This window comes from Trichechus manatus, unplaced genomic scaffold, assembly GCF_000243295.1.
Source record: "Trichechus manatus latirostris isolate Lorelei unplaced genomic scaffold, TriManLat1.0 scaffold00208, whole genome shotgun sequence".
Classification (NCBI taxonomy): Eukaryota; Metazoa; Chordata; class Mammalia; order Sirenia; family Trichechidae; genus Trichechus; species Trichechus manatus.
In genome coordinates, this window is record NW_004444144.1 from 3,482,036 (window position 1) to 3,554,124 (window position 72,089).

Here is a 72,089-nt window from a genome sequence, read left to right on the forward strand (position 1 = left end):
CTTTAGTCTCTTTTCCCAAGACTGGGAAACACCAGTGAGTAGTAGTGAAACGAACGGAGGAACCAAAGTGGGGCCAACGGGATTCCAACCCCAAACCAGCAGCATGACCAAGGACATGTCTCTGAGTCACAGTTTTCTTACCAGAAGCAATTTTATAGAACCATTCTGAGAACTGAATGAGATTAAAATTTTATGCATAATAAGAATGAGGAAATGTGGTCAGCACATCCCCCCTTTAACCTCTTTTCCCTGCTGTAGGGTCTTCTCCTGCCCTACTCAATAGCTGTGTCTTCCCCATGGTAAATGTGTGAAAACAGCTCGAGTGTTAGTTTCAGGAATTGTGCAGGCCTAGGTCGACAGGGAGAAGGAAGTATGAAGCTGATGAGAAGCCATTGGCAGACCCTCACCTAGGGAGCCCCGTCCCTTGTTAGAGGTGTTGGAAGCTGTGAGGGGGGCATTTTTGGATATTTTCAGTAACTATGGAGAACTATTGGCAATCAACAAGTGTTAGACATGGATACTAATTGTCCTGTAATGCACAGGACAGTCCTGCGCAATAAAGAATTGTACCACCCAAAAGATCAATAGTTGAGAAATGCTGGTAAGGGAAGAAGCAGCTGTCAGCTTCAGAAAATAAAAATTCTATAATTTAGGATGGCCATGAACACCAGAGGGACTTGCAGTGAGGTTGCTAGATTTCTGAGGTTGGGGTTTTAGCCTTCTTTTTAACTTAGGTGGTGTTGTGCACTATGATTGTTCAATTAAATACCTGTCAGTGGAGGCTTGTGTGTTGTTGTGATGCTGAACAGGTTTCAATGGAGCTTCCACACTAAGATGGACTAGGAAGAAAGGCCTGACGATCTATTTCTAAAAATCAGCCAGTGAAAACCCTCTGGATCACAATGGTCTGATCTGCAGCCTATCATGGGGATGGCACAGGACAGGGCAGCATTTTGTTCTGTTGTGCATTGAGTTGCTATGCGTTGGGGGCCAACTCAGTGGCAGCTAACCACAACAAGCAAATGTCACAATGACTGTGTTCTTGGCTCTTGCCTGGCTCTTAAATAATAGTGTTCCTAAAGATAGCTGGAGGCTTAAAAGGAGGGTTTAGGAAAATTGTAACAAGTTAAACAGGATAGATGGGAACATGTGGGGTATGCCCCTAAAGTCTTCAACTCAGCATCCAAGGTAGTTAGTGCTGCCTTCTGCTGCATGCTCTTTGATATCTGGGCCTCTCTCGGGAACAAGACTCTATCTGGGAGGTACAGAGCCTGGCCCAAGGTCTGCATTACTCTTTTGCTCACCTACTCCCTGCGCCTGTCTACTCCAGCCATCTCTCCAGCTGCTACTAGTCTTCAGCGTGAGGATCAGCTACACTTCAATCTGGAAACCTTGATAGAGACCTGGATAAATCACAATCTCTCTGTTCTTTGAAAGCCCACCTCATTTATTATCTAAAACGTTCATCTAGAGGGTAACATGGATCACCTGTTTCTTCTGAGAGATCCTAAACAGAAAATGAGATCTGTGTTTAGGAAAATTTATTCTGAAATTAGAATGGAGGATGAAGATGAGAGATGCTGTTAGTTGCTGTCGATTCCAGCTCATGGTAATGCTGTGTGACAGAGTAGAACTGCACCATAGGGTTTTCTTGGCTCTAATCTTTTTTTTTTTTTGCGTGTGTGTATGTTTTAGGTGAAAGTGTATAGAGAAAATTAGTTTTTCATTCAAAAACTTATATACAAATTGTTTTGTAACATTGGTTACAATCCACACGATGTGTCAGCATCCCCCTTTTCCTTTCCACTCTGGGTTCTCCAAGTCCATTCACCCAGTTTTCCTGTCTTTCCTGCCTTGTCTTTGCTTTTAGTTGGCTGTAATCTTAATGGAAGCACACCACTGGTTCTTTCTCCCGTGGTACCACTGGGTGGGTTCAAACCACCAACCTTATGTTAGTAGTCGAGTGCAAACCGTTTGTTCCACCTAGGGACCTGGAGGTGAGAGATAAGAACGTAAACATGTTAGATGCAGTTAGTTCTGCTATAATGCTTGCTTTTAAAATGCAAATTTGTTCCAGTGCAATTAATAGGGAAAAATTTTAGCGTAAACGTGAAATTGGCATTTGCTTATGTATGATTTTGTCCGCAAGAAACGTTAGGTGAATGCAGAAACTGCACTCAGCTGAACCAGATTGTGAGGGAATACACAAAGCACATACGCACACACCTCAGACCTCTGCCAGCTCCCTCAGCTCCCCATGTGTGTTATGAGCCACATCCATCCACAGCTGGTGTTTCAACATTCCGTCTGATTTCAGATCACCCTTTTCCACCACTTCACAAAAACTCACAAGCTGCAATCCTTCCAACACCTGTGTGCACAGACACCCTTCGAGTCTTTCTCAACATAAGCACCATACTTCTTTTTTCACTTTTTAAAGAATATTTATTTCAGTTTTTGTGAAACTATATAAACAGGAAAACATACACCCATTCAACCATTTCAGTGACATTGGGTACATTCTTCATGTTGTGTCATCATTCCTGCTGTCTCTACCCAAAGTTTTTCAACACCATCAACCTAGACTCACTGCTCCCTAAACTTCTCATCTATGCTTTGGAGTTACTGTTGTCAGTTTGATCTCACATAGTTCTTTCAAGCAGCACAATGCCCAAGTCAAATATTTTGTTTACTAATTGAGATAAACTGTTGTTTGGTTTAAAGATGACTTCAGGGATAGTTTCAGCTCAAAGTTTAAAGATTACCTCAGGGCAATAGATTTGGGGGTTCCTCTAGTCTGAATGGGTCCAGTAAATCTAGATTCCATAGGAATTTGAAATTTTGTTCCACGTTTGCCTGTTTTGATAAGGATCGATCTATTGAGTTCTTGATATGAACATTCAGTAATGGTAGCTGGGCACCATCCGGTTCTTCTAGTATTGTGGCAAAGGAAGCAGTAATTTATGGAGCCAATTAGATCTGCAGTCCAGTTTCTTCTCTAATTCCTGAGTCTCCTTCTTCTGCTGCTGCTCCAGGCAAATAGAGACCAATTTTTTTATTCTGGATGGCCACTCACAAGTAAAGCACCATACTTACTGTAGTTTTTATGTATTTTTTAAAACTATTTAACATGTCTAAGACTGTGCTACGATTTTTATTTGGTTCCTGTTTTTTGTTTATGTGTCACTGACAAAGTTTTTGAATGTTGTACCGCTAACCTGCTTTTCCCATAAGCCCTGTAATTTTTATTGCATAGTTTGCATAGCCTGGTGATTTTTAGGAACACGTATGTCACATTATAGCAGAATTGACTGTACTTTTGCAGATGCTTGGTGGAGATGACTTGCACAGGGGAGAAGGTGGGGCATAACTTTTACCCCACTCACCATTCCGAAAACCTACTTTGCATAATAGCTAGTAAACATCAAGAAGGAATGAAAAAGAGAAGTTTTAGGAAAATGCCAGAACAACCAAAAATCTATCCATCTGTATACACATGACCAAGAAATCACTCTGTGTAACACGTCCACCCTTGTCTTCATGGGCCTTTCTCTTCCTTCCACATGGCAGGGACAACAGAGAGAACCCTTCCTCAGCTCTGCAGGCCTGCCACAACGTCCTCTGTGGAACATTCCCATGGTGAGTCCTTGCTCACTCTTCTTGATGTATGTCTTCAAGATATGAATTTAAGTTTTTTTTTACATCTATTTCATATATAATAAAATCTCAGAACAAAAAATGATGCTTAGAAATTTACTGTCACAGCATGAGGAAAATAAATGATAAATACCCTCTCTAGGTTTTTTTTTGTTTCTTTTTCATTTTTGTGTTATTATTACTATTATTTTTTTTGTACTTTAGATGAAGGTTTACAGAACAAGTAGTTTCTCATTAAATAGTTAGTACACATACTGTTTTATGACATTGGTTAAAGACATGTCAACACTCTCCCTTCTCGACCTTGGGTTCCCTATTACCAGCTTTCCTGTCCCTTCCTGCCTTCTAGTCCTTTTCCCTGGGCTGTTGTGCCCCATTAGTCTTGTTTTGTTTTATGGAACTGTCTAATCTTTGGCTGAAGGGTGAACCTCAAGACTGACTTCATTACTGAGCTAAAATGTGTCCGGGGGCTGTACTCTTGGAGTTTCTCCAGTCTCCGTCAGGCCAGTAAGTCTGGTCTTTTTTTTTGTGAGTTAGAATTTTTTTCTACATCCTTCTCTAGCTCTGTCCAGGACCCTCTGTTGGGATCCCTGTCAGAGGAGTCAGTGGTGGTAGTCGGGAACCATCTAGTTGTACTGGACTCAGTCTGTAGGAGGCCATGGTAGTTGTGGCCCATTAGTCACTTGGACTAATCTTTCCCTTGCATCTTGTTTTCTTCATTCTCCCATGCTCTTGAAGGGGTGAGATCAGTGGAGTATCTTAGACGGCTGCTCACAGGCTTTTAAGACCCCAGACGCTACTCACCAAGGTAGAATGTAGGACATTTTCTTTATAAACTATGCTATGTCAATTGAGCTAGATATTCCCAGAGACCATGGTCCCCACAGCCCTCAGCCCAGCAACTGGGTCCCTCAGGGAGTTTGGATGTGTCTATGGAGCTTTCATGACCTTTCCTTGTACAAGTTGGGCTGGCTTCACCAGTATTGTGTACTGTCTTGCCCTTCACCAAAGTTACCACTTATCTATCGTCTATTTAGTATTTCCTCCTTCCACCCCTCCAGTCCCTCGTAACCATCAAAGATTGTGTCTTTTTGTGTGTAAATCTTTTCATGAGTTTTTACAGTAGTCGTCTCTTGCAATATTTGTCTTTTTGTGATTGACTTGTTTCACTCAGCATAATGTCCTCCAGTTTCATCCATGTTATGAGATGCTTCACAGATCCACCATTGTTCTTTATCGTTGCTTAACACTCCACTGTGTGCAGGTACCATAGTTTGTTTATCCCTTCATCTGTTGATGGACATCTAGGTTGTTTCCATCTTTTTGCTATTGTGAACAATGCTGCAATGAACATGGATGTGCATATGTCTATTCATGTGATGGTTCTTATTTCTCTAGGATATATTCCTAGAAGTGGGATTGCTAGATCGTATGGTATTTCTATTTGTAGCTTCCTAAGAAAGCATCATATCATTTTCCAAAATAGTTGTATCATTTTGCATTCCCACCAGCAGTGCATAAGAGTTCCGATCTCCCTGCAGCCTCTCCAACACTTTTTATTTCCAGTTTTTTTGATTTGTGTCAGTAATGCCAGGTTGAGATGGTATCTCATTGTAGTTTTGATTTGCATTTCTCTAATAGCTAGTGATCATGAGCATTTCCTCATGTGTCTGTTGTCCGCTTGAATGTCTTCTTTGGTGAAGTGTCTGTTCATTTCCTTTGTACACTGTTTAATTGGACTATTTGTCTTTTTGTTGTAGAGGTGTTGGATTCTCTTGTAGATTTTAGAGATTAGACCTTTGTCTGACTTGTACTGTCCAAAATTTTTTTCCCAGTCTGTAGGTTCTCTTTTTACTCTTTTGGTGAAGTCTTTTGATGAGCATAAGTGTTTAATTTTTAGAAGATCCCAGTTATCTAGTTTATCTTCTGGAGTTTGTATATTATTGGTTATGGTTTGTATCCTGTTAATGCTGTGTATTAGGGCATTTAGCGTGGATCCTATTTTTTTTCTATGAACTTTATAGTTCTTGGCTTTATATTTAGGTCTTTGATCCATTTTGAATTAGTTTTGTATATGGTGTGAGGCATGGGTCCTTCTTCATTTTTTTGCAGATGGACATCTAGTTTTGCCAGCACCATTTTTTAAAAAGACTGTTCCCCATTTGATGGACTTTGGGCCTTTGTCGAAGATCAGGTGACCGTAGGTGGATGGATTTATATCCAGGTTCTCAATTCTGTTCCATTGGTCAATGTATCTGTTGTTGTACCAGTACCAGGCTGTTTTGACTACAGTAGCTGTATAGTAGGTTCTGAGGTCAGATGGTGTGAGTCCTCCTACTTTATTCTTCTTCTTCAGTAGTGCTTTGCTTATCTGGGGCTTTTTCCCTTTCCATATGAAGTTAGTCATTAGTTTTTCCATTTTTTTAAAGAATGTTGTTGCTATTTGGATTGGGATTGCATTGTATTTGTAAATTGCTTTGGGTAGAATTGTCATTTTCACAATGTTGAGTCTACCTATCCATGAACATGGTATGTTTTTCCATTTATATAGATCTCTTTTGGTTTCTTGCAGTAGTGTTTTTTAGTTTTCTTTGTATAGGTCTTTTACATCCCTGGTTAGATTTACTCCTAATGATTGTATTTTTTAGGGGCTATTATAAATGGTATTGTTTTCCTGGTTCCCTTTTCATCATTCTCTTCATTGGTGTATAAGAATCCAACTGATTTTTGTATGTTTATCTTATATCCTGCTACTGTGCTGAATCTTTCTTTTGTTCCAGTAGTTTTCTCATGGAGTCTTTAGGGTTTTCTATGTATAGTATCATATCATCTGCAAGTAGGAACAGTTTAACTTCTTCATTACCAATTTGGATGCCCTTTATTTCTTTTTCTTGCCTTATTGCTCTAGCTAGGACTTCCAGCACAATGTTAAATAGGTGTGGTGATAAAGGGTATCCTTGTCTTGTTCCTGTTCTCAAGAGGAATGTTTTCAGCCTGTCTCCATTAAGAATGATGTTGGTCATTGGTTTTTCAAAGATGCCCTTTATTATGTTGAGAAATTTCCCTTCTGTATCTATTTTATTGAGAGTTTTTATCAGGAATAAGTGTTGGACTTTGTTGAATGTCTTCTCTGCATAAATTGAGATGATCATGTGATTCTTTTATTTCCTTTTATTTATGTGGTGGATTACATTGATTGATTTTTTAATGCTGAACCATCCTTGCATACCCGGTAGGAATTCTACTTGGTCATGGTGTATTTTTTTTTTTTTTTGATATGATGCTGAATTCTATTGGCTAGAATTTTGTTGAGAATTTTTGTATCTATATTCATGAGACATACTGGTCTGTAATTTTCTTTTTTTTGTGGCATCTTTGCCTGGTTTTGGTATCAGGGTTATGCTGGCTTCATAGAATGAATTCGGAAGTGTTGCTTCCTTTTCTATGTTCTGAAATAGTTTGAGTAGTACTGGTGTAAGCTGTTGTCCGAATGTTTCGTAGAATTCTCCAATGAAGCCATCTGGGCCAGGGCTTTTTTTGTTGGGAGGTTTTTTATTAGCTTTTCAATCTCTTATCTTGTTATGGGTCTGTTCAGATTTTCAACATCACTTTGTGTTAGTTTGGGTAAGTGGTGTGTTACTAGAAATTTATCCATTTCCTCTAGGTTTTCAAATTTGTTGGAGTATAGTTTTTCATAATACTGTGTTATGATCCTTTTTATTTCATTTGGATCTGTTGTAATGTCCCCCATTTCATTTCTTATTTGGGTTAACCGTCTCTGGTTTTGTAATAGCTTCTAAAATCTATCTTTTGCCTTATGTATTAAGACGTGAGGCTTTATTTTATATATTAAATGAAGTTGATTCCTTTAGAGAATATAGAAAAGTCTAAGGGTTAGAGGACGGCACTCATTCAGAGGCGAGGGGTGTCTTTCCTCTAGTTCTATCTTCCTGCTGCTTTTGTTTCTTCCTCTTCCATCTTGAGCGGCAGGTTTCTTTCTCTCCCATCATTTGGGTGGATTGGGCCTTATCCTCACAAAGCTGTAAAAAGCTCTGTGATTTAATCAGAAATGATACTAACTCTTCCATGAAATTCATAATTTATAGACAACTTCTTTAAAAACTAAAAGTCTTCAAGATTCAAAGGAGTGAATGTCTAATAGTAGAATTCCAGGGTTGAGGGCTTATTAAAATTGTAATTGCATAGTTTATAAAGAAAATGTTCTACATTCTACTTTGGTGAGTAGCATCTAGGGTCTTAAAAGCCTTTGAGTGGCCATCTAAGATACTCCACTGGTCTCACACCTTCGGGAGTAAGGGAGAATGAAGAAAACTAGAGATACAAGGGAAAGATTAGTCCAAAGGACTAATAGACCACAATTACCACAGCCTCCACCAGACTGAGTCCAGTACAACTAGATGGTGCCCAGCTACCACCACTGACTGCTCTGAAAGGGATCACAAAAGAGGGTTGGATAGAGCTGGAGAAAAATGTAGAACAAAATTCTAACTCAAAAAAAGGACCAGACTTACTGACCTGACAGAGACTAGAGAAACCCTGAGAATATGGCCCCCGGACACCCTTTTAGCTCAGTAGTGAAGTCACTCTGGATGTTCACCTTTTAGCCAAAGATCAGACAGACCTCTAGGACAAAATGAGACTAAAGGGGCATACCAGTCCAGCGCCAAGGACTAGAAGGCAGGAGGGGACAGGAAAGCTGGTAATAGGAAACCCAAGGTTGAGAAGGGAGAGTAACGACATGTCATGGGGTTGTTAACCAATGTCATAGAAAAATATATGTACTATTTAATGAGAAGCCAGTATGTACTGTAAACCTTCATCTAAAGTACAATAAAACATATATACATATATATAAATAAATTAAGTTGCATCTGGAGAAAGATTCAAATCAGTTCAAGGTTTAAAGATTATCTCAGGGCAACAGAATCTCTCACCCCCATCTCTGCTTCCTTTATCAGCTCCTTTCATATTTGTTAGAGATTGACTCAAAACACAGCCTGCGCTAATCCTGTCTCATTAACATAACAAAGACAAACCATTCCCAAATGGGATTACAAATACAGGCATAGAAGTTAGGATTTACAACACATATTTCTAGGGGACACAATTCAATACATAACACCACCCAGAGACTCTTTTTCATCCCTAAGTAGAACAGTTTTGTTGTGGTTTTCGTAGCATTTCTATAAAATGTCCAAGAAGCAAATGGACATGTGACTACAATTCCCAAGTGCATATTTGTATAGAAATAGCATATCTTAGAGAGCAGCACTCTGAGACCACTTGTGGAAGGAGGGGGTAGTATCACAGGGTACCGTCTCCATTTCTTTGTGTATCAGACCATGGACATTTCTATGAATTATTTACAAAAGCCTGGGACTTCTGATGGGTTCTGTCTTAGGGTCTATGATGTTTGAAGTGAAGGCAGGTGAGAGTAGTTGAGGAAAAGTTACACGATGGCAGGGCTGAAAAGTAGAGTTTAGTTTTCCTTTTTCTAACCACAGCACCAACATTCCCTTTTATCACAGAGTCCTGATCGTGACTATTACATGATCAGGGAGCAGAGAAAGCATTTTGTATGAGATTTTTCACTAACTAGAATTTCTGGTAATCAGGGCTATAGAACATTGCCTATGTTGTCTAGTTAGTAAGGGCCTAGTCAGATGGAATAACTTCTCTTGTATCTTACCACGTTTTTACAGCTTCATTTTGGTTAGTTGCTTTGGAGGTGGTATCCTTCATTCTCTCCCATTTGGTAGGGAAATTGTTTTCCATGGCTTGTCTAAACTGGATGTGAAGATAGTAGGCCATGGGAAGTGCACACAGGGGTTTAAGTCATACAGTAGATGCTAAGATGTTGAGGTGGGCAGAATGCTTCTAGGGTGCTCTCTGGAAAGTGCTATTTATTGCAAGCTGATTGTTGTGTTTAAGAGCTACGTCTGCTAAACAAAAGGTTAGCAGTTGGAATCCACCAGATGCTCTTTGGAAACTCTATGGGGCAGTTCTACTCTGTCCTATAGGTCACTGTGAGTCAGAATTGACTAGACAGCAACAGGTTTTTTTGGTTTAATATGAATCTACAAGATGCAAATGGAGTCTCCCTATACAGAAACATCAAAAGCTTCCCCCTTGTATCACTTTTTGATAATGGCACTGACTGTTTCTTATGGATCGTAGTCAGTACTGTTGACAACAGGTGGCTGGACTCTGAAAAGAGATAACCATATAGCGGGAATTATAACCCATTAAAATTTTGAGCTACGTTAGTGTCACCGCATTTCTTACTCCTAGCGTGTGGCAAGGACATCATAAGGTCCATTGAGTGTCCTAAGATTTCTAGGCCATTCTGACCCCAAAGTGGCTATGGCTTCTTATTAGGAAAGGGATCTTGGAGCAGTAACACCAAACATTATTATATAGAGAGGGGCCTCAGGTGAACCCAAAGACCATCAGATCTCCAGTGCAGAAGGATCATTTCCCTGCCCATGGGTCATTTGTTCATTCAGCAAATATGTATAAGTGCCTATTTTGTACCAGACACACCAGGAGGAAAAGAGATACAGAGGATTTCATTACGTACTCCAGCATTATTTGCATGTATAATTTAGGAAATTAAGCAGCTGTCAGATGACTGAAAAAAACCTGGAAAATAGTAAGCCTGGGATTGAGTACTTTGGGGGCCATGGGTGAAAGGATCCATTGTGTTGTCATAACTCTCATACCCCTGAGCAAGAATCATGAAAATGCAGGAGTGTGAGGGTGCTGTACTAGTTTCTCCTGCTTCACATTACTGGGCTCTAAGGGCTGTGGGCAACCTTGTGAGAGGAGGAGCTTCTAGAAAGAACTGAGATGCACAGGGCTTTATCCCACTCCAGGGTCAAAGAAATAAGATGCTCAATCTGGAGTTCAGTCAATCTTAAAGGGAAGGAGAAAAAGAGAAAAGAGAGGGGATAAAGGGAGAAAGACACAGAGAGAAAGAGAGTGTGTGGGTATATTAGTGAAATTTGTATCAATAATTCTGTAGGAGTCCTAGAGGCTGCAGGAGCAGGAATCTCTAGGTTCTCAGGCAAGGCCTTCTGACTGGTTGACACACTTGTAATATTGCATCAGCTTTTGGGGCACAGAGAGTTTTCAATGAACCAGTTTGCATTTCCAGACAACTGATTGACTTGAGCACCATGGAGACTGGTTGAGCTCTGAGATGGCCCCTAGCAGTCACATGAGGTGGAGCTGACTTCTGAGAAGAGTAGTTCATCTGACTAGAGTTGAGGCACCCTTCCTATTTCTTTCTGCTTAAAACATGGATATTGCAAGCTGCAATACTCCAGGTAGGCTCCCCAGAAAGAGAGACATTCAAAACTTGCCCCCCACAGCCTTTTTTTGCCTTTTCTCATAATGATTCTAACAAACTCTTGTGAATCTGGGGTTTTTGATAAGATTATTGGATTTACCAGCAAAAGGCCAAAACTTAGGTTGCATGACTATCTAGAATTTCTAGGACTCCTGCAGTCTGTGGGTTCCTTGTCACAACTTTGGATCACTTTTGGGACATCATCCTGTGAACCACTGGGACCCTTCTCAGGCCCAGTCCTCTGTCACTGCTGCTCTGCCTTTCCCACTACATGTTGGACACAAACAATTGCCAAACACAGAGCTTCTCTGAGAGGTGGACATTCCTCCTTGCTGAGTCCAGAGACGTGGGAACCATCCTCAGTGTTCACAGATTCCCCCCGCTTCCTGTCATTTGTAGGTTTTACTCCTTCCCCACCCCCTGAGGAGGAAGTGAGGACACTGTTGAGCTTCAGCTTTTGATCACCCTTCTGGAACTTTCTATCATCTCCTTCCAGCAATGGAAGTAGTGAGACTTTCTGTCTTTGACCTTCTTCACCCCATGACTCTATGCTTAAACCCAAGTTTTTTGCTCTTGATATGTAGAGGGCAGCCTTTGGAATTTGGAAAACCATTTTCTCTCTCAATGCCCAATAGGCTTTTAGGATTATTGTTACACCCTATATTTGAAAAGCTCAATTGGAACTCACTGCTGAGCAATAACCCCTTTATTTTAGGCTGGATCCTCCCTCCACTGATTCACAGGGAATAGAGGCCATGCCACTTTAATATCTCAGTACATTATTACTGAATGAAGTACTCACATGCTAATTGGTTAACTGTCAGGTTCCTGAGAGACTCTGTAGGCTCTTCTGAATTCTGAGGCATCCAGCCCTCAAAACAAGATGAATGCAGTGTTCTGTTCCTCAAACTCAAGTAAAATGCCACACATTTCTATTAGACTATTATTTAAACATGCACAGACATACATACTAAGTAAAAAACTAACACTTGCCGCTCTTGAAACTGAAAGAGCTATTATCTGGAAAAAATGCATGAATTTCATACAAATAATTTGTTATTTTAATAACATTCAGAAGAATACTATTAATTTAATATGGCTGCTAATATTTTACTGAAACTAATCTACCTCTTTAAGGTGACTATGGCACTGATGACTATACTTTGGGTTATTTGATATTTTGCACTTGGGAAGACTTTTCTAGTACGCTGTGTAGAGATTTAATTTGCCATTTATCTGTGTTTGAGCTATTGCAAAAACCCTGGCTTGTAAATTACATCAGCCTTCCACTTGGCTCAACTGCCTTCTTTTTACGTCGAAACTGTTGTGTTCATTCTTCATTAGCCCCAGCAATTACAAATTACACCTAGGCACATTTTTATTTTCATGGTGTCAAATAGAAGTATCAGTGTGATGGGTAGACTTCTAAGACGGTTATCAATGGTCCTCTCCTCATGGTATTCACACCCTATGTAATCTGTTCTTTTTGACTATGGACTGGATCTGGTGACTTGCTTCTGACCAATAGAATGCAGCAAATATAGCAAAGGTAGTGGAATATCACTTATCTGATTAAGTTATAAAACTTAGTGACTTTGTCTTGCTAGCAAGTTTTCTCTGTTGCCTTCCTGGCTTGTACACCTTGATGAAGCAAGCTGCCATATTGGAGAGGCCTACATGGCAAGGAACTGAGGAATGGCCTCCAGCTAACAACCAGCTAGGAAATGAGAGAAGTTTTGTCTTTATACATAATAAGAGAATTCAATGTTAGTGTAGAAGTATATATATTTGCATTTGAACATACCAGAAGCATCTATCAACACAATAAATATAATTTTGGTGATCATATTTGGTGATCATTTAAAACCAACTGACTGGGGACACTATTTGCAAATGCAGGAACTGACACGGTGTATAGTAGAACTTGTGGACCTGTAAGACTATGTTTAAAAAATACTGGGCTAGACCAGTGGACTTGGACTAGTGTAGGCAGTAGGGATTAACACTATCTCCAGCTATTTCACTAGAGAGGGTTTAATTACTTAAGTGTAACAGTGGTGGAAACTGTTTATTCCCAATTTACTATTTTTTTTTTTTTTTTGCTCTTTCTTCTTTAGTAAAAGAGATAGTTACTTTAAATTCTTGGCCCAGAACAATTTCTTAGGCTATATTAGGAGAAAGTCTGTCTAAAGTCATTGGATGTTGGATGAGTACCTACCAGGAACTCCAGCATTGCCATTCATGTTGACATATTTTATCACCCAGCATTAGAGGTTATCTTTGATATATTTCTTTCCTGTATGTGTTTGAGGTCTATGTGGACAAAGAAGAGTGGGTACAAGATTGCACGCAGAACCTCCATGACATGAAAAAAAGTAGCACTACTAAGATACAGTGTTATGAGGGAGATGTTTAGTGGTGCTGCCCAGGAAATGTCATTGTCCATATTTCTGTTTAAAGAGACAATCTTCCAGTTGAGAAACCTTTGGGAAAGCTCCCATCACCTAAGGTTGACAGTGTGCCAACAGAAAGATATAAGACACACAGCACTCATTCAGAAAGACAGACAGAACCACAGCACCATGTCCATAGAAAGGATGGACATTCTTAGAATATACAGTGTCTGGTACATCATAGGATTTTAATTCATATTTCTCAGATTAATGAATAACAATTAAAGGAAATTATAGAAACAAACTATCCTTAATGGCATAATAGAAGATCTGAAAAGCAAAATTTAAGCCATTGTGTAAGAAGAAATGGAGAATTTCTGAAAGCAATATGCAGCTTAAGCTAACAGGATAGTAATTGTGTGGGGTTTACAAGAGATGATCAGAAGAACCTGGATTATAGAAGAAGAGAAATCTTAGCCTGGTTTGCCCATGACAGTCCTGGTATACACCTGTTATACCAGGCATAATATACCTGCTATCGTGGCATAATCATTTACAGCATCCTTTTCACTCTCAAAGTGTCCTTGTTTCAATGATAAATTATATAGTCAATCTATTCTTAGCAAAAGTTCAAGAGCTATCATGGAGTCTCTAGGGAACTTATTGGAAATCAGTATCAAAATCCCCACTCCATAGAATAGTGTTAGTTGATAGAAATACAATGCAAACCACATAATTTTAAACTTTGTAGTAGCCATATTAAAAAAAGTGACATTAATTTGAATAATACATTATATTTAACCTAATGTATCCAAAATATTCTCATTTTAACATGTAGCCAATATGAAATTATTAATGAGATATTTTACACTCTTCATACTAACGCTTTGAACTTTGCTGCACATTTTACGTTTGCAGCACATCTTACTTTGGAGTAGCTGCATTTCAAGTGTCCAATAGCCACACATGGCTAATGGCTACTGTATTGGAGAACATGGCTATAGAATATATAGTTTGTTGAATATAATTGTATTAAGTTAACTATATAGTGAAATATGTATGGCTCCTATTCCATAGTGTGAGTTCAGCCGTTCTTGAGTCACTTACTGTCCTTACAAAATCAGATTAAAGAATCCCCTCAGCATTATGACTTTGTTTCTCCATCTTTGACTCTGTTTTATTCTACTTTGATTTAATTCTCAAGCACGCTCTTCTCTCCCAAAGGTAATATGGCCACTATTAGTTCTAGACTTGCTGTCTACCAAAATGAAAGTGACTTACTCTTTCTCAATAGTTCCAGTGAATGTCTATATTGAGTCATTGGACCAGCCTGGGTCACATGCCTATCTCTGGTGCAGTCACTGACCCAGAGGATGGAAAAGGCTAGCTGGCCACATGACTATCCTGGGAGCCTTAGGAGAAGGGTAAATTCCACCCAAACATAATGCACTGTGAATGGGAAGGGCTTTCCCCATGGAATCCAGGTGCTATTACCAGAAAGGAAATGCATGCTATGCTGGGATGGCAAAACATCAGAAGCACAGGAGTTATTTGGAGTCCTCAGGAGAAATAGGGACAGCTAAGAGAATCCAGGGACATGGCCATCCTTGAGTAGCTCTGTAAGAGCAGCCTCCTTCTCTCAACCGCGGGAAGCTTGTTAGAGACCAACAATGAAACCCCTTCTGCATACTTCTCTGGCAATGGACTTTGATTAGTCAGCTAGTATGTGACATGGCATCTAAAAGATCCAGTGTCAACCTTCAATGAGAAGATTGTGATGAATATATCTGTTTGGCCACCAAACCAGGGGTTCGGTCTTTCTGGGGCTAGGAGGAAAAGCTCCATTATATTCAGGTTTCTTTGCCATCTCTTGTATGTTTAGTGCAGACCCTAGTGTCCCAGAAGGAAGCAGAACACGTGACTGTGGTTACTCAACAATCCACACCCTAAGGAATGGAGACTAGCATCCCTGAAGCCTAAAGGGCAAATGGACCGCAGACTAGTAATGACTATTTGAGGGGCCTTTACGGCATGGCATGTAGGCCCTGATCAGATTTGGGGCTGCTGAAGGGGCAAAGGTCTGCTGTTCAGAGCAGGTGGGGGAACTCCAGAACATCATGGTGCTGCAAGGGCCTGGGAGAACCATAGGAGAGAAAGGCTGAGCTCTGCTAGAGCCAAGTCTGTAAAAGAGGGTGGAGCATCTTCTTCAATGGAGGGAATCAGCACAGAGGGGTAAGCTGGTCCCTAAGTGCTGTATCGAATAAGTCTGTGGGAACCCCATTGATTTTGTGCTGCCCGAGGCCTCAGGCAGGAGTACTGCTCTGTGAGCGGTTGTCCTGAGGAGCAGGCCCCTGCCAGCCACAGCTAGCAGGAAATCACTGCTTCATCTATTGGGATCCGTGACTGGGCAAAAGTCTCCCGTAACAGAGGGCAGCAGAGTTCAGTGCTTTGTATGTGTCCTTCTATAGAAGGCACCACTGATGAGGAGATGGTCATTGAAGAAGTCTGTGACAGGTGTACTCCTAATGGTCATATCCATGCAAACCTCTCCCACAAATGAGTGCAGTGAAGAGAACACAGGCCTGGAAAGCAGAAAACCTGGGACTGAGTCCTGGGACTGCTTCCTGTTAGTCACGTGATTCTGGGCGAGTCCCTCAGACGTTCTGCACTGCAGTTTCTTCATCTCAGAATGAACACAGTGATGATGCCTATCTTACTTTACCATTGTTACATTAGTTTATTCATTCATTCACTCACTAAATATTTATAGAGTGTCTGCGATGTACCTGGTACTCACTTTGGCACTGTGTATAAGACAAAAATAATTCCTGCCTGAATAAAACCAAACAAAACAAATAAAGGAAAAAAAAAAAAAAACTTGTTGCCATTGAGTCCGTTCCTCTATGGAGTAGAACTTCCCCACTGTGTTTTCTTGGCTGCGATCTTTACCGAAGCAGATCTCCAGGTCTTTCGTCTGGGGTTCTGCTGCCAACTGCTAGGTTAGTAGTCGAGTGCAAACCATTTGTGCCACCTGTGGAACTCCTGCCCTAATATACAGGATCAAATAAGGTATTTGAGTATTTGAGAAAAAAAAACTATAAATTTTAAAGTATAATAAACATATAAAAGATGATGATGATATTTATATTCAAAATCCAACTTCTTGTTTTCTCGGACAGCTGTTTATCCCCACCTTCCCTGTAAGCATTCTTGAATGTGTAACATCAGCAGTGTCCCTCCTTGGGCGCAGGGATTTCATTTTCTCTGTCAGTCTAGGCAAGCCTGCTGCAGTGTTTGTATGTATCACTGTCCCTGCACTGGCTCCCAGGACCCCCAGGGCCTGGCCTGCCAAGGTTGTTAAGATGCAGCCTCCCCTACTCTCTGTCACTGTGCAATCATCAGCCCCCAGAGCCACACAGTCAAATGTGTCAGTGTTGTGTAATTAATGAAGAGGGAGTCAGGGGCCCCACATTAACACACACAAATCAAGGTCTTGTCAGCCATAGGAGCATCAATGAGATTTTTGTTCTTCTAGCAATATTTATTGTTACAAAGTGCTGCACGGTCTAGTGGGGAAGGGGAGTGCCTTTGTGGCTCCGGTGATGTGCCTGTTTGCAGCAACCCACAGGGACAGGCATCAGCTCGATCCACTGATTAATTTAAGGCTCCACAGGCTGACATGGAGGAGGGAGCTGGAGGGAACATTCTTCTGTTTAAAGTGCGTGCGCAGGTTCCTTCTGACTGTGAGCTGGGGTTGATCTCTGTAAGCCCCGGGGTTTTAAGAACTGTCATTCACCCAAGCAGTATGAACATACTGAGCATTTCTTATATGTCTAACATTGAGCTAGACCTGTAGGTGATAGAACAAGAAGTGGCTCATGAGTTCAGGGATTTTACATTCAGTGGATGGTGAATGGGGCTGCCCGCTGATCAGGCAATCAGAGTTGGAAGGAATCTTAGAGATCATGTTGTCCAACGCTTTGGGCAGGAATCCTTTCTTTCCATCTGATGACTGCTAGTAGAGCTTTCTGTATTTCCGTATTTCCTGTATTTACCCATATTTTTCTGGCTATGGTTAGACCAGTACAGCCGTGAGTTACAGCGTCTACTCCTAACTCCTCATTTTTTGGGGAGAAGAGAGGAGGATGCTATGGATTGAACTGTGTCCCCCCAGAAAAATATGTGTCAACTTGGCTGGTCCATGGTTTCCAGTATTGTATGATTGTCCACCATTTTTGTCATCTGATGTGATTTTCCTATGAGTTGTAAATCCTACCTCTGTGATGTTAATGAGGTAGGATCAGTGGCTGTTATGTTAATGAGACAGGACTCCTCTGCAGGATTAGGTTGTGTCTTAAGTCAGTCTCTTTTGAGATATAAAAGAGAGAAGCGAGTAGAGAGACAGGGGAACCTCATACCACCAAGAAACAAGAGCTGGGAGAATTGAGCACGTCCTTTGGACCCGAGGTCCCTGTGCTGAGAAGCTGCTTGGCCAGGAAAGATTGATGACAAGAACCTTCCCCCAGAGTCAACAGAGAGAGAAAGCCTTGCCCTGGAGCTGGCACCCTGAATTGGGACTTCTAGTCTACTAGACTGTGAGAAAATAAACTTCTGTTTGTTAAAGTCATCCACTTGTGGTGTTTCTGTTATAGCAGCACTGGTTAACTAAGACAGAGGACAAAGCAGGGAAAAAAAAAAAGGAAAAACAACTTTCCTCTTCTCTGAAGTTTCAGTTAGAGCCAAAACCATAACAATAGTTTGCAAATTCAAAGCAGTCCTCTGCTACCTCCATAGACTAAGGTCTGCTTTAATCCACGTAGTTAGAGCATGTATGTTGGGTTGCTTAATTTGGGGGCCTTGACAACATTCCCCTCCCATAGCCATGTCCTTCTATCTCTTAGGATTTGTCCATCTCTGAAATTTTATGCACAGCTTTATGTGTCTCTGGACAGAAATGTCTGTCCCTCCAGCCCTCTTGCTTCGTTTCTCTCATCACACACACTCTTCAAATCCACCTTCTACTCTCCGCCCTCCAGTTGTGGCTTTTCTGTCTTTTCTGGGCCATTGACTGTATCATTTCAGTCACTCTCTCGCCATGAGCATGCTCAGTTTCCTCACTCTGTGAGCCTTCTGCTGCAACTTCCCTATATACTCCTTACTTTTGATCGATTTGACCATCTGCTTCTCTGGTCTCAGATGGCTGGATGCCGTAGGTAGGGGAAAAGCACATGACTGCAAGTTTGGTTTCCAACTTTAGCTAGGTTTTCAGCACTGCTCTGCCATCCTCTTATGTGGCCTCAGGTGGTATCCTCATCTGTTCCTCACAACAGCTCTTACACAACTCCACTCAGCCCTCCAAGTTCTTCTGTACAGGTGACCTTGCTTCCTGTTGACACAGAGAAAGCTAAGGTCATTAGCTATGAGCTCTCTTCATCTTTCTCCCTTCAGCTGCTGCAGATTTATTCATTTAACTCCTGTTGCAAGGAGTTTGGGCTTCCTCCAGATCAGTCCCTGAGTCAAGGATCCTAGTGTGAGCAGTTTATTTGGGAAGTGATCTCCGGAAACCCCAGTAAGAGAACGGGAAGTGGCTGAGGAAGGGAAAGTAGCCAATAGGGAGTGCTATCAATCAAGTTTCTTCCTTGAGTAACTGGAGCTTTGTCCTGGTGGGAACTTTGGGAGCCAGCATAGAACATGTGCCGCTGAGTTATCCCATCAAGGGGCAAGGAACGTTTACACACCAACTGCCGTCAGCCTGTGGGTGAAGCTACTCTGGGGTTGTTAACTCTCCGGAACATCTGGCCTAGTACAGTCATATTCTCTTGGAAGGGTACACCCTTGCACCGCTGGTTAAACCTTTGAAGCTTTTGAGTGGGACCTAGCTCTTACATATTCCACCTTCTCTCTCCAATTTATTATTTATCTATGAACATTAGGCTTTTTCCTTTAAGCCATGGTTATTTAGATTTTAAATAAAGATTTTTAGAATAATAAAAATATCTTTCTCCATCAGGAAACCCTGGTGGCTTAGTGGTTAAGAGCTACAGCTGTTAACCAACAGGTCAGCAGTTCAAATCCACCAGGCGCTCCTTGGACACTGTATGGGGGAGTTCTACTCTGTCCTATAGAGTCGCTACCAGTCGGAATCGACTCAATGGCAAAGGGTTTGGTTTTTGTTTTTTTTTCTCCATCAAGCACCTGACTCCAGCATTGGAATGAAATGACTTTTAAGACTGTGTGTGTGTGTGTATATGTGTGTGTGTGAAAGGAGCCTTGGAGGCACAGTGTTTAAGTGCTCGGCTGCTAACTGAACTGTCAGTGGTACGGATCCACCAGCGAAGAGAGACGTGGCAGTTTGCTTCTGTAAAGATTTCAGTCTTGAAAACCTGTGGGGCAGTTCTAATCTGTCCTACAGGGTCGCTAAGAGTTGGAATCAACTTGAAGGCAAGGGTTTTGTTTGTTTGTCTGTTTTTTGTTTTGGGGTGTGTGTGTGTGCGTGCACGGGTGTGCATGTATAAACGTACAAAAGACTACTTACGGCCTGCTTCTGTTGTTTTGATCTTCTCTGAGGTAATTAGCCACATTCTTTGGCTCTAGACAGATGATGATGATAAAATAAAAAATAACTCAGGAAATAGTGTAAAATGTCATCTCCCGACATCTATTTGACAGTGTCTCCCTGTGCTTGGCTGCCAGTGACACAGAACGAGCCGCTGATGCTGACAAAGATGTGCACCGCCCGAAGTGCTGGTTCGGAAGCTGATGTCTACCAGGGTCCCCACTCATGCCCAGAACTGGGGTCACTTATGTGGAGCTCAGTCCTTTGCCGCTGGACCTGTTGGCACTAAAACTGTTGCCGTTTTGTGTTCTCCATGTCCCACGAGAGGTTAGAATAACAGGAACCTTTGTTCCTACCATATATTTTTAAATTTTTTCCTTAAGAATTAGGCATAAACTTTTGTGGTCTACACAAAATGCACTTTATATGACAGATAATGTGTTGTACACTAAATATTCCCTCCTACCCAAGTGGTGCCCTTCCATCTTTTCTTTCCCGTAATTCTCTTTTCACTTAGGAAGAGCTTTTTTTCTGGAGGCTGGATGGCCCCACATGCAAAGAGCCTCCCAGCAGCGCCCTGGCTGTCCCACCTTTATCCTCCAGAGATGTCCTTACACGTCAGACTCCTAGTGGGAGCAGAGCTCAGGTTCCCGCCTTTACTCCAGTTTCAAAAGAAGTGTCTTTTTTCCTAGCTTCCATTTTATCCCCTGTATTCTTCAAGACTTTGCTTCATCAATTTTCCCCTCTCTTGACTACATTTTTAATCCTCTTGCTTCTCTATTGGCTGTTTTCCTGTGGTTACTCAATAGACTCAAGTGTTCCATCTTATACACCACCACCACCACCACCACCAAACAATTCTCCCTCTACCCTACTGTCTTTCTCAATTTCCCTCCTTCCTTCACAGCCCAGTTCCTTGAAGGCACAGTCCACACATGCTGAATCTACTTCCATATTTTTCATTTATTCTTCATCACTTCAAAATTTGGCTTCTTAACTCTCCACTCAAAAGAATCTATCCTAACAAGATCATCAGTCACCTCCTAATGCCAAGTTCAATGGGCTTCTCCCAGTCCTCCTCATATTAGACCTGCCAGTGGTATTTGACACTGTTAAGACTCCACTCTTTGTGAAGCTTTCTCTTAATTTCTATGACCCAATTTCCCCTTTGGTTCCTCTCTTATTATTATGATCATTCCTTCTCATCAACTTTTATGGATTCTTCTCATTCTCTGGAAAACTGTCACTTAACGTTTCCCACTAGGGTTCTGTCCTTGGCATGACTTATCTTTTGTCTCATCCCTCTTCTCACTCTACATGTTCTCCCTGGACAGATTTCATCTTCTCCCAGGTCATCCTGATGCAGCTTCTGTGTTATGTTAGGTGCCACAGAGTTGGTTTTGACTCATAGCAGCCCTGTGTACAACAGAACGAAACACCTCCCTGTCCTGCGCCATCCTCCTAATCTTTGTTATGCTTGAGCCCATGGTTGCAGCCACTGTGTCAATCCATCTTGTTGACAAACTGACAGACGCTTGGGGGGATGCATCTTCTATATGCTGATGATTACGAAGTGTGTCTATAGTGTGTGTGTGTGTGTGTATGTGTGTGTTTACCCTCACCATCTCTGCTAAGCAATAGGCTTGAGTCCAACCACTACCTGGGTAAACCATCGGCAGGTCAACTGCAGCACAACCAAATCTGAATTCACTGACTTTTGCTATACACCCAATGCTTCTCCTTTATGACTACTCCAAGAACATGGATCACCATCTACCCAAGCCAGAAATATTGGACTAAAACTTTATTCTGCCATTTTCCTGAACCAAACTTCTACATGGTACCAAAGCCCTACCCATTCAGTCTCCCCAATGTCTTGAAAATTTACCTCATCATCCCCATTCCTACTGCTGTAGATTCTCATCATATCCTGCCTGGCACAGGAGGAGGAATGAATAAGCAAAGCACTTCATAAAAGCACTTTGCACAGCGCTGGTGCATATTTTGTATTTACCAAATATTACGCACTAGACTGAGTCTCATAATTAGTTTCCCTGGCTTCAGCTCTCTAACCTGTTCTAAAGCCTGCTTTAGAATAATCTTTCCAAAAAGCTTAATAAATAATATAAAAACCTGCCTTGTGCTTCACTGCCTGTAGGATAAATAACTAACCCCTGAGCAGCATACGCAAGACATTCCATAAATTAGCTTCATCTTTCTCTCCAGCCTCATCTCTTGCTGCAACCTCCTTCTTGCCCTGTTGTCTGAACACATTGACCTACTCAGGGATCTGAGCACGTGTATGCACTGTGACTTCACTGGGCCCTTGTTCCCTCTGCTCCGCATGCCCGTTCCCCCGCTCCATGCCCAGTGAACCAAATTGTTTTAGAAATTTGGTTCAGTCACCTCTTCTCTGAAGCTTGTATGCACCCCCACAGAGGAGGTCACCAGATCTCTCCGAGGCCCTCATATGTGAAAGGTGGATGATAATAGTATCTACCACATAGGTGGCTGAAAGTGTTTAATGATATAAAGTGATATAAACTGTGTAAGTACCTGGTGCAGAGTAAATACATAATGCATGTTAACTATTTATGTTAGTACTCTACGACCTCTACCACGAAGATCACCCTAATCCACTGTTGTCATTGGTGTGTGTATTTCCCACCACCTACAAGATATGAGCTGCGTCCTTTTTGCCTTGTGTCTCTAGTACTTAGCATTATGTTGAACAAATGAATGAATTAAACCTGTCATTGCTATACGCTGACACTTACCTAGAACTTCATAGGTCAAAAAGTGTCTCTTTATTACTTCACTTAATACTTAAATAGCTCCACGAAGCAGTTAGGACTGGTGGGTGGTATTACCTGTTAATCAGAGAAGTGGTGTGATTGGCCCAAGGTCACGCAATGTAAACAGCTAGAGACAAGATTCACGTTTTCTCAGTCTTGCTTTCCTTTACACTGTAGTCTCTACCCTGTTTTTTTCCACGTTAAGAAAAGTCACGTAGTTAGTAGAGACAGATTTTTATCTCCCTTCAGCTTCTTGTGAGAAATAAGGCAACCTCATCATTGACATTCTCCTTTTGGCACTTTGGAAAAGGAAGTCTTAGATGGAGTGGCGTTTATTAGGGACTGCATGAGAATGCCCTTCACAAGACTAATTTAGTCTTTATGACTCAGTGGAGGCTGTCAATCCTAACTTATCTGACATTTAATTCGTGCTGATGTAAATTTTATATGACAAATAGTTTCATTTAATTGTGTCACCTCTGGCTTATGTACACCATAAAAGGTTTCAGTTTTAACAGCCAGCAACAAAACAGCCCCGGCTGAGGGGAATAATGTGGAGAAATCTTGCAAAGGCACGGCTTCCGGGAGAAGGGCGGGTTGCTCTCTGGGAGAGAAGTTCTCTGAGGCGGCTGGGCTTAGGGCAGAAGCAGCCTCCACCTGTGCCTCTGTAAGAATGGCTGGGCTTGCAAGGGTGCCGCTGCCTGCTGGGGCTTTGACTGACACCCTCTCCTTCCAGGCAGGGAGTCCCCACACTTGCCTCTCCTCTGAGCCATCCTTCCCACTGATGGATATTCCACAAGGAGTAAAACTTTGTAACATGATCTGTCACGCACTAGTAACGACCACATTTTATGACAATTCTTTGACTCAGTGTCTTTGTTTCTCCACGTAAAATCCCTCTCTTAGGAGTGATAGCTGACTGAATCTCATTAAATTTTAGGAAAGTGCCTACATATGTCTATCCATCAACAAACTATTTACTGAGCATCTGCTATATGCCAGGCTATGTGGCAGATACTCTGTAAAATGCTTTGAGTTTGAGAGTTTTGGGACTGAGCAAGGAAAATATATGACCACGAGATGGCAGTGTTGCACAGCAAGCTATTTATTTATAGGACAAAGTGGTTGAGAGTTTGCATGCAGCTGGCAATCCCCACAAGAGGCCCTCCAAATGGTGAAGGAAGATATCAGAAGGGAAAGCAGGCAAGGGAATTCCTGGGGGAGAGGAGAAGGGAGGTATACGTGTGCCTCGGTCATGTCTGCCCGCAGCAAGGTGGGGAGTCTCTGGGTCAGAGAACTCCGAAGGACAGCAGCAGTTTGGGCTTTTATAATTACAGGGCTTACCTGTGGCTGTCGGATGTTGGGCACAGTTTTGTGGGATATGTAAAGCAGGAAGTCTCTAAGTGACTAAAAATCTGCTCAACTGGGCTTTTTTTGGGGAGAGGATACAGTGTACTTTATTGATGGTACATGACAAGGTTGGACTCTCTAAGCCCCTCCCCTTCTTCAGAGGGTCTGGGATGGAAACTGTGTCGAGGATGGGAGATTTTCAGTGTGTTGGAGGATCGAGCTGGGGCAAAGACTCGCCAACAGCTGAGGGCCCCTCTATTCTTCTCTTGCTATTGCTGGGATGGATGGACAAGGGGGCTCTTATTCCTTGGAGGCCATGTGGACCACCTGTTGCTGTAGCCAAATTCATTGTCATATCAGGAAATGAGTTTGACAAAGTGGTCATTGAGGGCAATGCCAGCCCCAGCATCAAAGATGGAAGAGTGGGTGTCACTGTTAAAGTTGGAGGAGACAACCTGGTTTGCAGTGTAGCCCAGGACCCTCCAATGCCTGTTTCACTGCTTTCTTAATGTCATCATATTTGGCAGCTTTCTCCAGATGTCAGGTCAGATCCACGACTGACACATTGGGAGTGGGGATATGGAAGACCATGCCAGTGAGCTTCCCATTCAGCTCAGGGAAAATCTTGCCCATTGCCTAGGCAGCACCAGTAGATGCAGGGATGATGTTCTGGGTCTCTCCATGGCCATCATGCCACAGTTTCTCAGAGGGACCATCCACAGTCTTCCTGGTGGCAGTGATGGTATGGACTGTGGTCATAAGTCTCTCCATGATGCCAAAGATGTCATTGATGATGTTAGCTGGGGGGGGGGGGGCAAGCAGTTGATTGTGCAGGAGGCATTGCTGACAATCTTGAAGGAATTGTCATACTTCTTGTGATGGGTTCATGTCCATCACAGACATGGGGGCACTGCAGAAGGGGCAGAGATGATTACCCTTTTGGTGCTACCCTTTGAGTGAGCCCCAGCCTTCTCCAAGGTTGTGAAGACACAAGTGGACTTTACAACCTATTCAGCACCAACATCATCCCACTTGATGTTGGCGAGATCTCGCTCCTCGAAGATAGAAAGGGGCTTCCCACTGTTGACAAGCTTCCCGTTCTCAGCCTTGACGGTGCCATTGAACTTGTCATGGGTGGAATCATACTGGATCATGCAGACCATATAGTTGAGGTCAGTGAAGGGGTTATTGATGGTGACAACCTCCACTTCGATGGAGTTATCAGCAGCCCTGGTGACCAGGTACCCGATGTGACAATACCTGTTTACTCTGACCTTCACTTTTGTGTCTCAGGGATGCAACTGACTGTCAAACAGGGAGGAGAAGAGAGCCGGGGCTATTTCTAAAACAATTGAATGTGTAAAAATTTAAGTTTGGCATCTGTGGGCTCTTTTGACTAATGGGCCTCAAATTGCTATGAAGAAGTAAATAACCTGGGACCAATACATGGAAGCCATCTTTGGCTCATTTATGTAACAGTGCTCGGATTCTAAGAAGTTTCAAGTCTACTGGAAAGATCTGATGTAATCATATGACAAGACAATAATAAAAGGTGGTGCATGGTGTGTGTGTTGCATTTTATGGTTTACTATGGACTTTCATGTGTCCATTACACTGTCTGGGTTTTAGAGAGGGTATTATTTTCCCCATCTTATTAGTGAGGACTCTCGTGCTCAGAGAGAGTGACCTGTCCGTGGTGTGACAGCCGATATTCCATTTCGAAGGCCTGATGCACTGTTCTCATCATACTTTGTGCACATTCATCTATACACACACTATAAGGTCCCCCAATAAAATATAAGCTCTTCCAAGATGTTAATAACACAAAAATATATGTTACTTTTATATCAACAATGCCTTGGTCTTGCTGGTGGGTGGGAATTTTGCACTTTTCTAATTTTAAGGGCCCCCAAGCATCTGTCAGTTTGTCGTACTGTGCGGGCTTGCCTGTTGCTCTGATGCTGGAAGCCATGCCACCAGTATTCAAATACCAGCAGGGTCACCCATGGTCGACAGGTTTGAGCTGAACTTCCAGACTAAGACAAATTAGGAAGAAGGACCTGGAGGTCTACTTCTGAAAAGAATTAGCCAGAGAAAACCTATGAATATCAGCAGAACATTGTCTGATATAGTGCCAGAAGACGAGCCCCTCAGGTCAGAAGGCACTCAAAAGACAACTGGGGAAGAGCTACCTCCTCAGGTAGAGTCGACCTTAATAATGTGGATGGAGTCAAGCTTTCAGGACCTTCATTTGCTGATGTGGCATGACTCAAAATGAGAAGAAACAACTGCAAACGTCCATTAATAATTGGAATACGGAATGTATGAAATATGAATCTAGGAAAATTGGAAATCATCAGAAATGAAATGGAACACATAAACATCCATATCCTAGGCATTAGTGAGCCGAAATGGACTGGTATTGGCCAGTTTAAATCAGACAATCAAATGATCTACAAATTGAAGAGGAATGGTGTTACATTCATCATCAAAAAGAACATTTCAAGATCTATCCTGAAGTACAGCGCTGTCAGTGATAGGATAAAAGCCATATGCCTACAAGAAAGACCAGTTAATATGAGTAATATTCAAATTTACACACCAACCACTAAGGCCAAAGATGAAGAAAGTAAAGATTTTTTAGTAACTTCTGCAGTCTGACATTGATCGAACATGCAATCAGGTTGCACTGATAATTGCTGGTGATTGGAATGTGAAAGTTGGAAACAAAGAAGAAGAATCGGTAGTTAGAAAATACGGCCTTGGTGATAGAAACGATGCTGGAGATTGCATGATAGAATTTTGAAAGATCAATGACTTCTTCATTGCAAATACCTTTTTTCAAAAACATAAATGGCAACTATACACCTAGACCCTGCTGGACAGAAAACAAAGGATTCAAATGGACTACATATTTGGAAATAGACAAAGGAAAAGCTCAATATCATCAGACAGAACAAGGCCAGGGGCCAACTGCTTCTATGTAAGTTCAAGTTGAAGCTGAAGAAAATTGCAAGTCCACAAGAGCCAAAGTACAATCTTGAGTATATCCCACCTGAATTTAGAGACCTTCTTCAGAATAGATTTGACATGTTGAACACTAATGACCGAAGACCAGATGAGTTGTGAAATGACATCAAGGACATCATATCTGAAGAAAGCAAAAGGTCATTAAAAAGACAGGAAAGAAAGAAAAGACCAAAATTGATGTCAGAAGAGACTCTGAAACTTGCTCTTGGATGTCAAGTAGCTAAAGCAAACAGAAGAAATGATGAAGTAAAATAACTGAGCAGAAGATTTCAAAAGGTGGCTTGAGAAGACAAAGTAAAGTATTATAATGACATGTGCAAAGGCTTGGAGTTAGAAAACCAAAAGGGAGGAACATGCACAGCATTTCTCAAGCTGAAAGAACTGAAGGAAAAAATTCAGGCCTCGAGTTGCAATATTGAAGGATTCTGTGGGGAAGGAATACACAGAGTCACTATACCAATAAAAATTGGTCTATCTTCAACCATTTCAGGAGGTATCTTATGATCAGGAACTGATAGTACAGAAGGAAGAGGTCCAAGCTGCACTGAAGGCATTGGTGAAAAACAAGGCTCCAGGAACTGACCAACTGAGACGTTTCAACAAATGGATGCAGCACTGGAAGTGCTCACTCGACTATGCCAAGAAATTTGGAAGATAGCTACCTAGCTAACCAACTGGAACAGATCCATATTTGTATCCTTTCCAAAGAAAGGTGTTCCAACAGATGTGGAAATTATCGAACAATATCACTGATATCACACACAAGAAAAATTTTCTGAAGAGCATTCGAAAGCAGTTGCAGCAGTACACTGAAAGGGAATTGTCAGAAATTTAAGTCGGATTCAGAGGAGGACGTGGAATGAGGAATATCATTGCTGATATCAGATGGATCATGGCTCAGAGCAGAGAATACCAGAAAGAGGTTTACCTGTGTTTTATTGACTATGCAAAGGTATTTGACTGTGTGGTTCATAACAAATTATGTATAACATTGGGAAGAATGGGAATTCCAGAGCACTTAATTGTGCTGATGAGGAACCTGTATTAGAACAAGAGGCATTTGTTCAAACAGAACAAGGGGATACTGTGTGGTTTAAAATTAGAAAAGGTGTGTGTCAGGGTTGTATGCTTTCACCATACTTATTCAGTCTGTATGCCGAGCAGATAATCTGAGAAGCTGGACTTTATGAAGAAGAACGGACGTCAGGATTGGAGGAAAAATCATTAACAACCTTCTATATGCAGATGACACAAGCTTCCTTGCTTAAAGTGAAGAGGACTTGAAGCACTTACTGATGAAGATAAAAGACTACACAGCCTTCAGTATGGATTACATCTCAACATAAAGAAAACAAAAGTCCTCACAACTGGACCAATAAGCAATATCATGATAAATGGAGAAAAGATTCAAGCTGTCAAGGATTTCATTTTACTTGGATCCACAATCAACACCCTTGGAAGCAGCAGTCAAGAAATCAAAGAACATGTTGCCTTGGGCAAATCTGCTGCAAAAGACCTCTTTAAAGTGTCGAAAAGCAAAGATGTCACCTTGAAGACTAAGGTCCGCCTGACCCAAGCCATAGTGTTTTCAATCGCCTGGTATGCATGCGAAAGCTGGACAACGGATAAGGAAGACCGAAGAAGAATTGATGCCTTTGAATTGTGGTTTGGCAAAGAATATTTAATATACCATGGACTGCCAAAAGAACAAAAAGATCTGTCTTGGAAGAAGTACAACCAGAATGCTCCTTAGAAGCAAGGATGGTAAGACTATGTCTCACAGACTTTGGATGTGTAATCAGGAGGGATCAGTTCCTGGAGAAGGACAATATGCTTGGTAAAGCAGAGGGTCTTTGAAAAAGAGGAAGACCTTCAATGAGATGGATTGACACAGTGGCTGCAACAATGGGATCAAGCATAACAATAATTATGAGGATGGCGCAGGACTGGGCAGTGTTTCATTCTATTGTACATGGGAATTGTCAGAAATTTAAGTTGGATTCAGAGGAGGACGTGGAATGAGGAATATCATTGCTGATATCAGATGGATCATGGCTCAGAGCAGACGACACCTAACAATAACAAAACAACAACAATTTTAAAGGTGTCAATGTAGAGACTGGTTAATGTCTATTCAGTCTACATGCCAAAACACATGTTAATATCCCACTAATGAGATACGTGTGTATTTTATTATGGTACCCTACTATGAGACATTTCTCATTTTGAGTCTTATATTCCCTTGTAGTAAGTACCAGCCTTTGACTGTTTCATAATTCTATCCTCTAGTCAAAAGATATGATACTTTGAGAGATGACTCTCATTATTTGTGTCAGATATCTTCCATTTGCTCTACCAGATCCACTCTTCAGCTTTTTCTACCCTTATCCACCCTGTTCTCTGCCCAGGGGGGCTTACTAGTATGGACTCTGTCAGCTGGCTCCTATGCCTTCAGGAGGTGTCCCACTGGGGTTGGTCAATGTGGATCCCTGGCAGGAAGTCAGCTGGAGGGAAAAGAGTGAGGCCAAGGTATTTACTGCTCAGGCTCCACCACTTTGAGGTCATCCTGGGCTGGCTTCACTGTTCTTGTTAAGATGGCCTAGTCTCCTACCTGTATCTGCTCCTTCTTATCCCTTCAAGTCTAGGGGAGTAATATTTATCTACAAAGAAAACACACTTTCTAACATTTTATTAACAAAGGGAACATATTTTTTATAAACAATCCCTTTATTAAATCCTCAGTTATCTTAATCTGAGTGTGCCCTTTGTTTTCCATTTAGACCCTTTTCCTGTTGTGATCCTTTAAAGGTCCATGCTCCAGACATCTACCTCTCACCTGGTTTATCTTCTCCCGTAATAGATGTTTTACCAAGTAAAAATAATCACCGTGACCTAAGTAAGAAAGCCCTGGTGAAATGAAGGCTAGAAAAAGTATATGTGATGTGAATGATGGGGTGGGAGTGGAGACGGTCAGAGAAGAGATGAAAGAAAGCGCAGAAACAGAATCTTTTCTGTTTCTTGTCATTGAGTGACTTATAATGACTTGGGGTATTTTGAGATACCCAAAGAAAGTCACAGAGAAAATTTCCCTTCGGGAGGTCTATTTCTAAATTGTATGTTGTTGTTGTTAGCTGCTATTGAGGTGGTCCTGGACTTATGGCGACTCTATGCACAAAGGAGTGGAATTCTGCCTTATCCTGCACCATGCCCATGATCCGTTGTAGATCAGACTGTTGTGATCCATAGGGTTTCCATTGCCTAATTTTTAGCAGTAGATTGCCAGGCCTTTCTTCCTAGTCTGTCTTAGTCTAGAAGCTCCACTGAAACCTATTTAGCATGATAGCAACATGCAAGCCTCCATTGACATATGGATGGTGACTGCGAATGAGGTTAATTGTCTGCGAATTAAACCTGAATCTCTTCATGGAAGGTAAGAATTCTACCACCAAACCACCAATGCCCCCCTAAAATATACATACGTATACTCACCCACCACCCATTGCCATCGAGTTGATTCTGACACATAGCAACCCTATAGGACAGAGTAGAACTCCCCCATAGGGTTTCCAAGGTACAGCTGGTAGATTCGAAACTGCCTAACTTTTGGTTAGCACCTGTAGCTCTTAACCACTGTGCCACCAGAGCTCCATATGTATGGTGAAGGGACCTGGGAATATTTTTGTGATCCACTACTTACTAGTTTCATTATCTGTTAACCTCTCTGAGACTTAGTATCATAATCTATAAAATGAAGATAATATTGTTATAATCTCTTTGATAAAGGAAAAGCACTCTTATTATTATTTGGAGTTTAATTATATTTTAGATCTATAAAAACATATTTTCCCAGCTAAAAAAAAGATTTTTTAGCAAAAATACATCTTTATATCACATATAAGAGGAAGTATGGAATAATAATGCTCAGATTAAAAATTAAGTTCTTCTTATAATATTCATCAATCAAAGGCAGACTACATAAGGTTGGGACAATCTCAGTGGATGCTAGCCCACCATGAGGGAACCTTCTGGAATAAGGATTCTGTGACTGATGGCACCACATTCTATCATTAAATGTCTCTCTCAGCAAAACATTTATTAAGTAATTGAATGCTTCCCGCGTTTTTGCAAGGCTCTGTGTCAAGTATACAAATAAGTAAGCCATGGTCCTTGCCTTCAAGTGGCCTCCAACCCAATTAGGGTGAAAGGACATACTAGGACTGATAAAGGTCGCAGATTATGTCTTATTATCCTTTGTCTCCCCAGTGCTAGCATAGTGATCCCAGCACACTTGCTGAAATTGAGTAAACTGGTAACCAGCAATGCCAGGCATAGGAGGTAAAGAAAGTGAGTGCCTTAGAAATTCAGAGAAGACAGAGCTCATTGTGACCTTAGAAGTCTTCATGGAGGAGGAGGACATTGATCGGGGCCTTGATGAATGTATAGATTTGGGTAAGTATAGAGGGGCAGAGATAACACTTCAAGGGTTATCTAATTATTCGTTAGTATGGATTCATAAAAGTCAAACTACCAAGTAAAGTACCAAATTTGTCTATGCAAATCAAGTAATAGGACTTGATTTACATAGACAAATTTGCATAGATTAGATTTTAATAGGACTTGATTTACATAGACAACCCAAAAGGTTTTACTATTTTTTTTCTTTTTTACCACAACTGGCAGTATGTGAAAGTACTTATTTCATCATACTTGCACCAGTATGGTATGTTATCTTTTAAAGTATTTATTCACTAATGTGATATAGGCAGGGAGATCCTGGGTCTCACAAATGGTTAAGTGCTAGACTACTAGCTGAAATGTTGCTGGTCCAAACCACCCCCGCCCCCGCCACAGAGGCACATTGGAAGACAAGCCTGGCAATCTGCTTGAAAACTCTATGGAGCAGCTCTACTCTGCACACCAGGTCGCCATGAGTCACAATTGACTCAATGGCAACCAACGACAACAATGTGATAGGTGAAACCATATTTCAATTTTTTAAAATGCATTAGGTGAAAATTTTAATTACTTGATCAAGGGCAGGGTAGAATAAAAATGTACTGTGGTTACATTGATGTAAGAAGGGGCAAGAAGGATTGAGACTTGGTAAAGAAAGCATAGCAAAGGGTAAAAGCACTGTGACCAAATACAGGCTGGGTGGATGTGACTGTATATGGTGTAGTCAGCAAGGGGTTAATAGACTGTGGGAAGTGAGCAAGGTATCAGAAATCGTGATGTGAAGGGTATGTTCAGCAGGCGTGCAGGAGCAGGCATGTTGGATGGAAACACATTCCTGATCTAGGAAGGAAGCTATCAGCGTGGATCTTGGCAGTGGAACAATTTTGAGTGAGGAAAAGGTATGAAGTGTGGCTTGAGGTTGCAGGTAGGTGTCACTTCAAGAAAAAAGGATAAAGAACCAGGAAGTTAGTGGGTCAGATGCATTATTAACACTTTGATGTATCTGAGAATGAGGTCAAGGGTTGCAAGAGAACCAGGGATCACTTAGTTTCAATAAATGGCAGAAGTGCTCAAGGAAATATCCTGGAATACCGGGGAAGAAGTGGAACATTGGAGGACAGTGACTGTTAGGGGAGAGGAAGTGTGGCTCACAGAGAGAGGCTACAAGGAGAAGTTTGTACCAGAATCAGCTTGTATAGGTATTAGAGAGTCAGTAGATCGTGGTGACTAAGGGTGGGATTGGCTCCTCCATTTATTAACCGTGTAATTTTGGACGAGTCACTTTACTTCTCTGTGCCTCAGTTTCTGCACCTGCTAAATAGAATTGCTGTGGAGTTCAAATGAGATCATGTTGCATTTAACACAAATAGAATGGTGTCTGTCACACAGTAAATGCTCAAAAAATGTTAGCTATGTTTGTTGGTGTTAATGTGTTGTTGTTGGAGTTGGTGTATTTTTCTCATTGCTGTTATTGTATTGTTGGAAATTATATTTTTGTTGTGTTGTTGTTGTTTTATAAAGGATAAGAGGAAGAGAGCCCAGGAGCAGGTTGGGGCCAATGTTTTCAGTAGGGATATATGGGACTATTGGCTGTTAACCGAAAGGTTGGTGGTTCAAACCCACCAGTGGCTCCACTTGAGAAAGGACCTGGCAATCTGCTCCCATATGAATTACAGCCTAGGAAACCCTATGGTGGCAGTTCTAGTTTGTCGTATAGTGTTGCTATGAGTTGGAATTGACTCAATGGCATACAACAACAATAACAACATATAGGACTGTTCTGTAATCCCTTCCAAAAATTGTAAGATGCTCCAGAAGTTGCTGGAAGAATGCTTCAGTGTCCTTTATGGGCATCTCATCCAATTAGCATCCTTCAAAAGCTTTTGTTTTCTGTAGATACCAGAGTTCTTTTATGTCCAAAGTGACTCTTAGAAAAGAAGCAAGGCAGGGACCAGGGTAAACATTTAAAATTTGCTGCAGATTCTCTGTCTCACTGGGAGGGAGCAGAAAAGTCTGGGCTGACTTTTTGAACTTAGCCAAAATACGAGTCTTTAGAGTAGGCAGCTGGGGGATACCAGACTGACTTTTGCCTTTCCTGAAACCCAGGGGTCCCTAAGTGCCCATTCACCTTCTTGGCTTCATCTTGGTTTTCTGCTCCTTTATGTGGAGGTTTATATGGCTGTCATCTGTTTTGCTAGGGTTTGCTCCATAAGGTGAGCTTATGAGTTTTGCAAAAACCTCAGCCTCTGTTTTTAGTACCCTTCAGCTCCCGGTTTGTCATATTTGTTCCTCTGTTTAGTCACGTGATCTTTCTTGCCTTCTTGGGTGGCCTGATGAAAGTAAGTCAACATTTCCTGACAGGTTGCAGCCCAGAGTTTATAGCTTCTGCTGTATTTCTGATCATCCTACCCTTGTCTAAAGCCTCAGCTGTGTGAGATGTTTGTTTCTCCTGAGGATGTAGACGCTGGGAGGGCCTAGGCACAAAGTGCTGAAAGAAACTGGCTCCAGATTCGAGGTATGTGTTTCACTTGGGGGGATGGGAGCAGAGCTTCCCAACTTTGGGTTTAGGATAAAAGCCCCCGTCTTCATTGCATGAAACTAAGGTACAGAAGACATCAAGCCATTATTTGGCTATGGCCCTCTTAGCACAAGTTAGTTTATAGCATTCACTCCCCTCTAGGTGTCGCTTCTGACAAATGGCAGGAGCTAGGAAAGGTCCAGGCCTTGCCTAGAAAGGGAGAGTGTGTACTGGGGGCCCTGGTGGTGCAGTGGTTAAGAGCTCAGCTGCTAACTAAAAGATAGGCAGTTCGAATCCACCAGCTGCCTTGGAAACCCTAGGGGGACGTTCTACTCTGTCCTATAGGGTCGCTATGAGTTGGAATTGGCTGGATGGCGATGGGTTTGGTTTGTTTGTTTTTTTGCGGCTGGGGGGCCTGGAGGACCAAGGAAAGTGCATGCAACACAGCCTATGCTTGTTTTTGTAGGTGGTGGCAGTGGTGGGGAGAAGAGGTTTATAAAAACGGGAAAGAGAGCTTGGAAAAATGATCACTGGTCTCACAGTCTTGTCTTGGGTTGGCCCTGGATGGAAGCAAATCAACGTAACAGGGCCTAGAAAACTTTCAATTAATTATCTCACATGATTGAGAAAAGACTCAGTGAGGAAGGGGCAGAACTGGGATCACCAACGAGTGGTCCTTCCTTCACCAGGCAATTGGACGGAGGAGGCTCCATTTCATAAAAGAACAATTAGGAGGTATGCACGATTCAATGATCCTCCTTTTCACAGAAAAGAAATTCTGTCCGTGTCTTTTCATTTCCATTATTTAGTGAGCTGCTTCGTGTACTGAGTAATAAATTGTTAGTTGTTTTTGGGCTAAGTGATTCTAGGGATGGGGTACAAAAATTCTCCTTCCAGTGTTAGAGAAAAATAGATATGTAATTAAAAAAAAAATTTTATTGTGGTAAATATATATGTAAAAAACATTTGCCATTTCAACATTCTTCACATGTATAATTCAGTGATATTGTGTTCACCATGTTGTACAACCATCACTATTTCCAAATTTTTCCATCACCCTTAACAGAAGCTCAATGTCCCTAATTGCTTTTTAAATATCCACTCAAACTACAAACTAGAGCAATTTACTCATAGTCCCCAGAGCATGCTCTTAATACCAAGCCTTTTTTCCAGTTTTCCCTTTTCTGCCCAATCTGGTTCACAGTCTGCCTCCTCTGCCTGTCTTCCTATAAGTTTATAAATTGATGTTCCTTTATCTCTAATTTTTTTTTCCCCTGAGTGTGCACCAGTTTGTTGATTTCCTTCTTAAAGTATGATGCTCAAGTTTAAACAGAATGTATCAGATGTAGCTGAAAAAATGTCAGCTAAAAATAAAGCAGAACAATTACTTCCCAATTTTCAATGTCATGTTTCTGTTGAAGATGGCGTTAGGCCTTCTGGCAGCTACATCCCACATGAAATCTTTTCCCCCTAAAACTTCTGAGACTTTTTCCATTAGCTACTGCTGGGTTGTATTCTTACCCAGTCTATGCTTGTGCAGTTGGTTGGTTAGACCCAGGTGTAGGAATATACATTTGTCCTTGTAAAAACGACTTTTTGTTAAGATTCAGCCCCATCACTCTAGCCCGATGAGATATTTTTGAAATCAGATTATAAGAAATTATTTTTTTTCAGCTTAACGCCATCCATGCATTTGATAAACGTGGTGGAAAACTTATAGAAATGTTCAAACAGACACAACTGAAGACATACGCCAGTCTAGGAGGGCTGTGTTGATGCCGATAGGCTCAAATCCCAAACCTAACTCAGGGCACAGGAGCCCAGAGAGCACTCAGCTCCAGCCTGACTCCCAGCTTCAGCTTCCAGCACCTCTTCTACGTGAGCCCTCTCCTCTGGCAGCTCTTCATCCTCGACATGTCTTCTGTCCTCCTCTGATCTTTTGCTCACGTAAAGGACTGGAAAGCCTTCTCTCTAAGCCTTCCTTTGTGGATGGTCACGTGACCTAAGTCCACACTAATGTCTCCTATTCTTGGACCACTTCTTTGGCCCTGAGTATATATTTCTTATTACTAAAATAATTATTACACTAACAGTAGTGAATTTGATTGAGCCTTTAATATATACCTGACACTGTGCTGAATGTATTATATACATATCTCATTAATCTTCACAGGAACTCGTTGTGCTGGTTACTATTATTGTTGTCAAATGCTGTCAATTGGTCTCCGACTCATAGTGATCTTATGGGTAAAATGTTGCGTGGCCCTGAGTCTTCCTCACAATCGTTGGTATGTTTAAGCCCATTGTTGCAGCCACTATTACTGTCCCCATTTTATAAATGAGGAGTGAGTCTTATAGAGTTTAAGTCACCTGTCCAAGTTCACCTGGATGAATCATGGCTCTAGGACATGAATATAGGTCTTTCTGATGACAAAATTTGTGCTCTTCACAAGCCTTCCCTGTCATATTGTAAACTCCTTGAGGGTGGAAACCGATTCCAAACTTTTCTGTTTTCCCACCTAACAGAGATACTTTACAAAGGGTTGACAGTGAGCATACAGTGGTGCTTAACATGTCCATGTTGAATGACAGAATAAATTAATGAATGAAACAGGTGCTTTACAATCTTCTTTTTCTTCCTGAGTGTGCAAACATCTGGAGACTTTTTCCCAAGGTAAAATAGTTGACAATTTGTGCTCATCTGGAATACAGACAAACAGAATCCAATGGACATCATGAAGATTCCAGAAAGCGTATTCTTCTTGATGGCTTTACCAAGTTAGTGCTAATGGATTTGATATAGATGGGGGAAAATCAGTCTTCCCTTTTGACATTTTCTCAGCAGTTTGAGCTTTTCCTTTAATCAAGTCAGAAGTATTTTAGATATTTAGGGAGTCTCTGTTCCTTTTCAAAAATTAAAATCAATGAGTTAATAGGGTGAAATAGGGTAAGTTTATTGAATGAGAAGAATCTAATTAAGAGGCTAATTTTTTCCTGCATATTGCCTCCCTTATTGTGGTTCTCTCTGTATATTTTACTTAAAAGCATTTAAAGTTAATATTTGACAAAACTGACATCTAAAATGCTGAGGAGTGATGTTGGGATGAGGCATGCCTACATTTTTATTGTTACTCTATTATCAGCTGCCAGGTTGAACCTTATTTCTTCTGAATCTGTCATTTGCATAAAGATAGATTTATTGCCTATGCCACTCACATATTCAGGACTTGCCCACCACTTTCTGCTTTCAAGGGTGCCTAGAAGAGACTGACAGCTGATATCTTACCCGTAATTTCCAACCTTAACTTAACTTTGATCCCAGTTAAAGCACAAATTTCCTAAGAGAGTTATATTAAGTTATTTATATCTTGACTGAAAGCTCTGATTAAGAGATGGAAGTAGAGCGGCATGAAGCTCACTGTCATGGACTGAACTGTAACCTGCAAAAATATGTGTCAACTTGTCTAGCCCATGATCTCAAGTACTGTCTGGTTGTCCTCCATTTTGTGATCTGATGTAATTGTCCTATGTGTTGTAAATCCTAATCTCTGCCTGTGGTTAATGAGACAAGATTAGGCTATGTTGAAGAGGGTTAGGGAGGGATGCAACACCTTTATTCAGGTCACAGCCCTGATCTGATGTAAGGGGAGTTTCCCTGAGGTGTGGCCTGCATCACTTTTTATCTTACAAGAGATAAAAGCGGGGGCGGGGGGGACCTCCTACCACCAAGAAAGAAGAGCTGGGAGTGGAATGTGTCCTTTGGATCCAGGGTTCCTGCACTGAAAAACTCCTACACCAGGAGAAGATTGATGATAAGGACCTTCCCTCAGAGCTGACAGAGAGAGAAAGCCTTCCCCTGGAGCTGGCACCCTATATTTGGAGTTCTAGCCTCCTTACTGTGAGAGAATAAATTTCTGTTTGTTAAAGTCACCCACTTGTGGCATTTCTGTTATAGCAGCACTAGATAACTAAGACAGTCACCAAATATAGGAAAGGGAGCCCAGAATTAGGAAGCTTGGAGCACAGAAGGCAAACTTACCCATGTTACAGTGTTGACCAGAGTCAACTCTTCATTAGGGATGTTTCAATAAGGCCTGAAATATGTGATCCATCCTGTTCCTCTCTGATGAGGAACAGTGACTGCTTGCCTTAGTTGCTTAACAACTATTCCTTTGTAACAAATTACTACAAGTGTAATGGCTTCAAACAATATCCATTTACTGTTTATCAGTTCTTAGGTCAGAAGTCCAGGCATGCTTGGTTTTCTGCTTCAGGTCTCACAAAGTCAAAGTCAAAGTCTTGACAGGTCTGGGCTCTTATTCTGAAGAATCCAGGAAGAATTCACTTCCAACCTTTCTCAGGTTGTTGACAGAATCCAGTTCCTCATTATTGTAGATATGAAGTCCCTGTTCCCTTGCAGCTGTTGTCTAGAGATTACTTTCAGCTTTTCAAGGCTGTCCACATTACTTCTCATGTGGCTTCCTCCATCTTCAAAGTAGTAACTGTACCTCAAATCCTCACATTTCAAATATCTCTCACCTCCCCTTATACCTTCCTCTTCTCCAACAACCAGAGAAAGTTCTGTGCTTTTAAGGCTGAATGTGAATAGGTTAGGCCCATCTAGATAATTTACGTGTCTTATGATCAACTAACTTCAGACTTTAATTACAAGCGCAAAATGTCTTCAGAGAAGTGCCTAGATTAGTGTTTCAACAGCTAGAGAGGCAGGAATATTGAAGAAGGGAAGTGTCTTTAGAATTCTGCTCACCAAACTTCTCTATTTCCTTCCCTTAATCAGACCTTTCAGTCTGGCCCAGCGAATAGCATTGTAACCTTCACCTTGTGCAGACATTCATCAAGGAAATGAAGACTTACCTAATGGCTGCTTACAAAGCTCTAGAATCTACATAGTAAATTGAATTTCTCATGGTTTTTTATAAACAATCAATTCATAGTTCACTTAATTTTCTCTTTTAAAAAAACTACCAAACCAAACCAAACCAAACCCATTCCCATCCAGTTGATTCCAACTCATAGAGACCCTATAGGACAGAGTAGAACTGCCCCATAGGGTTTCCAAGGAGCAGCTGGTGGATTCAAACTGCTGACCTTTTGGTTATCAGGCAAGCTGTTAACCACTGTGCCACCAGGGCTCAAAGAAAACCGCGGAGCACTCTAATTTATCCCTTGTAATTTAGGACCACCCTGTTGCCTGGGATTGAACTTGTGCATGGGTGGAGTTGGAATTTCTTCACGGTGTGTTTGAGAGGTTCCCACACATCTCTTTACATCTCTACTGTGATTCACATCTAGTATTCCTCAGCCCATCCCAGAAAATATATAACAGATAGCAATTAATTCAGTCTCTTCTTGAGTTTCCAGCTTCCTCCCATCCCACGAAGAAAGCCTTTCTGCTATAGTCAGATGCAGCCATTATAATATTCGTACTCAGATTGAGCCCAAACTTGCTTCCCATTTGCCCCATTTCTGGAGCTACATAGAATAGACCCTTCTAACAGCTAATTTTCTTTCCTCATTCTATTTTCTGTTTACCTATTTGCTATTTCCTGGGAAGCAGCGTATGTCTCAGTTAGCTGAGATTCAGAACATGACCTTCCTCTCAAACAAAAATCAACACTGTTCTGCTTAGACTTCTTCCCCCTTCACATCTGCCCTTGACATTTTTCTAATCCTTATTTCAGATGGAGAACTTCACGACCTGGGTATCCCAGAAAGTGGCAGCTGATGCAGATCACTAACACCCAGAAACCTGCACGAGGCATCAGGGAGAGTGTGTTCTGCTGAAGTGGACGAGTTTGCTGTTCATCTTTCAGAACTGGATCATGCTGTGTGGTTTGAGGGAAGGATGTGAGGAGTACACCTGGATGGTACGTCCATGGTAAGCCTTGTGAAGTCCAATATCTGCCCATGCAGAGGCAATCTGGGATGTGAAAACCACCAGTCTTCATAATGAGGAAGCACAAACCTCCATTTTTGTGTAGAGTGAGGTGAATGATTAACTTTGAACCAGACGCTGAAGTGATCTTGGAAATTTCCGTGTCTATTTGCATCAAAAACAGGTCTTGAAATATATGTGTATATATAGCATTTTGTGTAGTCTGACCTTATTGTAGTGTGAGTGAAGGACATATATCTCAGATATTTTCAGGTCTGGGCTTGGGAGGGCAAATATGTTATTCAGTAATATTCCGCGTGCCAGCAGTTGTCAGCTGATGTCACCTTGACCTTTGAGATATAAGTAAAATTGCCTAACACCCCATTGAACATCTTGTAGGAATTTCAATGGCCTCTGGAAGATTTCTGTGAGTTCCCCTGTTAACATGGTCTGCTGCTAACTGAGAGGGTGGCAGTTCAAGTGTACCCAGAGGTGCTTTGGAAGAAAGGCTTGGTGATCTACTTACAAAAATCAGCCACTGAAAACCCCATGGAGCACAGTTCTACTCTGACACACAGGGGGTTGCCATAAGTCAGAATCAACTAGATGGCAACTGGCTTGGTTTTGGTTTCTCCCTTCTCATGGGCACTTCTGATTCAGAATTCCTGTCTCGCTGAGCCTGCCTCTCCTTCAATTTCATTTCTCACAACTGCTGTGTCCTTCTGCTCTATGCTCATCAAGCTCTGGAACTCAGCACCTGCACCTGGCTTTTTCCCCAAACCCTCCACACAAATCTTTTAGAAAATTGGATTTTATGGAATCACTGGGCAGGAAAGAACATGACTTATAGCAACATTAATAATTTTAATGGGAATATTAGCTATCCCTGTTCTTAAAAGTCTTTCTATTACCCTGTCACTGAGAATTTCTTACTGGCCACTTTCCTGTGAAGTCAGCTTTCTGCCATATTGTGTTGCCCTCTTCCCATTCCCTTAATATTTCCCCTCCCCTCTTCTCTCCAAGTTCTATCAATTCCTGTTCATTTCTCATGTAAAACTATTTAACTATCAGTTTAATCCATGTCATTGCCTAAACCATGGCCTCACCTACTATACTCAAAGCGTCATTTCCCTAAACACAGACAATTCCCTTAGGGGGACTCTTCAATTAAAACTATTTTTACCCTACTAAACCAGTTGTTGGTGGCACAGTGGTTAAGGGCTTGACTACGAACCAAAAGGTCGGCAGTTCAAATCCACCAGCCACTCCTTGGAAACCCTGTGGAGCAGTTCTACTCTGCCAGATGGGGTTGCTGTGAGTCATAATTGACTCAATGGCAACTGGTAAACCAGTTGCTGTGAGTCATTTGCGACTCTTGACAACCCCATGTGTGTTAGAGTAGAACTGTGCTCCATAGGATTTTCAGTGGCTGATTTTTTGTAAGTAGATTGCAAACCTTTCTTCCGAGGTGCCTCTGGGTGGACTCAAACCACCAACCTTTCAGGTAGCAACCAAGTGCATTAACTGTTTGCACCACCCAGGGACTCCATTTCACCCCACTACACATTACACGTGACTTATTGTCTTGTCAAAAATAATCAAAACTCACAGAAATTTGAACCTAAGGTTTATTCTAGCAGTTATTCTGTATGCTTATTCTGATTCCATAAAAAACAAATGGCTCCAAGAAGCTAGGTACAATGGGGCCTATAATGAGAAGAGGGAGAAATATAGAAGATCAATCATTGGCCAATCTTAAATGATTGGTTGAACCCCGCCCTCCTTCTTTTACTGAGGTCAAGGAATATCACTTCACAAGATAGTCTCTGCCCCTCCACCCAGTCATATCTTTTGAGATTGAAATTTAGTAAGCCTGGTTTGGAACAGGAAAGAAAGGATTTGCAACTTCCAGTGAAAGAAAAGCTACTGGCAGAGTGATTTTGATCAGGGGTTTCTTTAAAGTGAATATTTGCTTTCATGGATTAAGAAAAACCTTAAAATCAAAGTAAGATGTCTGTTATTTGTTTTCCTATTCAACAGTCTAACAGGAGTTTGTTGTAAAATTGTGTGATTACGGGTGCCATAGCTGTTGATCTGTTGCTCTTTCCCTAGATCATGAGCCTTTTTGGACTGGAATCTTCAGCATTGTTATCTGTGCACGTGCAGCCTCTTACAGCTCCCCAGCAGCACAACAAAGATGCTCAGTGAAGATATGTTAAAAGAGACTTGGCCAATGTTCTCTTTCTTGATCTGTGAGGTGATTAAATAGGTGTGTTCACTTTGCGATACTTAATTGTGCTAAGACAGAACCTCAAACAGTTTTGCATCTAAATACTGTTTTTCTTTGCTTGGCTTCCTCCCTCACAGCTTTGCATTAAAATCCTTCTTTGCTTGGAAGTTATATGTAAACCACATTCTGCCTGTGTCCTATGATTAAGAATATATAGTCTCCCTACTTGTAAACCCCTTAAAAATTACTTTTCCCCACTCTCTTGGAGAGGAGCAGTCTTGGCAGCAGCAGCTCCGACTGACTCTTTCTACCTTGTGCAAAGAAATAAAGGTGACTTTCCTGCTCTCCCACCACAGTCTCTCGTTTATTGGCTCATTTGAGTCGCACGGAGCAGAGCCTGGGGTTTCCACCTGATAACAGTGCTGTGCACTTATGATTTGTGCACTCCTCTCTGCATGTGCTATATTTCAGTAAATGTACTCTTTAAAGGAGTGGCTTGCCCAGGATGGCACACTTATTAAGTCACAGGCCTCCCTGGACAGGACTTCCAGTGGGAAAATTCCCCGTTAAACTGAGCTGCTTCTCCAAAGACTACGGTGTTGGCTGTCTTCTCTAGCGGCTGTGAGGCTCTGTGCAGAAGAAACAAAGCTTCTGCCCTATATGCGTCCATGTCACAAGCCTGAGCCTCTCCTTCAGAGCCCCAGTGCCTGGCATATTCTTTGCCACTGAAGACTTTGCTCACCTCAATTTCTCCTTCCTGTGAGTGACATTCAATTGATTTCTTCTCTCAAGAGCATGTATTTGGGAGGGGTTTATGAGTTATAGCAGTATGAGCTCAGGATCCTTGGCCAGGGATATCAGGAGTTGGAGGTCAGGACATCATTTCCAGAGGCTGCTGTCTGCTCCATCCAGAAAGTGCTTTCAAACTTAGCTGCACTTGAACCACCTGGAGAGCTTTAAAAGCTGCTCAGCTCAGGGTCTCCATCCCTAAGTGGCCTGGGTATACAGATTTTGATAGCCCCCTAGGTGGTTCTCCTGTGCAGCCAAGGTTGGCAGCCACTGATCATGATTTAATCACTAGCAGGACCTGCTGAACAATGATGGTCTCAGCAGGAAAAATGTTGAGGAGTATCATCTGATTTTTAGCTATACTTGGTAGGAATCCTGCTGGGCCTTTTAGAGAATCGCAGATTGTTGCTGTATCATGTAATAATGCTTAAATTATTTCCCATCTCCTGTTGAATCCTCACCCATGGTCCAAATTAGGTTGAGTGGCTCACCGCAGAGATAGCCTCTTTAAATGTACAAATGGCTACTTTCTCTATTTCGTTTGTTACTTTTGTGAAAACAACTTTCAGTGATATTTTGATTAGTCACAGGCGTGGGCTGGGCAGGAAAGTCAGCTGCACTGGGCAGGGTGGGAAGGGAAAGAAGCTGGGATAGGAAAGACAGGATGCTGAAGAAAGGTGGTGCACCTGTACAGGAAGGTCATGTGAAGGGTCAAAGCACGATGTCCAAAAGACCAGGAAGGTCAGGTGTGATGTAGGCACTTGTTAGCTCCGTAGAATCTAACCAAGGCGCAGTGCTAGCAAATCCATGGGCCGGCAAAACACTCAGGAGCCAGCAGTCAGGAGAACGTGATAGTTGTCCATATGCGACTGACCCTACATACAAGGTCCACCACCTGTCTGTCAGTTTGTCATACTGTGGTGGCTTGTGTGTTGCTGTAATGCTAGAAGCTGTGACACCAGTATTTCAAATACAAGCAAGGTCACCCATGGTGGGCAGGTTTCAGGGGAGCTTCCAGTCAAAGACAGGCTAGATAGAAAAAGGCCTGGTGATCTACTTCCAAAAATTAGCAAGTGGAAACCCTATGGATCACAACAGAATATTGTTCGATATAGTGCTGGAAGTTGAGCCCCCTAGGTTGGAAGTCACTCAAAATACGTAATAGCTACAACAGTGGACTCAAACATAGCAATGATCATGAAGATGGCACAGGACCTGGTAATATTTCATCCTGTTATACATAAGGTCACCATGAGTTGGGAGTCAACTTGACAACAACTAACAATAACTTACAAGGTGGGAGGATAGTGACCCTCCCCTATCCTGGAGATGGCGGGGTTTAATAGGCAGAGTCCAAACAGAGATCAGAGCAGAGCCCTGATTAGAGGGGGCTGGTAGATCAGGAAGGGGGAACTCTGCAGAAGCTGTGGACTTAGGAAGTGAGACAGATGGGTCAGGTGAGGGCACTTTACGAGTGGATATCTAGGCCTTACCTGCTGCTTTAAGTCAGGTATCAACATAAGACCCCAAGAGTTGGGGCTGAGGCTTCACTTCTAACCTTAGGGTTCTGACTTAATTTCAATACCCGTTAGATCCTGCTGCTGCTGCTAATACACACTTTGTGTCTGAAAAGCCTGGCTCACAGACGTGGCCAGGACCAGGCCTGCTGCTAATTAGGACCAACTCTAGGAGCTGGAGAAGGCGCCAAAAGGTGACAAAAATGCTGGTTGATGCTTTTGGAAGTGGGAGCTCAGATGAGGGCCTGGGTTTCGCTAGCTCTCAGGCCTGCACTAAATAAGCTCCTTTTGTCTTTCTTTTGCCAGTTTTCTAGTTATTAAGTGATCCTCCTCTCATCTGGAGGCTGCATTGCCTTTGAGACAGTGATGTCTGCCTCAAATGTCAGAAATGTAATTCCTCTGCTCATCACATACATGTCAGGTGTCAAACTTCATCAGCAATTCATCATGCTTCAGGGGTCATTGGAGACTTGTCAGGAAAAGATTGAAGCTCTTGTCTGTGCATTGCTTAGGTTGGTTTTTAAGTCTGTCTACCGACCTGCCTCTTAAAGCCGTCAAGTTAACCACCTGCACCATTGACTCCCGGTCATTTATGTGGACTTTCTCTTTTCTCTTCCTTCGCCCCTAAATCCTCATTGATACTTTGGGAGAACTACTCTTTCCTTCTAAGATCAGCCTATAAGAACCTCTTCCCAGAAGCCATTCTATACTCACCCAGTGAGAATCAACTTTCTGTCCCACATGTTCCCATCACAGACGCTTGTAGCTTCATCATAGTGTTGATTGCAAGAGACTTTGTGGCCAACATTTAGTGAGCATTAGCACAGCCCCAGGCACTATGCTAAGCTGTTTACTACATATTTATCTCATTTGTTCCCTTCAACAATTCCATCAGGTGGGGTTGTGGATTGAATTGTGTCCCCCAGAAATATGTGTTATAAATCCTAACCTCTATGCTTAAGGTTATAATCCTGTTTGAGAATGAGTTGTCTATTACGTTAATGAGGTAGGATTAGTGTAGGGTGTGTCTTGAGTCAATCTGTTCCAAGACATAAAAGGAGCAAGCAGCGACAGGGGAAAACAGATGTCTTGCCACATGAAGATCACCAAGGAATCAAGGAATAAGGACCTTCTCCAAGAGCCAACCGAGAGACAAAGCCTTGCCCTAGGGCTGGCACCCCGAATTTGGACTTAGCCTCCTAAATTGTGAGAAAATACATTTCTGTTTGTTACAGCCACCTTCTTGTGGTATTTCTGTTATAGCAGCATTAGATAACAATGACAGAATTTGGTTCCAAAGAGTGGGGTGCCACTCTAACGAATAGCTAAAATGTGGAAGTGGTTTTGGAATTGGCTAAATGGCTGGAGGCTGGAAGAGTTTTAAGATGCCTAATAGTAAAAACTTAGATTGCCTTGAAGAGATGTTGGTAGAATTATGATTGTCAAAGACAATTCTGGAGAGTGCCCAGAAGTGAGGAGAGCTGTAGAGACTCTATCATCTTACCCCACTCCATTGCCGTCGAATTGATTCCGACTCATAGTGACCCTATAGGACAGAGTAGAGCTGCCCCATAGGATTTTCAAGGAGCAACTGATAGATTTGAACTGCCAACCTTTTGGTTAGCAGCCGAACGCTTAACCATCGGTGCCGCCAGGGCTCTATCATCTTAGACAATACAAATGATGCTATCGACAGACTGTTGCTAGAAATGTCGACATTAAATGTGCTTCTGTTGAGGCTTTAAAAGAAAATGATGAACATGTGATTAGACAATGGAGGAAGGGCGCTGCTTTTTATGCAATGGCAAAGAATTGGTCTGAATTATGTTCAAATGTTTGGTGGAAGGTAGAACTTGTAAGTGGTGAGTTTGGATATTTCACTGAGGAGATTTCTAAGCAAGATCTTAAAAGGGCCACGTGGTTTCTCCTTGCTGCTTACAGTAAAATGTGAGAGGAAAGAGATGGACTTAAAATTGAACTGTGCAAAGTGAAAACAGAACTTAAAGATTTGGAAAATTTTATTGTACAGACTAAGGACACATGTCCTAAAACTGTCACCAAGGACTTGGTGACTTAGTCTTTTGTTAAGGAGATTAAGCATGTGACTGATGGATCTAACCAACAGCCACTGAAGAAAACCCTTCAGTTTAGACTGAAGGGGACAGACAAAGAATGAAAGGAAAGAAGAACATTGTCTGCCTCTTGAAATTCTACAGGCAGAAACAAGCCAAAGGAGCTACAACTGTTGTCCTCCAAGAAAAGAAAAGGACCATCCCTGGAGAAGTTTGGAGATCAGCAGAACTGTTCAAAGGAGCATGGGAGCAGGGCTGACTAGGTTTCAAAGGGTGCAGCCAATAACCTAGATCTCAAAGGGTGGAGCCATAGCCTCTTAGGTTTCAAACAGTCAGATCTTCACCAATTTAGTTTCAGAGTGAGGGGCTGCCCTTCAAGTGTGCCCAGAGTATGAGACCATCACCCAAAGCTGAGGGGGTGGGGCTTCCATGTCCAAGGGGCAGAAGAACAGGGCCTGCCAGGGCTGAGGAGGTGGGGTTGCCACTCAGGTATACTAGGAGAATGGGTCACCCAAAGCCGATGGAGCAGAGTTGCCATTCCAGTGGGCCTGGGAGGTGGGGCTGAAGCCCAGGGCTGAAAGACCTCCACCCAGAATTCAGACGGCATGGCCAAAACCCAGAATCTGCAAGGAAGGGTGATTGCCCAGATGGTGTAAGGGCTCAGAGGATTATTTTCAAACCTTGAGAGCTAATGTAAATTGTTCTGCTGGGTTTTGGACTTGCTTGGTGTCCTTTATCCCTTCTTTCCCTCTAATTTCTCCCATTTGTAATGAAAATGTCTACCTTGTGCCTGTTCTACTATTGCACTTTGGAAGCAGATAACTTGTAATCTAGATTTAACAGGTTCACAGGTGAAGAGGAATTTTGCCCCAGACCTAACGTCTCACCCATATTTGATTTAGATGATTCAGAAGATGAGATTTTGGACTTGGAGTTGATTTAAGACTTTTCGGATGATGTAATGGGGTAAATGTGTTTTGCATGTGGGAAGAACATAAAAAGAGTGGAATATTATAGATCGAATTGTATCCCCCAAAATATGTGTTGTAAATCCTAGCCTCTATGTCTGTGGTTATAATCCCATTTGGGAATGAGCTGTCTGTTATGTTAACGAGGCAGGATTAGTGTAGGTTGTGTCTTGAGTCAATCTCTTGCAAGATATAAGAGGAGCAAGCAGAGATGGGGAGAAGATAGATGCCATGCCACATGAAGATTACCGAAGAACCAAGGAATAAGGATCTTCTCCTAGAGCCGACAGAGAGAGAGAAAGCCTTGACCTAGAGCTGGCACCCTGAATTTGGACTTCTAGCCTCCAAAACTGTGAGGTGCACCTGACTGAAGCCATGGTATTTTCAGTCATCTCATATGCATGTGAAAGCTGGACAATAAATAAGGAAGACTGAAGAAGAATTGATGCCTTTGAATTCTGGTGTTGGCAAAGAATATTGAATATATCATGGACTGCCAGAAGAACAAACAAATCTGTGTTAGAAGAAGTACAGCCAGAATGCTCCTTAGAAGCAAGAATGATGAGACTTTGTCTTACATACTTCAGACATGTTATCAGGAGGGATCAGCCCCTGGAGATGGACATCATGTTTGGTAAAGTAGAGGGTCAGCGAAAAAGAGGAATACCCTCAATAAGATGGATTGACACAGTGGTTGTAACAATGGGCTCAAACATAGCAATGACTGTGAGGATGGAGCAGGACCAGGCAGTGTTTCTTTCTGTTGCACATAGGGTTGCTATGAGTGATAACCAACTTGACGGCATCTAACAACAACAATAAAAAAACTGTGATAAAAATACTTTTCTCTTTGTTATAGCCACCCACTTGTGGCATTTCTGTTACTGCAGCACTAGATAACTAAGACAGGTGGTTATTGTCATTAGCCCTATTTTACAGATGAGGAAATTGAGTTTTAGCGATTAAGTGAGTGCAGATATGGAGTATCAACCCAGATAATCTTTGCTTCTCTAACCACCCCTCTCCCAAGTCTGAGAGGTCATGAAACACAGGAACGTGTTTTTATAAGATTCACGATCACCCTGTGCATCCACTACAGCATCCACTATTTTCACATGGCACCATGACCCTGTTCCTGAATATGCATAGTATTTATTGGATTGTTTTATTTGACTTACATAAATGAAAAACATGCAGACATGGGAAAATGCAGTGATGAGGTTGGTTTGTTTGTTTAAATTTAAAATGTACTGTTTTGATCACTGAAAATAGGACTGCCCTAGGGTATATGGAGCAGAGCAAATGTTCTGGGGGGCTCCTGTCTATATATTTGAGTCATTCCAAATCAAAATGTCAGCTCCATTTTGGTGGCCCGGTACAGTTCAACACTGCAACAGTAGGAGTGCTTGCTCAAAAGGGGCTGCAGCCCACACAGGTTCCATTTGGGCTCAGGGCTCCCCACCCAGCAGCTTTGCCTTGGCCTTCATAGTCCCAGACACCAGTGAGGATCTTAGAAAACACAGAGGAAGGTGCTCTGAAGCAAGGGAGTACCCTGAGGTGTGGGTCAGGGCATGACCTTGCTTGGGTGGAAGCAAGTATGGTACTGACTGAAAATATATAATAGGCAAATAAGAAGATAATTGCAATAAAAGACTTCATAGCCATGTCAGACTCTGTATAAAGTTGTTGTTGTGTGCTGTCAAGTTGACTACTACTCGTAGAGACTGTATAGGACAGAACAGAACTGCCCCATGGCTAGACTGTAATCTTTATGGCTGCTACAACATCTGTTGGTTTGTCGTACTGTGGTGGCTTGTGTGTTGCTGTGACACTGGGAGCTTTGCCACCAGTATTTCAAATACCAGCAGGGTCACCTTTGGTGGATAGGTTTTAGAGGAGCTTCCAGACTAAGACAGACTAGGAAGAAAGACCTGGCAGTCTACTTCTGAAAAAAATTGGCTAGCGAAAATCTTATAAATAGCAGCAGAATATTGTCTGATATAGTGCCAGAAGATGAGCCCCTCAGGTTAGAAGCCACTTAAAATATGACTGGGGAAGAGCTGGCTCCTCAGAGTAGAAGCTGACCTTAATGACATGGATGGAATCAAGCTTTCAAGACCTTTATTTGCTGATGTGGCACAACTCAAGATGAGAAGAAACAGCTGCAAACATCCATTAATAATAAGAGCATGGAATGCATGAAGTATGAATCTAGAAAAATTGGAAGTTGTCAAAAATGAAATGGAACTCATAAAGATTGATATGCTACGCATTAGTGAGCTGGTATTAGCCATTTTGAATCATACAATCATATGATCTACTATGCCTGGAACGACAAATTGAAGAGGAAAGGTGCCGTGTTCATCATCAAAAAGAACATTTCAAGATCTATCTTCAAGTACAATGCTTTCAGTGATAGGATAATATCCATATGCCTACAAGGAAGACCAGTTAATATGACTATTATTCAAATTTACACACTAATCATTAAGGCCACAGATGAAGAAATTGAAGATTTTCAACAACTTCTGAATTCTGAAATTGATCAGTATGCAATCAAGATGCACTGATAATTACTAGTGACGGGAATGTGAAAGCTAGAATCAAAGAAAAAGGAACAGTAATTGAAAAATATGGCTTTGGTGATGGAAACAATGCCAGAGATTGCATGATAGAATTTTGAAAGACCAATGACTTCTTCATTGCAGATACCTTTTTTCAACAACATAAACAGTGACTCTACACATGGACCTCGCCAGATAGAATACACAAGAATCGCATCAACTACATATGTGGAAAGAGACAATGGAAAACCTCAATATCATCAGTCAGAACAAGGCTGGGGCCAGTTGGGGAACAGACCATAAGTTGCTCATATGCAAGTTCAACTTGAAGTTGAAGAAAACTAGAACAAGTCCACAAGAGCCAAAGTACGACCTTGAGTATATTCTACCTGAATTTAGAGACCATCTCAAGAATAGATTTGATGCATTGAACACTAATGACCGAAGACCAGACAAATTGTGGAATGACATCAAACATGAAGAGAGTAAGAGGTCATTAAAAAGAAAGAAAAGGCCAAAACGGATATCAAAAGAGATTCTGAAAGTTGCCCTTGAAGGTAGAGTAACTAAAGCGAACCAAGAAATGATCATGTAAAAGAGCTCAATAGAAGATTTCAAAGGGCAGCTCGAGAAGACAAAGTAAAGCATTATAATGAAAGGTGCAAAGACCTGGAGATAGAACACCAAAGGGGAAAAACACGCTCGGCATTTTTCAAGCTGAAAGAACTGAAGAAAAAATTCAAGGTTTAAGTTACAATATTGAAGAATTCTACACAGAAAAATTAAATGACATGATAAACAAGGCTCCAGGGATTGACAAAATACCAACTGAGATGTTTCAACAAACTGATGCAGTGCTGGAGGTTTTCACTTATCTATGCCAAGAAATATGGAAGACAGCTACCTGGCCAACTGACTGGAAGAGATCCATATTTGCACCCATTCCAAAGAAAGGTGATCCAACAGAATGGAAATTATCAAACAATATTATTAATATCATGCACAAATAAAATTTTGCTGATGATCATTCAAAAGCGGTTGCAGTGGTACATTGACAGGCAACTGCCAGAAATTCAAGCCAGATTCAGAAGAGGACGTGGAATGGGGTATATTGTGGCTGATGTCAGATGGTTCTTGGCTGAAAGCAGAGAATATCAGAAAGATGTTTATCTGTGTCTAATTGACTATGCAAAGGCATTCGACTGTATGGATCATAACAAATTACAGATAACACAGCAAAGAATGGGAATTCCAGAACACTTAATTGTGCTCATGAGGAACCTGTACATAGGCTAAGTGGCAGTAGTTTGAATAAAACAGGGGGATACTGCGTGGTTTAAAGTCAAGAAAGGTGTGTGTCAGGGTTATATATTTTCACCACACTTATTCAATCTGCATGCTGAGCAAATAATCCAAGAAGCTGGCTATAGGAAGAAGAACAGGGCATCAGGATCGGAGGAAGACTCATTAACAACCTGCGATATGCAGATGACACAACCTTGCTTGCTGAAAGTGAAGAGGACTTGAATCACTTACTGATGAAGATCAAAGACTACACAGCCTTCAGTATGGATTATATCTCAGTATAAAGAAAACAAAAATCCTCATAACTGGACCAATAAGCAACATCATGATAAACAGAGAAAAGACTGAAGTTGTAAAGGATTTCATTTTACTTGGGTCCACAATCAATGCCCACGGAAACAGCAGTCAAGAAATCAAAGGACGCACGGCATTGGCCAAATCTGCTGCAAAAGATCTCCTTCAAGTGTTTAAAAGCACAGATGTCACTTTAAGGACTGTAATGGTTAAGAGTGTGTGTCAACTTGGCTGGGCCATGACTCTCAGTGTTTATACGTGATCGCTCCCATGATGGAATTTGCAGTGAGTAGCCAATCAAGTTGAAAGGGAGTTTCCTTGGGAATGTGGCCTGAATCAGAATATAAGCAGACATTCTGGCTTTTTGCTGGCTCTGGATCCTGTGGCTGCCTCCTGTTCATCTAACCTCCTGTTCTTGGGCTCGAGCTATCAGCTTATGTAGTGATCTTGGGATTCGTAGACCTTCACAGCCTGTGAGCGGGAGCCCTGCTCTCCTACCTGCCAATCTTGGGTTCGCCAGCCCCTGCAGCTACGTGAATCAAAAGACGCCTCTATCCTGGTCTGTGGACTTGGGATGTTCGAGCCTCTACAATTGCGTGAGCTGTTTCCTTGATATAAATCTCTCTATATATATATTTATACCCTTTACTGGTTTTGTTTCTCTAGAGAACCCAGCCTAAGACAGGGGCTAAGGTGTTTTCAATCACCTCATATGCATGTGAAAGCTCAACAATGAATAAGGAAGACTGAAGAAGAATTGATGCCTTTCAATTATGGTGTTGGTGAAGAATATTGAATACACCATGGACTACCAGAAGAACAAACAAATCTGTCTTAGAAGAAGTACATCCAGAATGCTCATTAGCAGCAAAGATGCTGGACTTCATCTCACATACTTTGGAAATGTTATCAGGAGGGACCAGTCTCTGGAGAGAGAGACCTCATGCTTGGTAATGTAGAACCAAAACAAAAAAAACCCAAACCCATTGCCATCGAGTTGATTCCTACTTATAATGACCCTATAGGACAGAGTAGAACTACTCCATAGTTTCCAAGGAGCGCCTGGTGGATTCGAACTGCTGACCTTTTTGTTAGCAGCTGTAGCACTTAACCACTAGAGAGACAGCGAAAAAGAAGAAGGTCCTTGAGGAGAAGGATTGACACAGTGGCTGCAACAATGATCTCAAGCATAACAATGATTGTGAGGATGGCATGGGATTGGGCCATGTTTCATTCTGTTGTACATAGGGTCACTTGACGGCACCTAACAACAACAATCTTTATGGGAACACGTATCAGGTCTTTTCTCCAGTGGAGCAGCTGGTGTGTTCGAACAGTCAACCTTTTGGTTAGCAGCTGAGTGCTTTAACCTTTGCACCACCAGAGCTCCTTCTGTATACAGTAGGTGTTTAATAAATATGAAGTTGTCATAGCAGTGTAAAAATTACACTTGAGCTCTAAGTTTACAATCAATGTTCTGCTTTCTCACTTCAAAGTTCTGTAACTGGACGAACAACTAAGTTCTTTGAACCTGTTTCTTCATGACTGCAATGGATAGTGATGGCTCCCTGCTAGGGCTCTGCAAAAATTATTATAATTATAATAGCCTGCATTTATTGAATTCTTATTGTGTGCCAGGCACTGTTCTAAATGTGTTATGTAGATTACCTCATTTATACCTCACACCAACCCTTTGAGGTGGGCTTTATAATTATTCTCTTTTATAAATGAAGAAAATGAGGTATGGAGAGATACCTGCATTTGGACCTGGAAGTCCAGTGTCAGAACTGAAGCACATAACCATCATGCTGTATCTCCTAGCTCAGCTCTTCTCAGCCCTGGCTGCTTGGTAGAATTACTGGAGGGGCTTTTAAGAAGTACTAATAACCAGGCACCACCCCCTCACCTCAAAATCCTGATTTAACTAGCCTGAAGTGGGGCCTAGGCATTGATCCTTTTTATAGCTCCCCAGGGGGTTTGAATGGCAGCCAGGGCTGAGGACTAATAGAAAGCAGGCGTTCAGTGAACTCTTATTGAATCTCAATCATGGAGACTCAACCTTGACATCACCAGATGATTAAATGTGCCTGAGTGCATTTCAAAACTAAGTACTTCACACATATAAGAAATTGTCAGTCAAGTGACTGTTTTTATCATTTTGTATTCCTTAAGCCAGTACTTACCCAGAGTCTTCACTGTTCATACCACTGACTAGGAAAACATGTTAAGTATAGAGCATCTCCTAAACTGGGGTGGAGATGCTGGGATGGTGGGAGTGGTCTGCTAGAGTAGGGAGAAGTATTTTATCACTGACCTTGCTGTTAGTATTGCCAGCGCATGATGATAATAAGAAGCAGACTGCTTTGAGTTATTTTTGTTGTCGCTGTAAAATTCTCTACAAACAATGTACTCCCTTATTGCCAGCACCTGGGTTGGACCACCCTGTTCTCCTCCCTTGGACACCACCTCTTGGTGCGTAACTGCTGGTGCTTTGAAGCATATCATTAAAATTACAAATGAAATGTATGTATGCATATAGAAACAAAATTACTTATCCATAATTACATATGAATAACATATAATATAGTATGTTAAAATCACATTTATATATAAATTATGTATGTAATCATTTGTATACTTTATAAGTAAATACATGAATATATAAATAGTTGTATAAATAAAAACTTTCACAAAACAAATTTTTGAGCAAAATATTATCTCCATTTTTCAAATGAGGAACTTGAAATAGAATTTAAGTTACTTGCTCAGTGCTACCACCCTCAGCTGCTGTTGAGTCAATTCCGATCATGGTGTTTCTGAGTAGAACTGCTCCATAGGGTTTTCAATGGCTGTGAGCTTTCTGAAGCAGATCTCCCAGCCTTTCTGCCAACCTTTGCATTAACTCTTTGCTTCTTTGCATTAACTGGGACTCCATTGCCCAATGCTAGGAAGTTAGTAATCAGTAGAAGACATTTACTGTATATTTACTATGTGATTTACTTACATTATTTATTTAATCCTTTCAACAATCCCATGAAGAAGTATTATTATTAGTACTCCCCATACATTTTTTTTACGGATAAGAAATCAAGACACAGGATGTGAAAGTAATCTTCCTACCTATCCTGATCTTGAGGACTAAGGTGCACCTGACCCAAGACATGGTATTTTCAATCACCTCATACACATGTGAAAGCTGGACAAAGAATAAGGAAGACTGAAGAAGAATTGATGCCTTTGAATTATGGTGTTGGTGAAGAATATTGAGTATACCATAGACTGCCAAAAGAATGAACAAATCTGTCTTAGAAGAAGTACAGCCAGAATGTTCCTTAGAAGCAAGGATGGTGAGACTTTGTCTTGCTTACTTTGGACGTGTTTTCAGGAAGGACCAGTCCCTGGAGAAGGACTTCCTGCTTGGTAAAGTAGAGGGTAAGCGAAAAAGAGGAAGACCCTCGATGAGATGGATTGACACAGTGACTACAACAATGGGTTCAAACATAGCAACGATTATGAGGATGGTGTGAGACTAGGCAGTGTTTTGTTCTGTTGTACATAGGGTGACTATGAGGTGGAACTGACTCAATGGCACCTAATGACAACAACATCCCAACGAGGAAATGGTAGTGCCAGGACGTGGCCCCATGTGGTTTGCACCAGATACTGTGTTCTTAAGCCTATGCCTATTGCCTTTTATGTAAAGTAGGAAGAGGTGTTGTTGTTGTTAGGTGCAGTCAAGTCAGTTCTGACTCATAGCGACCCTATGTATAATAGAACAAAATGTTGCCCTGTCCTGTGCCCTCCTCATAATAGTAGGTGTGTTTGAGTTCATTGTTGCAACCACTGTGTCAGTCCATTCCATGAGGGTCTTCCTCTTTTTTGCTTACTCTCTGCATTACCAAGCATGATGTCCTTCTCTAGGGATTGGTCCCTCCTGATAACGTGTCCAAAGTATCAAGAAGTCTTGCCATCCTTGCTACAAGAAACATTCTGTTGTACTTCCTCCAAGACAGATTTGTTTGGTCTTCTGGCAGTCCATGGTATATTCAGTATTTTTTGCCAACACCATGATTCAAATGTTTCAATTCTTTGGTCTTCCTTTTTTCATTGTCCAGCTTAGTAAGATGTGGAACCCAAATATTTTTCTTTCAGTATACTGTCCTCTCTTTTTTATCCTCTCTACTTTCTTCTCTGGTTCTTCCTCCCTTGGCCTCAACTTCAAATCTCTGTCAATAAAGCCCAGTGTATCTTTGGGTCCCACTTTAGCACTGTAACATGAACATTTTTTCCTGGTTCAACCATAGATACCTCACTGAACATGTCTGAATTTGGGCTCCTCTCCTACCCTTCTATCTGCTCCTCCTCCTGTGTTCAGGAGCCTGGTTAAGTGCATCAGCATCCGTCAGTCTCTCACACTACAATTGAATGGACAGAAAAACCAACCCAGTTGCTACCGAGTGGATTCTGACTCATGGAGACCCCATGTGTTTCAGAGTAGAACTGCTCCATAGGGTTTTCATGGCCTTGACCTTTTGGAAGCAAACCACTAAGTCTTTCTTCAGAAGCACTTCTGGTTGGGTTCAAACAGCCAACCTTTCAGTTAATAGCTCAGTGCTTCACCCTATGAGCCACCCAGAGACTCCTTCTCTCACTGGATTCCCATTTTTCATCTGGAATTGTTTCATTGCCTCCTCAGGCTGGGACATGGCTGTAGCGCGCATAGAGCTACCATCTGAGCTCTGCTCTCATAATCCCCCTCTATCCCCTGAGTTCTGCTTCTCTCCTGAGAAACTTTGCTTCTACCACAGTCCTAAATTCTGTCAGAATGGATTATAGTACTAAGAAGAATTTGAATAGAAACTTAGTGACTATGTGGTCTTGGAGAGGTTAGCTAGCCTCCCTCCTAGATCCTTCATCTGTAAAATGCGGATCACGATAAGACTCTGAAGGAGGGCAGGAGTTGGAAAAGCAATCATTATTACAGGAGATACATTTCCTTACAGGAGAGGGATGACATATTTTTTTCTGCCTGCCTTTCTTTCTAGATTTTATGTGAGATGGAGGCCTGGAGTTTGGGGATCTGTTTCATTTTATCTGTGTTTGGAATTTAGAAAGTTAATAAGACCACCTTTGTGCTAAGAGTCCTATTTGAAGGTCATTGTTTCCAACGTGTTCATTCCATCATGGCCCAGCAGAAACACGTATATGAGGACCATTCAAGGCTGGGTTTGGCTGTCCCCTAAGTGACTCTTATCATTTAAGAAATAAATGATCACCTTAATTTTAGGCACTGAGAATTTTATCTTTAATGACCCAAGTTGTACAAACATCGTCTTTCTGGAAGTGAAAAAAGTCAGTTTTCTCTTTATACCGCACTTCTGGTCTTTTGTTGTCTTTTAATGGGGCCTGATCTTTTAAAGAAACTTTGATGTTTGTCCCAATTTTACTTTTGTTATGAAACCTCTCTGCCTGGCAGAGATCCTCAGTGGAGAACTTATGCCTTCCTCCCCCTCTTAATTGGAACCAGTATCAAGTGACAGATCAAACAATCTTAAATTAGTAACAATGACAAATTACCCTCAGATGGCACTTGTACATAAAAGGAAACACTTCCGTTAAACAAATGTTATGTCATCAAGAAATCCTTTAATAGCTCTGCCAGTGATCATAGCTCTGCAAATTTTCTCATCACTGTTAAAAAGCAGCAAAGTTATAATTGCATATGGAGCTTAATTAAAATTTTCTGTCCTATTAATGAGTGTCCACGCTTCAGATCTCTCATCAAATGGCCTGCAAAATTTAGACCATATTTCTTAAGGTCCAGGTTCTTAGACGACATGAGAAGGTGTAGGTAGAGATGAGATTGAGGTATCAAATCTCAGTATGCTGCAATTACTAATCATTGGATATTAGGACTGGAACTAACCTTATGTATTAAGTAAATTCCAGTATTTTAAACTGATTTTTATTTAGTGTATTTTTTGCATATTTCACACATAACATAATACAAATAATAAAGAAAAATTGCCTATCTCCTAAGTAAGTTAAACTTTCACTTATCAAGTAAACTCATCTCCTTAGTAAATCAGCTTTTTCCATTTTTCACATACTCTTCCTATCCATTCATGTACATGTGTGGCACAGACTGGCCAAATGCTCACCAGACCCGCCTCCTCTTCTTCCTGGGCATTCACCTAGATGCCATCTTCCAGTCCTCTTCATCTAGATGGGGCCATAACTGTTCTTGCCAATGTCTGCTAGCAGAAGCCATGTGTGTCACTTTCAAGCAGAGGCAGGTAAGAGCAGGTAAGTCTTCCCCACCCTCCCACTTCCTCCATCAGCCTTCTGGATGAGCAGAATTCATGGGATAAGGCCCTTGGAAATGGTAGAATCACTAGTTAGAAGAATCCTGGGTCCCCAGATAACTGGAACAAAGGCACCACCACTTCCCACTGGCCTGAATTGGACTGCGACGTGCTGTGACATGAGGGAGAAATTAACCTTCATTAATTTCAGCTACTGAGACTGTAGGATTGTTTTTATAGCATTTAGCCTACCCTAATACATATATTTTGTAGTCCCTGGGTGGCACAAATTGTTACGCACTTGGCTACTAACCAAAATGTTGGCGGTTCAGATCCACCCAGAGGTACCCCGGAAGAAAGTCTTGGTGATCTACTTCTGAAAGATCACTGCCACTGGAAATGCTATGGAGCAGGTCTACTCTGAAACACATGGGTTGGCCATAAGTTGGAATTGACTCAACTGTAACTGATTTTGGTTCAATATATATATTTTATGTAATTTCATAAGTAGTGATAATTTTTTATTCTACCTTTTTTCAATTTGACACTACTAGGTACTGATTTTCTATATACTATATAGTCTTTCATGTGCTATAAAGTTATGATTTTAATACCTGAATAATATTCCATGTTAAGTGGTGTGCCAAATTAACAAAGCCATTTTTCAAATTGCAAAGATTAATTCCTGTGTGTTTTCTTCTTCAGGGAATATCTTCGTGCACATAATATATTTTCTTTGAACGGTGTTACCCTTGTTTTTTTTTACAGTCATGTGTCAGTTTACATTGCCCCTAGCCATCAGAGGAGTGTAAGTTATAATCAATTTTTCTAAAATTAAAATTTTATTTTTCCTTTTCAAATTTACTTGGCATTAAAAGAGACTTTATACCTAAAGTATAAAGAGCATGTGTGTATACATATAATACATATGTATGAATACATAGTATGAATATAAAGTATGTATATTTTATATATAGTTTACATATAATGTATTTAAATATAAAGTTCATGTACACATGCACTCACACGCATACGCACGTATGCTTTGTTCTTTTTAAATAGCTGGCGAGTTTTACATTTTTCATAAAAGTGTGATTACTACTACTAACTTTCATGTAGAGACTTTAATCCTGTCCATTGGGGAGCATTCGCTGTTGCTGTTGAGTCGACTCCAACTCATGGCAACCCCAAGTGTGTAAAAGTAGAACTGCTCCATAGGGTTTTCAAGCTTGAGACCTTTCAGAAGCAGATCACCAGGCCTTTCTTCCAAGGCGCCTCTGGTGAGTTCGAACAGCAAAACTTTAGGGTAGCATTCAAGTGCTTAACCACCTAGAGACTCCACACAACCCTCAATTTAATGCAATGTAGAGGAAAAGTGGTTAGTGAGAGGAGATGATGTTAAAATAGTGACTGATTTGGTACTAGAATATAGATTTTTAAAGTTTAAATCCAGGGTTTTTCTATAACAGCATAGCCTCAATGTTTGTGAAATATGGAATGTCATTCTGGTCTTTATGCCTATCATCCTGGAAACAATGATTATGATATAAATAAAACATGTATCTCCCTCTAGATCATTCCCTGTCACTTAATAAACAGGGCGAACTCAATAAGACCGCCAGGTGCCCAATGGTGTGTAGCCTTGGAAGCCCAGATATGCTTTTCAGCTCAAGCACACATAATCTAGCTGCCTATGTTTTGCCTGTATGACATAGGGATGAGGGAATTTTAGATGAGCGGTAGAGTATTAGTGACTGTGTGACTGAGCATTGGGAACGGCAGTCAGAGGGACAGAAACATGATATTGGAGCAGAGAGTTTACCTAGAGAAGTGGGAAATAAGGCTGGAAAGTCAAGTTGGAGTCTATGAAATTCAATCCAATAAATGAGTTTTGAGTTCCTACTATGTACTCTAGGTGCTAGGGTGATAGGAGGCAAATAAGATAGAGGTCTTGATGAGCTCCTAATTGAATACGGGAGACTAATTTAGTGAATAAGATAATAGACTTTGGAATTAGATAGCCTGGGGTTATAGAATAAACTCTGAATTTTGTAAGCTTGGATAAGGTACATAATACCTTAGTGTAATTTTCCTCACATGTAAAAGCAGGATAATTATAGTACATGAGTTTTCGAGACGCTAACCTAGGATTATAACTATAAAAATTTTAATGCACTGCCTGCTGCATAGTGTGCCCACTAAAATGGTATTTATTATTTTAAAAGTATTATTACCTGGGGAAGACCACCTGTCAAAACAGTTATCATAGTGAATCATGCATACAGCATAATTAAACGGAAGAGTAGAAATGCTTATAAAACACAGAGATAGCACAGAAGAGACCCAGGGATATAAACCTGAGGGTAGGTTGAATTATTGTTACCAGTTCTTGACCCTTCCTGTGTCCATACCTTTGTCATATAACTTACACATTTCCTTTTATCTCCATGGGAGAATTAGATGTTCCTGTCCCTTGCCTTTGGTCAGCCATGTTATTTGTGTTGGCCAACAGAATGTAAGCAAACGTGAAGCAAACAGAGGCTTGAAATGTGCTTGTAGAGTTGCACATGTGGCTCTTACATCTTTGCTAAGCCATGAGAAGAACATATCCTGCTAACCTGATTGTGCTAGCAGGAGGAAGAGAGATACTTGGAGATGACTCAGATCCACAAATCTGCAGCTGGAAACAGAGTTGCCTCTCTAGACCCAACTTAGATCAGCCAACCCCTAAACTCATTATTGTAATGTCAGTTAGACGGGAGATGTTGTTTGTTGCACAGCTATGTTTGACTGATGCAGGGTTGATGTTCAAAGAAGATCTCCTAGAAGAAGTGATATGTAAATTGGATTTTGAAGGATGAATAAGAATTTACCAGGATGACAAATGGGATAAGGATATTCCAGAAAAAAAAAAAAACAAAAGAATATCAAGTACCATACCTCAGAGATCTGACACACCACGCTTTATTTCGCATTTCTGTACTTGGGTCTTGACTGGAGAATGTAGTATTAATAAAAGAATCATGGAAGAAGAGACCATGACATAAACAAGGTCTACACAGCACATGGAGCCCTGGTGGCACAGTGGTTAAGAGCTCGGCCACTAACCAAAAGGTCGGCAGTTGGAATCCACCCGCTGCTCCTTGGAAACCCTACGGGGCAGTTCGACTCTGTCCTATAGGGTCACTATGAGTGGGAATCAATTTGAGGGCAACGGGTTTGGTTTGTTTTTTTTGGTACCCAGCACATAAAGGAGCCCTGGAGGCGCAGTGGTTAAAATGATCGACTGCTAACTGAAAGGGCAGTGGTTCAAAACCACCAGCGGCTCTGCAGGAGAAAGATGTGGCAGTTTGCTTCTGTAGAGATTTACAGCCTCGGAAACCCTATGAAGTTGCTATGAGTCGGAATCAACTGGACGGCAGTGGGTTTTACCCAGCTCATATGAAAGTGGCTCCATAAGTTTAAGAACTAAAATAAAATTAAAATAGTATCTATTTCTCCCTGAAAGAAGAAAATCTGCTGCAGCAATAATTAAGCTATAGATTTTTGAAAGTGACAAAAAAATCACCTAATAAAATGGAGCTAGTTATCAATTTCATACCAAAATTATTTTCAATATTCTAGGCTTTTTGCCTCTTCTCTGTAAAAATCCCTCCTCTGACTGATTCCTTTCCATCACAAAGACTCCTCCTTGTCCACTTTATTTTCTACATGGTCAATGAGCTTTTCCCTTTAGCTCTACTCAGACTCTTCAAGAGATCAAAAGACGTTTCTTCCTCCTCAGACTCTTCAAACCTTCTTTCTTTCTAACTTAAATTATATAGAAAGATAATTTGACTGGAATCAGAAGTTCCTGGCTGTTATCCTGCTCTGCCACTGATTTGTTCTGAGTCCTTGGACAAGTCCTTTCATTGCTCTGGCGTCACTTACTCATTTGCAAAAGCAGAGGTTTTGATTGGATAATCTTTAACTTCTCTTCATGTATCCAGGCATCCAATAAATATTTATTAAGCCTCTACTACATGCCTGCCAATGTCCTGGATCTTGTTCTCCTTTTATGTGGAGAAGATGGTCAATATAGAAATAAACAGGCAAATGAGAACAATGTCTGATTCTCTTAAGTGTTCCACTAAAATGATGTGATGTGATAGTGACTCAGTGGCTGCTTTACGTTGAGTGGATGGTAAAAGAAGGCCTCTCTGAGAAGGTGATGTTTCACCTGAGAATCAAATGACAAGAAGGGGCCAGTCTTGTCAGGATACGGGAAGAATATGTTTTATCCTGAGTGATAACTCTCAAGAATTTGCTCTGTAAACATGGGGAATGGTGGGACGAGGCTGTGTGGAACCATCACCAAATTAGCCAAATAGTTTGTATTATCACACTCATTCATTAGTTCTAAACTGACCGCTGGAAAAACCAAATTGCTTGTACGTGGACAGATGGCACAGGATATAATGATTAGCAACATAGTGAGCCAAACTACAGAGTAGGGCCTGAGACAGGCATGGTAGAAGCATAAATTCCACCACAGGGGTGCAGCATAATGACCTGGTAATCTAGCAAGAGCATTAGAGAGCATCTGACCCAACCCCATTATTCTCAGATGGGGAAACTGAGGCTCAGAGAGGAGCCTAAAGTTACAAACTTGATTCTACTCTGCAATTCATGTATTCGCTTTCTAAGAATCAGTAACTTCAGTAAATCATGAAGCAAGTCTCTGATGGGATTTACAGATTTGGGTTGGGGAGGGGTAGAGGGGGTTAAGCTTGACTCCAATATTGCTATAGTTGGCTGGAGGATAAACTTACCTGTTATTGCTAAATTTGATGACTTCTCTATCTTTACATTCCATTTGGATAGATCAGGGTTACTGCAACACTGCCAACCATTACATCAATTGAGAGCCCACCCCCCGCCCCCATAAAAAAGACTGATCTACTGCTTCCTTAGCACAACCTAATCGCCATTTGGCTTATTCCAGCAGATCTGAGACCTAGACTCAATTTATGATTAACTAGGGCAAATCTTATGCATCAGTAGGAAAGTTTCACACTCCCAGACTTCGAGTCAGAAGCTCTGCGTTGATGCCCTACGGCCATCTTTTATTAATCTTTCATTCCCCATGTCATCATCTTGCCTACCACATGTAGTTATAGAGAATTAAGTGGTGTCTTAGGATAGTGTTTTGTATATTAAACAATAAATAGAAATGGTAATTGGATTATTTACTAACTTAAATGATTAATTAGCTTGGTTACTTCATTTTTCTGGGTCGCAGCCCACCAGTTTATAAAAAAAGTAGGAATTAGATTAAACAAACTCTAAGACCCTTTATAGGAGTCCCTGAGAGGTGCAATTGGTTAAGTGTTGGACTACTAACCGAAAGGCTGGTGGTTTGAACTCATCCAGAGGTGCCTCGGAAGAGAGGCCTGGTGATCTGCTTCTGAAAGGTCACAAATTCTACTCTGCACACATGGGGTTGCTGTGAGTTGGAATCAACTTGGTGGCAGCTGGAAAGACCCCTTCCAGCTCTAACAGCCTAGGATTTTATGACGAGAGTAGCAGTAAATCCTTGTCAAGGTATCTTTTAGGACTTTCTTCTTTGCTATGGGGTTTGCCACTGGAAACCTAATGCAACGCGTGGTATCTGAAAGAGCATTTGATTACTGAAAAGTTGCTTATCTCAGCTCACACATACACACAAAGCGCTAAGGAACATTTGATTTGAAACTGGAAGGGGTATTTGACCCCACACCATCCTTTTCTAGGGCTAACTGACACAGAACCACAATTTCTCAAGTTTATGTTGGAACAATAGCTAATCAGATAGTTCTGTGATGACTCCTGCTTGGATTTTAAATGATCACCCGATGAACCATAAATCTAACTGCAGGAGTAGAGTCCTTCATGAGTTCATGGTCATAGATAACCTAGTCTCATTCAGGTTCTCAGGGTAGGATTCCGTAACCACTGAATTGAATAATTGCTCCCTAAATAGTAAAGTAAACTCATTAAGAGCCCGTGAGAAATTAACTCTCATTTGGACGGGGGAGATGAATGGACCAATCTCTTAGATACTTCCAAAGATAATGGGCACCCTGTTGGCCAGTGGCTCTTAGAATTTTTTCCCCCAGATTCACTCATATAAGGCAAAATACAATAAAGACTATCTTTTCCATTGGATCAATTTCAAAATGTTTGATATGATCAGAGAAAAAAATTGATTAATTGCAAAGATACGTTACAGTACAAGCAAATTTTGGGGAAAATGATGTATCCATCTCTTAGCAATAGGTGGGGGAAAGTGATGAATCATTTTTTAACTGCAAAACATATATAAGTTAAAAACAAATTGCCTTTGAGTTGATTCTGACTCAAGGAGACTCCCTATGTAACACAGTAGAAATGTGCTCCACAGGGTTTTCGATGGCTGATTTTTTCGAAGTAGATTGCTAGGCTTTTTTTCCGTGGCACCTCTGATTAGACTTGAACATCCAATCTTTTCAGTTAGCAGCTGAGTACATTAACCGTTTGTGCAACCCAAGGACTCCGTATATAATTTGTTGTTGTTAGGTGCTGCCAAGTCAATTTTGACTCATAGCCCTTATGCGACAGAGTAGAACTGCCCCACAGGGTTTTCTAGTCTGTAATCTTTACTGGAGCGGATAGCCAGGTCTTGGTTGACAGTTTTTTTTGTTTGTTTGTTTTGAACAGGCTGGTGATTATGAGGATGACACAGAATCTGGCAATGTTTCATTCTGTTGCACATAAGCTTGCCATGTGTCAGGGCTGACTCAATGGCAGCTATCTATATATCATCTATCTACCTGCCTGCCTGCCTGCCTATTTATCTGTCTGTCTACATATCATCTTTCTATCTATCGCTATTCGAATCCTTCAGGATTTTAATTCTTTTTTTAAATTGTGATTTAGGTAAGAGTTTACAGAGCAAATTAGTTTCTCATTAAACGCTTGATACACAGATTGTTTTGTGACATTCGTTGCCAATGCTCCGATGTGTAAACACTCTCCCCTTCTCCACCCTAGTTTCCCTGTTTCCATTTTTCCAGTTTTCCTATCCCTTCCTGCCTTCTTATCTTTGCTTTTGGGCTGGTGTGTCCATTAGTCTCGTATATATAATAGAACTACGAAGCCCTTCCCTCACATGTGTTACTGTTGGCCCTATAGACCTGTCTAATCTTTGAAGGGTGAACCTCAGGAGTGCAATATGATAATCACCTGAGATAGAGGGAGAGAGAGACTGTACTAATTTCTCACTAAATATCAGAAATTTTGCTAGATGTTTTACTGATACGATTGTATTTAATCTTTTAAGCAACCTTATCAGATATGTATTTGTGTATTATTTACCCTGATTTATGGTTAGGAAGCAGAGGCTCAAAAAGTTAACCAATTTGCTCAAGTTTATACAACTAATAGATAGTGGAACTGGGATTTGAAATTTTAGTTTCAAAAGCCTGTTATTTTCACTTTGTTGTCTTCTACAAAGGTGACAGATATTTAGGGCACATACTTTCCACACATTCTTCTTGTCAGTATGATAGATTTGCCCATAATCTTGCCCATGGTCTGGGGACTACAGTGACCATGAACTGCTGACCGACGATGAATGACCAGTATTCAGGTTTTGTACATGATGTTGGCTTCTTGAGAACTTTTCTAGAAATGGAATTTACCAACTCCAACCTCTCCACATGACAGCACAAGGAAAGTCTTTTTTTTTTTTTTTAATTGTATGTCTTCTTTTTAAGAATCAAAGAAATGGAGAAGTTAGTAACCTCAGTGTCATCAACTGAATCCTTTGAAAAGTAGACCAGTGAGAGGAACATTTAGCTTCCTGGGAACATGATAAGATTTCAAAGCTAGCAATATCACTTTTCATCTTTCCTAATCCCCCAGGTCTATCCCACCCAGGAATGTCACTGGAGAATTCTGATGTATTTGAGAGCAGAATATCAAAGAACAGAAAATGAATAAATTATAAAAATGGGGAGAGTATTTAGCTACTTTGCTTTTAGAGTACGGTGCTCCAGAGGCAGCTCTACAGCAAAGAAAGGAAAATAAACAGCTTGCTCCTATGCGCATAGCACCAGGAGCCCTGCCAAATAATTTATGTGTGTAAATGTCTATAATTACACATGTTCATACATATTCATTCACATGCTCCTAATTTTAGAGAACAGAGAAGTGAATAAATTGATTAGTCATTTGATTGTTTTTGATTCAGCTGGCTCTCTAAATTCCTTATAAAGGTCCCAGAGTAAGTTTCCACTAATAGAGAATTCAGTCTGGGACCTTGGGGAGCAATAGACTGATGATGGAGTGATTGAGCCACTTGTTTATTCAAACATTTCATTCATTCATTCAAAACTTATTTTCTACCATGCCCAGGCACTCTGCTAGGTACAAGGGATACCCAGTGTGATAAATGATTGTACCTGCAGCTTCTAGCCTTGTGAAGAAGGCACTCAAGAAATAAATGAATTGATATGGAATGTGTGGCACAGTGGCTCAAGAATTAAAGGCATCTAACCAAGACCGGAGTTTAGGGAATGATTTCCTAGAGACAGAGAAACCTGAGCTGCTCTTGGAAGGAGGATTAGGAGTTGTCTGGATGATGAAGTGATGGAACACATTCCAGTTGGAGGCACAGAGATGAGACGGGCTCCGGCCTTACTATATTTCCAGCAAATTTGTACCATTAGAAGGAAATGGGGACAGTGGTATAAAAAGAGGCTCCAGTTGCAGGGAAGGGTCAGATAGTGAACGGTCTTTTATGATAAGTTAAGGAGATAAAGTTTACCTCTCCTAAAAACTAAGTGGGATATGGAAGAGTTTTAAGCCATGGGGTTACACATCAGATTTTCATTTTAGAAAGATCATTGAAGGTGCTGTGTAGAGGGCAGATTGGATTTGGCACTGACTGGGCAGGGAGTCAAGTGGAAAAGCCATTACAGAAATTCACTCACAGAATATTGAAGCCCAGAGAGTTTAATTCATAACACTAGAGACTGGGAAGGTTGACAGATATGAGGAAAGTAACAAATGGACAACTAGGAGATATGAGGATAAACCAGGTTCCTGTTTTGAGCATTGGAGGATTGGGATGTCATTCGTGAGATGGAGAACACAATGGAAAGAACAGTTTTGGGGGAGAAATGTGTATCTAATTAGTTTTGGAACATGCTGAGTTTAAGGAGAGAAGTCATAGCATCTGTGTTGAGCTGAGGCTTAACCTCATTATCAGACTACCAACAGTCTTCAAGTAGATATCATGTCCTTTCTTTTTATTTTTTCAGTTTTTGAAAAGAATTTATTGTTCCTCTTTTTTCCCTAAATTTTATTTATTTTGTTGTTGTTGAGAGTATACACAGCAAAACATACACTAATTCAATAATTTCTACATATACAATTTAGTGACTTTGATTACATTCTTTGAGTTGTGCAACCATTCTCACCCTTCCTTTTTGAGTTGTTCCTCCCATTAACATAAACTCACTGCTGCCTAATCTTTTGAGTTGCTGTTGTCAATTTGATTCCATATAGATAGTTCTTAAAAGAGCATCATGCTCAAGGCAGACATTTTTTACTAGATAAGCTAAGCCACTGTTTAGTTTTAACATGACCTTAGGGGATGTTTTTGGTTTAAGGTTTAAAGATTATCTCAGGGCAATAGTTTCAGAGCTTCATTGACCTTCCATGGGTCCAGGAAATCTGGAGTCTATGAGAATTCGAAATTCTCTTCTGCATTTTCTCCTTTTTGATGAGGATTCTTCTGTGGATTCTTTGATTAAAATGTTCTGTAGTGGTAGCTGGGCACCATCCAGTTCTTTCGGTCTCATGACAAAGGGGCCAGTTGTTTGCGGAGGCAATTAGTCACACATATCATATCCTCCTCCTATTTCTGATTCTCTTTCTTTGTCTGTTTCTCCAGGTGAAAAGAGGCCAATTATTGTGCCTTGGATGGCCACTTGCAAGCTTTAAGACCTCAGGCACTACACAATGAACTAGGAGGTAGAACAGAAGCACTAAACACATTATTAAGCCAGTTAACTGGAATGTCCCATGAAACCATTACCCTAAACCTCCAAACCAAGGAACCAAATCCCATGAGGTATGTGGTCGTACATAAGCAGCCTCAACAGCCACTCTTTTTTATTGTTTTTTGTGGTTGTTGTAAATATATCTATCACCCAACTATTTCAAATTCAACTTTTTACATGTGTGCAACTTATTGACAGCAATTACAATAATCGGTTATGCAACCCTACCCCTAATCAATGTGATTTTCCCATCACTGTCAACCCACCTTTTCTCCCTCCCTCCCTAGTAACCACTAATAAACTTTGTTCTTGGTACATTTGTCTTTTCTTGTCTTTTTATATAAATGAGGTCATACAATACTTGTCCTTTTGCGATTGACTTATTTCTCTCAGCATAATGTCTTCAAGCTCCGTCCATACTGTAGCATGTATCAAGACTTCATTTCTCCTACTGACTGAGTACTATTCCATTGTATGTATCACATTTTGTTTATCCATTCATCTATTGATGGACATTTAAGTTGTTTCTACCTTTTGGCTATTGTGAATTGTGCTGCAATGAACATTGGTGTACAAGTCTCTTTTTGAGTCTCTGCTTTCAAGTCTTTTGGGAATATATCCAAGAGTGGAATTGCTGGGTCATATAGTAGTTGTATTTTTAGCTTTTTGAGGATCCACCACACTGTTTTCCACAACAGCTGTAACATTTTGCATTCCCACCACCAATGGATAAGTATTTCAATTTCCTTGCATCCTCGCTGACATTTGTTATTTTATTTATTTATTTTTAATCTTAGCATCCTATTGGGAGTGAAATGATATCTTATTGTAGTTTTGATTTGCATCTGTCTCATAGCTAATGATGCTGAGCATCTTTTCCTGTGTTTGGTGGCCATTTGAATATCCTCTTTGGTAAAATGTCTATTCAAGTACTTTGCCCATTTTATGATTGGGTTGTTTGTCTTTTTGTTGTTAAGTTGTTGAAGTTTTATGTATATTTTGGTTATTAGATTCTTATTGGGTATATAGTTTCCAAAGATATTCTCCCAGTCAGTAGCTTGTCTTTTCACTTTTTTGGTAAAGTCTTTTGATGAACAAAAGTTTTTAATTTTTGTGAGGTCTCATTTATTTATCTTTCACTGTTTGCGCTTTTGTTATTATATTAGATAATCCATTGTTAAACGCTAGGACTGTCAACATTGCCCTTGCATTTTCTTCTAAGAATTTTATGGTTTTATTTTGCACATTTATGTCCTTAATCCACTCTGAATTTGTTTTTGTGTATGGTGTGAGGCATGGGTCCTGTCTTATTTTTCTGCATGTCAAAATCCAATTTTACCAGCACTATTTGTTAAAGAGACTATTCTTTCCCCATCAAATGGACTTAGCACCCTTGTCAAAAATCAGTTGACCATAGATGTGTAGGTTTATCTCTGGACTCTCGATTCTATTCCATTAGTCTGTGCCTATTGTTATACAAATACCAGGCTGTTTTGATTACTGTAACTGCATAATATTGTCTTAGGCAATACTCTAGAGAAGTAAAACCAGTGAGAGAGAGAGAGAAAGACAGAGAGAGAGATTGATTTATCAAGGAAATGGTTCACTTGGTTGTAGAGGTTGGCAAGTTCCAAGTCCGTGGGTCAGATGGCAGGCCGCTGGCGCATAGGCTGCAGAGGCTGATGAATCCAAAGATCAGCAGGTAAGCTGCTAGCTCAAGTCCCAACTACCAAAGGTCAGATGATGACGAGCCATATGTAGGATCCAGAGTGAGAGCCTTGCTGGAACATCTATTAATATACTGGAGGCAGGCTACACCTCCAAGGAAACTCCATTTCAACTGATTGGTTGCTCATAGCAGATGTCATCATAGAGTTGATTACATCACTGCATAACTGCAAAACTACATTATAACTGCCAAATCACTGAGAACTATGGCCCAGCCAAGATGACACACAACCTTAACCATCACAAGTATGTTTTAAAATCAGGAAGTGTGAATGCTCCTATTTTCTTCTTCTCTTTCAACATTGATTTAGTTATTCAGGGCATCTTCCCATTTCATATAAAGTTAATGACTTTTTTTTACCATTTCTGTAAAGAAGGCTGTTGGAATTTTGGTCGGGATTGCAGTGAATCTATAGGCCACTTTGGATGGTATTGACATCTTAACAATACTAAGTCTTCCAATCTATGTACATACTACATCTTTCCATTTATTTAAGTCTTCTTCAATCTTTTTGAGCAGTGTTTTATAGTTTTCATTGTTCAAGTCCTTCACATCCATGGTTAGATTTATTCTGAGGTATTTTATTCTCTTCCATGTTATTGTAAATGGAATTTTTTCCCTAATTATCTTTCAGATTTCTCATTGCTTGTATATAGAAACCAACTGATTTTTGTTTGTTGACCTTGTACGCTACAACTTTGCTAAATTCTTGTATTAGCTCTGAAAGTTTTCTTGTGAATTCTTTGGGATTTTCTATATACAGGATCGTATCATCCACAAATAGAGATAATTTTACTTCTTCTTTTCCAATCTGGATACCTTTTATTTTTCTTATCTTATTGCTCTGGTTAGGACTCCTAATACGATATTGAATAGAAGTGGTGAGAGTGGGCATCCTTGACTTTTTCCCGATTTCCAGGGAAAGCTCTTGATCTTTCTCCATTAAGTATTATGTTTGCTGTTGACTTCTCATATATGCCCTGAATCATACTGAGAAATTTCCCTTGTATTTCCATCTTCTTTAGGGTTTTCATCAAGAAAGGGTGTTGATTTTATCAAATGCTTTTTCTGTATCCATAGAGATGATCATGTGGTCCTTTTCCTTTGTTCAATTGATGGTGTGTATTACATTGATTGATTTTCTAATGTTGGACCATCTCTGCACTCCTAGAATAAAGCCCACTTAGTCATGGTGTTTAACTCTCTTAATATGCCATTGGATTCTCTTCACTAGTATTCTGTTGAGGATTTTTGCATCTATATTCATAAAAGATATTGGCCTGTAGTTTTCTTTTCTTGTGGTGTCTTTGGCTTGGGTATTAGAGTTATATTTGCTTCACAGAATGAAATTGGGGGTATTCCTTCCTTCTCTATCTTTTGGAAGAGTTTAAACAACAGTGGTATCAATTCTTTTCTAAATGTTTGGTAGAATTTCCTAGTGAAGCCATCTGGTGTAGGACTTTTTTTGTTGTTGGGAGGTTTTTGATCACTGATTCAATCCCTTCACTTGTTATGGATCAGTTGAGATTTTCTATTTCCTCTTGAGTCAGTTTGGGTAGGTTGTGTGCTTCTATGAATTTATCTGTTTCACCTAGCTTACCTAGTTTGTTGCCATACAATTGTTTGTAATATTCTGCCATATTTCTCTTTATTTTTATTGGGTCAGTTGTAGTGTCCCTTCTTTCATTTCTTATTTTAGTTATTTGCATCTTTTCTCTTTTTTTTCTCTGTCTATCTAACTAAAGGGTTGTCAATTTTACCGATCTCTTCAAAGAGCCAAGCTCTGGTTTTACTGATTCGCTCTATTGTTTTTCTGTTTTTGATTTTATTTATTTCCGCTTTGATCTTTGTTACTTCCTTTCTTCTGTTAGATTTAGGCTTAGTTTGCTCTTCTCTTTCTAGTTCCTGGTGTTGTTGAGTTACGCTGCTGATTTGAGATTGTTCTTCTTTCTTTTCATGTTGGCATTTATTGCTATAAGTTTCCCTCTGCTGCATCCCATAAGTTTTGGTATCTTGTGCTTTCATTTTCATTTGCCTCTAAGACATTTGTGATTTCTCTTTTGATTTCTTCCTTGACCCATTAGTAGTTTAATAGTATGTTGCTTAATTTCTATATGTTTATGTATTTTCCAGTTTTTTTTTTTTTTTTTGGTTATTGAGTTCTAGCTTCACTCCTTTGTGGTCAGAGAAAATACTTTGTGAGGTTTCAACCTTTTTGAATTTATTA

General features: G+C 40.9%; 2 pseudogenes; both read right to left on the reverse strand.

Moving 5' to 3' along the window:
- Positions 1-24,392: 24,392 nt before the first annotated feature.
- LOC111822765 (glyceraldehyde-3-phosphate dehydrogenase-like) lies at positions 24,393-25,038 on the reverse strand (annotated as a pseudogene).
- Positions 25,039-25,130: 92 nt separating this feature from the next.
- Positions 25,131-26,130, reverse strand: LOC101347297 (glyceraldehyde-3-phosphate dehydrogenase pseudogene; annotated as a pseudogene).
- Between the last annotated feature and the right edge of the window lie 45,959 nt (positions 26,131-72,089).